This window comes from Eurosta solidaginis, chromosome X (assembly GCF_040869045.1).
Source record: "Eurosta solidaginis isolate ZX-2024a chromosome X, ASM4086904v1, whole genome shotgun sequence".
Taxonomy (NCBI): domain Eukaryota; kingdom Metazoa; phylum Arthropoda; class Insecta; order Diptera; family Tephritidae; genus Eurosta; species Eurosta solidaginis.
Window position 1 is genome coordinate 8619925 of NC_090324.1, and position 72089 is coordinate 8692013.

The 72089-nt window shown below is 37.5% G+C and overlaps 3 protein-coding genes and 1 long non-coding RNA gene across 8 annotated transcripts in view; 1 reads left to right on the forward strand and 3 right to left on the reverse strand.

Moving 5' to 3' along the window:
• Nucleotides 1-7693: 7693 nt before the first annotated feature.
• On the reverse strand, nucleotides 7694-14964 carry LOC137234165 (uncharacterized). Its single transcript, XR_010947713.1, has 3 exons — nucleotides 14898-14964; nucleotides 14717-14827; nucleotides 7694-7797 (listed from the first exon to the last, which is right to left on the reverse strand). It is a non-coding gene; the product is annotated as an uncharacterized lncRNA (long non-coding RNA).
• A 1122-nt stretch (nucleotides 14965-16086) lies between these two features.
• LOC137234166 (palmitoyltransferase ZDHHC3-like) lies at nucleotides 16087-17357 on the reverse strand. Of its 2 annotated transcripts, none has more exons than XM_067757788.1 (2): nucleotides 17143-17357; nucleotides 16087-17040 (listed from the first exon to the last, which is right to left on the reverse strand). In XM_067757788.1, the coding sequence occupies exon 2, from the start codon at nucleotides 16912-16914 to the stop codon at nucleotides 16087-16089; it is 828 nt and encodes a 275-aa protein (XP_067613889.1). In that variant the 5' UTR covers nucleotides 16915-17040; nucleotides 17143-17357. The 2 variants fall into 2 exon arrangements, with proteins under 2 accessions (XP_067613889.1, XP_067613890.1); XM_067757789.1 differs by having other exon boundaries at nucleotides 16087-17090.
• A 25066-nt stretch (nucleotides 17358-42423) lies between these two features.
• On the reverse strand, nucleotides 42424-46357 carry LOC137234236 (uncharacterized). 4 transcript variants are annotated; one of them, XM_067757853.1, is made up of 9 exons: nucleotides 46186-46357; nucleotides 45774-46154; nucleotides 45405-45706; nucleotides 45120-45209; nucleotides 44414-44623; nucleotides 44189-44348; nucleotides 43539-43717; nucleotides 43308-43474; nucleotides 42424-42728 (listed from the first exon to the last, which is right to left on the reverse strand). In XM_067757853.1, coding segments are annotated over exons 3-9 (933 nt in total). In that variant the 5' UTR covers nucleotides 45531-45706; nucleotides 45774-46154; nucleotides 46186-46357; the 3' UTR covers nucleotides 42424-42727. The 4 variants fall into 4 exon arrangements, with proteins under 4 accessions (XP_067613954.1, XP_067613955.1, XP_067613952.1 ...); XM_067757854.1 differs by lacking the exon at nucleotides 42424-42728 and having other exon boundaries at nucleotides 43165-43474; nucleotides 45405-45505; nucleotides 45583-45706; XM_067757851.1 differs by lacking the exon at nucleotides 42424-42728 and having other exon boundaries at nucleotides 43165-43474.
• A 25493-nt stretch (nucleotides 46358-71850) lies between these two features.
• Nucleotides 71851-72089, forward strand: part of LOC137234776 (uncharacterized) — a 2364-nt gene continuing 2125 nt past the window's right edge. Inside the window, exon 1 of the mRNA XM_067758196.1 lies at nucleotides 71851-71902. Coding sequence (XP_067614297.1) covers nucleotides 71897-71902 — 6 coding nt within the window. The 5' untranslated portion in view covers nucleotides 71851-71896. The remainder of the gene's footprint in view (nucleotides 71903-72089) is intronic.

Here is a 72089-nt window from a genome sequence, read left to right on the forward strand (position 1 = left end):
CACCCCCAACGAAATCTTGAGGTTAACGATCTAGTAATTATCAAAGAGGATAATTTGCCCGCTAATGAATGGCGACTTGGTAGAGTGGTGAAGGTTTTCCCAGGCCAAGATAATCGAGTACGGGTGGTAGAAATACGCACAGCACGTGGTGTGATTACACGGCCAATAGTTAAATTAGTCCTACTATTTATCGAAATCCCTAAGTAACCAATTCTCTCTTTTTTAGCTTTCTTTTTTCTTCTTTCTTTTTTCTTCTCTTAGATAAAAGTCGTTCAAACCAAAATGGTCCGAGCCAATACTAAAAACACCCATCGATGCCCCTTATGTCAGCACAACCACCAACTTATGTTCTGTCGCCAACTGCGCCATATGGAACCAGAGGAGAGAATACGCGCCGTCCTCCTCCACCGCCATTGTGCCAATTGCCTGTCACCGCGCCATGGAACGCGCAATTTTCCGTCAACAGGGCGATGTGACCGATGCCATGAGCAGCATCACAGCCTTCTCCACCTAAGGGAAACACCACGGCGAGAGGATGACGTGCCACAGGGCCTTGACGAGGTGGAAAATCGGCCAAGTCAGCGACCGTGACCATACCGGGCTCGAGAGTTGTCGGAGTCAAGTGAAGAAATACTGGAGATTGATGCCAGCGATGAAGGCCTCCAGCAAATAAATGCTCTTGTGCCAGTCACCGCCGAAACGCCGGTACTCAGACCACCCCTGTCGGGTATCCGGTCCATAGTTTCTCGGCCGCCTCCTTCGCCCCACCAGCGTCGAGCACAGCGACACCAACGAAGGCGCGTCGCACAACAAGGTCCACCTCGAGGGCTAAGAGACGCTCGAGAGCGAATTCAATTGGCTGCCAGAAACCCTACAGGTTTTTCTGTCCTTATGCCTACCGTGGTGACCAAAGTAATGACAATGGGACGAACTCATGCAGTACGCGCGATCCTCGACCTTGGACAACCCATATCCACCATATCTCGGGGCCTTGCACAACAACTCCATCTGCTGCCACGGAATGAAAGGGAACACTGCGGCCTTACCTTGAAGGGTCTGAATGAGAGCCTCGTAAGGAGCGCCCCTGAGCGTACTATTGATGCGCGTGTCGCCGATGATTTCGACAACCTGCGCCTGGCAGACCCCTCATTCTACCGCTCAAGCGCAGCGTCTCTGATTCTGGGAGTAGACGCGTGTGGAGCCATACTCCGTCCTGGACTTAGGCCTGCAACCCCGACGCGACCGGCTGCCCAAAACACCGTTTTTGGATGGGTCATATTCGGAGTAACCCCCTACTGAGCTGGCAAGCAAAAACCTTTAGCGTTAAGAAAAAATTAATTTATAATGAAGTTTATACCTAATTGAATTTATAATGAAGTTTATACGTACTTATACTTTACATCTTTGGATATTTAATTTATCTGTTTGTTGTTGGACAGCTAGGCACAGCTGGTAAGTTTTCCGTTTCATTATCGCGAGTTTTAAGAACCGGCTCCCCATAGGTTCCACGTTTCCGGAATTCACGAGAAATTCCGGCTTCATTTATCCCCGCTCAAACAAGGGGTGCTATTTGTCTGGCGGACAATAACTTATATCAATCGCGCACAAAACATGCATGTATAAGACACGTTCCTACGTGAACATGTAAAATCTAAGAATGTTAATTTATTTAATAATTTGGGAAACATTTAAACAACGCGCAGTGGCGCCGTTTGAGTTTTTTCTTTGCAAAAATCATAACTTTTGAACCAATGAAGATATTTTGAAAATTTAAAATGTAAATGAAAGCTAATTGTTTGAAGTTTTATTGTGTGAAAGCTCAGAATGTCACAGATACAGGGTGCTTCAAAAAAATTCGTCAAACTCGAAAATTTTTAGAAAAATGCAAAAACAAAATGTTTTTAACAATTTTTGTTGTTATATCGGCCTACTGATTTGTAAGATCGCGGGGTCGAATCGAGCTCAAGGCCTTGTCAAAATTTTTTCTTTCTTCTATTCTAATTTAAAAATTTTTTCAATTAAGAAAAAATGTATCATAACAATAATAATGATAAAAAAAAAAATTATTGTTAGGCCTTGAGCTCGATTCGACCCCGCGATCTTACAAATCAGTAGGCCGATATAACAACAAAAATTGTTAATACATCCCAGAGCACGGGGAAAAAGTGTCAATAAAATATGACACTATGGCAGCATTGCCATCAAACAAGTCCAATTTTCACATCCATTCTGCAACAGATGTCGCAGTGTTGTGAATATCAATTGGCATGAACCAGAATGGAAGTAGGATTAATGAAGACAAACAAAAAACCGCTGTGGTGGCTGAATGGTTATAGCAGCGGCGCCTAAACGTTGCCGATGAAGGAATTTAGCAGTTCCCGAAATGGATCTATACAACGAGCTTTGGCAGTTGTCTAAAATTTTTTCTTTCTTCTATTCTAATTTAAAAAATTTTTTCAATTAAGAAAAAATTTATCATAACAATAATAATGATAAAAAATTATTGTTAGGCCTTGAGCTCGATTCGAACCCGCGATCTTAATATCCAAAAGTTTCATAATGGTTGCACCATCATTTGAAATTGTGGCCTTACCACTGGAATCAACAATATGCTTGTCCATACTGCGTGGACCCAATGTAGTGCGTACAGCGTCCACAATTGATTGCGAGGCATTGATGTTGTATATGAGTTGTGGTTTACTTTGAGAGCTATCGGTACCCAAACATTTTTTACACAAAAACTAATATGTACCCAATACAAGTTCAGGACGTTCATACTTATCGACACGCTATCCGGTGTGGCCCAAATGTTGAAAATATTCAGTTGGCACTGTTGAGAAAAAATTTGGATCAATGAACACAAGTAAAAGAAAGAAAGATTTGTTTACCATCTGTTGTTACTTTACACATTAGACATTAGAAACGACGACCAAACAAATTACATTTTAGCCTTGCAAACGATTACATCTAATTGGACCCAACTCAGCAAAATTTACAATGGGTGGCTCATATTCACTCTCAACCGTGCGTGCCAGTGGTGAGATGGTAAGTGCAAAGGACAAAGCTGTTGTTTTTCATAAATCAGCTGTTGCAGGTATGCAATACAGAAAGGCCTGCAAACGATAAAGATCAATGTAATTGCCAAATAAATAAAAAAAAAATAAATGTAAGGCGCGATAACCTCCGAAGAGATCTAAGGCCGAGCTTCTCTTCCAATTTGCGTCGTGCTCCTCTTGATTTTTCCCTACAAATTGGCCGGACGGGACCTACATGTTTTATGCCGACTCCGAACGGCATCTGCAAGGCAGATGAGTTTTCACTGAGAGCTTTTCATGGCAGAAATACAATCGGAGCGCTTGCCAGACACTGCCGAGGGGCGACCCCGCTTAGAAAAATTTTCTTCTAATTGAAAAATCTTATTTCTAAAATTTTGATGTTGCTTTGCCCGGGAGTTGAACCCAGGGCATACGGTGTGATAGGCGGAGCACGCTACCATCACACCACGGTGGCCGCCCAAACAAAACATTAATTTTGAATATCAATACCTAACGTAACGTGGCGAGGAGTTACCCTGATCTTGTACCACATATTTTGTGGTCACCACATTTTTAATGGTGGTAATAAACCCTGTTGATTTGTAATAAAAGCACCACAAGCGCTATTTTGGTTTTCAATGATAACGCTTATCGGATTTGGCATCTGATCGGGATCTAAACGGCGTTGGTTTTCATCATACTATTGCGGCTGTTGATATATACCAGTACCAGGTGCAGGTGGTTGCTAAAGAAAATAATCAGCGCTATTCTGCATTTCGACTTGGATTGGAATTTTTTCGATTTGTCAATTTTGGTATTCTGTGTTCCAATCCCTTTCGATCCACCTTCGAGTCGTTCGATTTTGTGTATTCTGCATTTCGATCGTAGTTCCGTTTTTCTAAGTTGCAAATTTGTTGGTGGAAAAATATTTTCTTTTATTTTTTTATTGATTATGACAGAATTTTAACAAAAATGTAAGTAAAACTTTTTAAGAAATGTAAAAGGCTTGATGATGACTGTTTTTTATATGTTTCCAGGCCAAAAACAACGTCGATGTCGAAGTCCTTGGACGTATTTGCCCCGCAAAAGTATCTAACACATACTTGAAAGCATCCTTATTAAGTCGAAAGTTTTTTTGAGCCTAAATAAGAAAATAAGTCATTAAACTTTAACACTTTTAAGTTCAATTTCTTACAATTCGCCACTCATCTCAAATGGATTACACAAATCTCGCAATATTTGCCTTTCCATTCTCGTATGCGTTGCTTTCCAACCCCACAAATAATGCTGCGGCTATTGATTCCAGTATAGGAGACAGCTATAATTTGTGTCTGTTCGTTGGGTCCAGTTGTATGCCAAAGCAAGCTGGCAGAGTAGAGGAAGGTGAAGCGAAAACGTAAACAATCCTTGCGGAAAGAATAAATAAATCTTCATAAAGTATTTTAGGCCAGTGCAATGAAATTAGCATCCATAAAATTCAGAAAATGTCAACTATATTCGTGCAGGAATCCGTTTAACAAAACTTGCTGGCCACGGCAGGGAATTGGCCAAAATAACGACAAAAACACACATACAATTATGAAAGCACTTCACTCAAAAAAATATAACACTGCGGAAATATATTCTATTGGTTTTTTTTGTACAAAATGGCGTGGATAATAAAATATAAACGTTTTTCAGTGTTTTTTACAAATTTTCTTTAATTTATTTTGTTCCAATGTTCACACATTCCGTACAAAGCGCTGATTTCGAAAAATCATTTGCTCTTCCTCTTCTCGTTACGATTCCGTCGTAGTGCAGAATACCCAACTTCGATTAAAGCGGAGCGTAGAACGGGAACGTAATCGAAATGCAGAATAGGGGTGAATATACGAAATAATAAATAATAAACAAAAATAATCATCAGCAATATTTGAAATATATTAGTTGTATTAGCATACATATAACCAGGACGTGCGGGTATTGGGGGTTGACCCGGCATGGGTGGCTGACTGGGCATTGGCGCCTGTCCAGGTTGTGTTGGTGGCATCATTTGAGCCATGTAACCACCTGGTGCACTGGTTGTTGTAGAGGATAACCTGGTTGTTCAGGTTATGGAGGACAACCCGGTGGACCAGGTTATGGTGGATAGCCCGACTGTTTTGGCATTGGCAGATAGGTTGTTGCTGCTGCTGTCGTGGTATTGCACAAACCGGTTGCTTTTGTGGTATATACCTTGGCATAACTGAATGTGGTGTCATTGCCCACTTGGTCCAGTAGATGCGGTCGGCACACCTGGAGGACCATCGCAGCAAAAATCTAGTGACCGAAAATGGCGACCAACAACAACAGCTTGGATAAGCTATATATTTTGCGCTGGCAACCCCTTGAATCAATGTGGTATTTTAATCACCTCTTTCGACAGGCATACCTGCCGCGGGTATATTCCTAGCCCCTAACCCACTGGGGGTGTACTTCGCGTATTTCGGTCGGTGGTTGGAGTAAGTTCTTCTTAATAAGCACAAAACGAAGGAGCTACTTGTATTGTAAATTAATAAGTTACTTTAGCCATTATAAGCTATTGAAAAATGTATGGGGTTACAACAACAACAACATTGAAAAATGTAAATGTTACGTTTTGGTGCGACGAGTTTGTAAACGTGTTGTTTTGATATGAATCTCCATAGAATGAGGAAGATTGTTGCAAGTACTAGTCAGAAATAATCTTATATGATGGTTTTAAGTCAACGTAATGAAGAATTGGTTGCGTTCTTAAATTCGCTTTTCGAAATTTCCAAAGAAATAAACAAGTGGAAGGGAGCTGCATTAAAAGATAAATTTTTTGCTTTTTGGTGTGGACCTCCACAATTGCGCAGGAGCAAGCTTACGCTACACAACCCATTGAATCATTTAGGTATTTTAGTCGCCTCAGACGGGCATACATGCCGCGGGTATATTTTAAGCCCTCTAAGTGTGCGGATACTAGTGGCTTTACCCTACCCAGTTCTGCTCACACTTCACTCTAATATGCAATTCCACTGTGTACCAACAAAAATACCTTGCATTAACATAATGATCGTATAGTAACTTTAGAACGCTTCGCGCATTTAAAACAGTATCCAACGTTATTGACTTGTAGGTTTCTGCAAATCTTTTTAGAAAATCTAAAATTATTGCAATACGTTGAAAGTCTGCATAGAATGAATTTCAAGCAATTGCTGAGGACTTTCATCCACACTATATTCCGTTAACCATTTATGTATATTGCTAATGTTTGTATGGTATTAGAAAATTCATTTGCAAATTTTAAAACAAGTAAGGACGGGACTGTCTTCGGCTGTGCCGAAGACTTCATAACTTTCATGAATGGGGCTGAACAATAATCTTATGCCGTTCGTAATCTCCGAATAATCGGATGTATAATATAAGAAATATATAATGAACAAATCTACATACCTAAACGATTTTTAACACATGATTAGGCCCAATGCCTAACCTTTATCTGATTGACGGCGCCCCTCCCTAACGTTTTAATAATATTTCCAGCCACCCACACTCACGCCGCATTTGTGTGCATGCATGCACATGCATGCGTTTCATACGCATGCACGTGTGTGTGCGGGTTGTCAGCACCCATGCACGTATATGTGGGGGCTGTTGTGTGTGTGGCTTTTTTCCCCCTCCTTAATACCAGAGGACTTTTTCGCGGCTTAGCGGTTGTCCTCAATGGGATAACCGGTCTCTTTCTCGATTGACCGCCAACCAGCACACATCGCAAGGATCACCATCGTCACTTAAAACACCAAGGTAATATTGTAACCACATTGTATTTTCCTTCACTCTAAATTAAATATTATATTACAACGAGGAAATTCCTCTCTGTGTTCTTATTTATTTCTTTTGAGCGCACCATCCACTCCAAGATCGACCCGTGTGCGGCTACCCACTGCCGGTTTACGACGCACTCAGGCCGAACATTGGTCCTCCTCACCAGGAACTAAAAGCGCCTCTTTGTTATACAGTCCACAACACAGCACAATTTATCAACCTCAAAAACTTTTGCCGAAGGATTTTGCCTACTACAAAACTTGCGAATTGCCACAAAAACTCATCAAAGGATTTATTTGCCAAACACAACAGCGAGAAAAATGGGATTATATTATATTATACAAATACCGGAGCCACAGCACAAAGAGAAGTAAGTGTTATATTTCTTGCCATTTTTTTTAAGTGTTATTGAAGAAAAATAAAGAAAACACCTGTGTTGTGCGCGAAATATTGAAATCGAGAAGAAGTGTAAAAAGTGAAATTACTTAGTGGGCACCATTTTTCCATTTTAAAAGTTAAACCACTTGATTTGTTAATTTATTCCGTCCTTGTGATTATCTGGTCTATCCCCCACCAGTGGTAAGGTTTGCCAGACACAACACAAGGAAGAGGGTAACCTAACCTCACTTTCCGCACCATACTAAATAGGTTTTTGTTGTTGTTTATTTGCACATCACAAACACGAAATCAAGTTCAATTTAATTTAATTAATCCGGTGCTCACTTCACTTTTTAAACACTTTTTACACTTTTTTCTTGCGCTTAGTTTCGTATATTGCACGCATTTTTTCACTTTCTCAAAAATACACCCATTATTTGTGGAGGTGGCGAGTGGTCCCTTTTTGTTGTTGCCGCTGAGACAAAAAGTTTGTACATAATATCGTTTGCTATTTTTCACTGCTGTGACAAAAAGTCCAAAAATTAACCCTTTTCCGTTGTCCCTACGCTGACAAAGTCTGAAATAAAAGTAATAAATATAAAACGTCGAAATTCAAAGTTTTTTAATTTACTGCTAGGCCAGGTATCTTAATTCAGGAGAATCTCATTATTTCTAATCGGCAATTTTCTCTTTAATAAACGTAACCAAGACAATGGAAACCTACATCCGTTTAGCAGAATCAATCGCAGAGTTTGATAAAGATTACAGCCTTATTCCGGAGAGCGACCATAGCAAACACACCCTGGCAATACAGCAGGAAGAGTTGCGGCTCTTGTGGAAGAAGGTAAAGTCTGCGTTTGATTCGCTATTGGGATCTGATGAGGTGTCAGCGGATGACGTTATGGCGATCAGAAAGAAGCAAAAGGCAGCATACGCAATCTACGTGCGATGTTCAGCGTCTATATCTGCTGAGGCAGAAAAATACAAGAAGGATGAAAAGAACGTCAACCCTGAGCAAGAACCTCATGCGCATAAAATTCGCCTCCCTGCTTGCGACACTGAAGTTTTTAAAGGGGATTATCTGTCTTGGCCAACTTTTCGCGACCTTTTCACGGCAATTTATGTAAACAATTCCAGCTTGAAAGGGGTGGAAAAGTTATTCCATCTCAACAACAAAACGCAGGGCGAAGCAAAAGATATCGTTAAAAAATGCCCCCTCACAAATGAAGGTTTCGAGATGGCCTGGAAAAACTTGTGTGAAAGATACGAAAACAAACGTATCTTAGTTAACACACAACTACAAATTTTATTTAACTTAAAAAAGGTAGAGAGTGAGTGTGGCAGTTCAATAAAAAAGCTGCAAAATGATATAAATAATTGTATTTCGTCCCTCAAATGCCACAAAATTGACACTTCCAATTGGGATGCAATCCTGACCTATCTATGCTCAACCAAGTTACCAGAGAGCACGCTGGCTCTTTGGGAGCAAAGTATAGACCATAAAATGGACATATCCAAGTGGGAGGATATGGATAAATTCCTGTCTAATCGGTTTCAGACACTTGAAACAGTGTCTGGTTTTACAGGGCATGCCACTTCGAAAGTGCAAAAACCAAACGCGTCGCGACAATCAACGGAAACCCCTACGAAAAGACTTGGTGCTTTTCAAACGAAAGTATCCAAGCAAACAATAAAATCAATTTGTAAAATGTGTAAATCCCCTGAACACAGATTACGCAACTGTTCACGCTTTTGCGAGTTAACCCCTCCAGACAGGATTAAATTCATAAAATCTACAAGTGGTTGTCTGAATTGTCTATCCCCAGGACACACAGTGACCAGATGCACCAGTTCCTACAACTGCAATACGTGCCACTCTCGTCACCATACGCTTCTGCATGCGGATACCCTACAGAAAAACACCACCTACAACCCGCCCCAACACTCCTACGATAATAGGCCCTCTACTTCTAGACAGGCATTAGCGAGACAGGAATCAGAAAAACCAGGGTCAAACGGGAACAAAAATGTGACATCCTGTCATACGAATTCCAGCACAGGTGTGCTATTAGGAACTGCTCGCGTACACATTCACCATAATGGTACCGACTTCTCCGCGCGGGCATTAATTGATTCAGGGTCTGAATGTTCCTTTATAACTGAAAGACTGAAACGCAGAATCAATTTGCCAGCGAGGAAAATGCATGCCCAAGTTTCAGGCATCACAAATGCGGTGTCAGCTCAGGTGAAAGAGGCATCCAAAATTGAATTACGTTCACCAGTGGATGCCTGCTTCAGCCTGACTACACCCGTTCTAGTCCTAGCCAAACTCACTGGGAATCTTCCATCCTGCCATATCAATGCCATGACTATGCAGGCATTCCCAGACTTGGTGTTGGCAGACAAGAGGTTCTACATCAACGAAGACGTAGACCTCATACTTGGAGGAGACATATATCCCCAAATTATACTGAGCGGTCTGAAAAAGAATGTACTAAATACACTTTTGGCCCAAGAGACAGTGTTCGGTTGGATACTAACCGGTCGCATCGAAGCACCGAGTCCAACGAAGAGCATCATGTCATTTTATAACGAGGTTGCATTGGACAACCAATTAAAAGCTTTCTGGGAGATAGAAAATGTTCCCAAAAACAAAATGCTTAATGAAGAAGAAAGGTATTGTGAACAACTATTTAAGGAAACGACAAAATGTGATGAAAATGGGAAGTATATAGTTTCGCTACCATTCAGGCAGGATTACCCTGAGAATATTAAATTAGGACCGTCCCTAAAGCGCGAATGTTCACAATTCTTCAGAAATGAGGGGCGATTACTAAAAAACCAAGAGTTAGGGAAAGAATATGTTCGGGTGTTATCCGAATACGAAACGCTTGGACATATGAGAAAAATTAAAAATAATGTACCATCCGACGATTCGGATAATTATTTCCTGCCCCACCACGCCGTTGTAAAGGCGGAAAGTACCACCACCAAGGTGCGCGTCGTTTTCAACGCGTCAAGTCCTACAGCAAATGGCATTAGTCTAAACGACATACTCCACCCAGGGCCAGTACTCCAAGCAGACTTGCCTATTTTAATTCTACGTTGGAGACTGTACCGCTTTGTCTTTAATAGCGACATAGAAAAGATGTATAGGCAGATTTGGTTGACCGATAATCACGCCAAATTTCAACGAATTGTCCATCGAACATCCCCCAACGAACCCATCAGTCTTTACGAACTAAAGACTGTCACCTTTGGTGTAAACTGCGCCCCCTACCTCGCGATACGGTCACTTCTACAATTGGCTGATGATGTAGAAAATACCCACCCAATAGCATCGAGCATACTACGCGAAAGTATGTATGTCGACGACGTTTTATCTGGAGGACATACAATAGCGTCAACTATCAAAGCAAGGAACGAGATTCGCGAAGCATTACGCTCAGCTGGCTTTCCATTACGCAAGTGGACATCCAATTGTGAGGAAATCCTTCAGGACATCCCCAAAACGGATTTGCTCAGCGAGGACTTCCTAGCGTTTGAAGAGGCTAGCTCGTTGAAGGCACTCGGAATACGATGGAACGCGCATTCAGACATGTTTTACTTCACCGCAGGAGTTTTAGAGAATGGCGAGAACATCACCAAACGCGCAATCCTATCCGCTATAGCCAAACTTTTCGACCCTTTAGGCTGGCTTGCACCAATGGTCATAGTAGCAAAAATACTAATGCAGAACATCTGGTTAGAGGGCACCGGGTGGGATGAACCTGTCTCCCCAACTACCTTAGAACGGTGGGAAAATTTCACCCAACACTATAGCGAAATAGATAACATACGGATACCGCGGTGGGTAAATTTTTCCCCGGAAGGCGAAATAGAAATCCACGGCTTCTGTGACGCTTCCGAGAAAGCATATGCTGCAGCGATATATATGCGCGTAAAAAGAGACGATCAGTTTTTCATTCACTTACTCTTAGCAAAAACCAGAGTAGCTCCAGTGAAAACCATCTCGCTACCACGTTTAGAACTCTGCGGCGCCGTGCTTCTCGCAGAAATGATGGAATCAATATTCCGAAATATTCATTTGGGACCCGTAAAAGTTCACCTCTGGACGGATTCAACCATCGTACTCGCATGGATAAGAAAGCCGCCCTGTTCCTGGTCAACCTTCGTCGCACACCGAATCACTAAGATCGGTCGGTAGCAAGGACTGGCTTCACGTGGACTCGGAATCTAATCCAGCGGATCTAGGAAGCAGAGGACTACTTGCATCAGAGTTGACCAACAATTCGTTGTGGTGGCAGGGACCTTCTTGGCTGCAAGAAGACAATTCCCACTGGCCAGCACAAGAGACCGAATACAAAACGTCCGTTGAGGAGAAGAGGGCACAAACATATGCCACGACAAGGGTAGATCATGTAGATATTCTCAACCGTTTTTCAAATTTACCCAGGGCTTTAAAGGTTCTTTCCTATGTTAGGAGATTTTATAAACGAACTCACCCAAAAACTAAAGCAACGTTCCACGAAAGGTCGTGCATAATCTCAGCCGATGAGATTAAGGCAACGACTCAAGCATTAATACGAGTCTGCCAGAAACAATTTTACGGGACAGAATATTTAAAATTGAAAAATAGGGAACCTATAGATCGAAAGAGTGAAATACTGTCACTCAACCCATATATCGACAAAGATGATATTATTAGAACAGGGGGGCGTCTAGGGGCTTCAAAGGACATGTCATACAATGAGCGTCATCCGATCATCTTGCCGTACAATTGTAGGCTGTCTCGCCTTACAGTTATGATGGCTCATCATGACTCCCTTCATGGCGAGAACCAGCTCATGCTCCGTCTTATCCGAACCCAATACTGGATACCGAATGTCAAGACCATGATCAGAGTCATCATCCACAAGTGCAAAACCTGCATTATTCACCGAAAGCAGGTACAGTCCCAACTTATGGGGACCCTTCCCTGCGAACGGACTACTTTTACCCGCGCGTTCACCAATACCGGGGTAGACTTTGCAGGGCCTTTCGACATCAAAAGCTACCGCGGTAGGGGATGTCGACTGTCAAAAGGCTACGTATGCCTTTTTGTCTGTTTCTCCACTAAGGCCATTCACTTAGAGGCCACTAGTGACCTCAGCATCCCATGCTTTCTCGCAGCCTTCTCGCGTTTTATCGCGAGAAGAGGATGTCCGAAGAACATCTACTACGACAATGGTACAAACTTTGTCGGAGCATCAAGATCTTTACGATCCGAATTTAAAGCCTTTCTGGCCGAAAGCCGAGACAAAACAGTCTCAAAGTATAGCCATCAAGCATTGAGCTGGCATTTTATTCCCGCCGCCGCTCCACATATGGGCGGCCTGTGGGAAGCGGGAGTGAAGAGCTTCAAAAGCCACTTCAGAAAGATTGCTTCTCCCCACAAATATACTATGGAGGAGTTCCAAACACTTTTGTGCAGGATTGAGGCGTGCCTCAACTCGCGCCCTCTCAGTCCAGGATTGAATGACCCAACGGACCTGGAACCACTAACCCCCGGACATTTCCTAACCGGCAGCCACCTGCTGGCTCCACCAGAGCCAGATGCCAGTGAGAGCTCTGCCTCGATGATCAATCGATGGCAGAAACTCAAAGCCCTCCATCACACTTTCTGCAAACGATGGAAGGTGGAATATCTATCCGAACTTCAAAAACGAGTGAAGTGGAAGCATCCCAAAGAAAACATAAAAGTGGGAGATCTCGCTGTCCTCAAAGAGGACAACTTATCTCCCAACGAGTGGAGGCTAGGTAGAGTCGTCAACGTACACCCCGGAGAAGATAACCGAGTACGTGTAGTCGACCTCTTTACCGAGAAGGGTCAAGTCAGACGACCTTTAGTCAAACTGATCCTTCTCCCCAACGGAGGAGACGGATTGCGAGAAGGCCAATAGCTCCTCGTAACAAACCCTCCGTCCCCCTCCCTCACTCCCCTCCGAACGCCACTTCCATATCGATAATCCATCGAGAAAAAGGGACGTCCAAAGCCCCAGCGCTCGTTCACCGAAATAAGGCCAATCAACCACCCTAATGCAGATCTCCATCTGCCACCTTATTTTCAATTTTCAAAATCAAACCCCCATTCACTCGCTCACCCCGAGCGAGGACACCAGAACCCTAACGCAGATCCGTTGTCTGCCACAGAATTAGAATGCACGAGGCCAAGAATAGAATCAAACTTGCAAAATGCATCGTCATTCGAATAATGTTGCATATAGGCTTTATGAAAAGTGCCGACACCAAAGAATCGTGCACTCTCGTAAACCATAAACAACTAGCGCAACAGAACATCGTGATCTAGTGACGACATGATACACAAGAGCCAAATGAAACAGTTTATATTTCCATCATATCAGCAAAAATTATCATCCTGACTTGACTTTAGATTTCATGTTCCGCGATGTGTTCTAACATGCCGCGATGTGTTTGCATCTGATGGCAGCACGTCCCTCTGCTCTAATATGATGTGATTACTTATCACACTATTATATCTCATCTATGCTGGGTAGATTTACTGGTCACAGTTCTACAATTTTTACACTTAAAAGCTTTTCATAAGTACCCTTTTGAAATTTCTTACTTGTCTAGACAATTTATAATCAGGAGTTCAAACATCACTTCCGTGAATGATTCATTAATGGTGCTAAAAAAAGCGCCCTTTACCCAGCTGGTTTTTTATGACGTCACCCGATACAGAGATCAGAGAGGAACTGACCTAGGCTCTAATTCTTGATCATATATATCGCGATCACCTTAAATAAGTGATTATTGTCGGTTCCTCATATATACGGCATTAATTTAATGTTATCGAGACTGAGATACGGATCTTGGCAACTACATTTATAAGAACGGGCAATACCTAAATAGTACGCCTGAATAACCGTTGGTAAATTACAATTTGTACTTTAGTCGGTTTTCAAAAGGCATGGAGCAAAATTCCATACTGGTGCTTAGATAAAAGAGGCTTTTAACACGTTTGAGAAGTTCATTACTCCCAACTCTCATATCTCCCCCTAATATCAGTATTTATGTATACTTGGCTAAAATTATTCAACTTTCAGTAGCTCAACATCAAAAGTTGCATGTGGAGCAATCACACCGGGATGTCAGCGAACAAGCATAGTCAGCTGAGCATAAGTTTGACGCGTTGACCTACAGACAACTGGGCAACACCCTCATCCCAACCTGGAATCATCCCTCCTTGTCCAAGTATAATTTAATATGATTGTATCATATGATACTTTAGATGCAACTTTTTTAAGGGTGCTGCCATTTCTACAATTTCAAACCCAAATTTATTCTCACAATTCAAATTTTATTGTTACGGCAAAAGTTTGAACCGCATATAATTATAAGGTAAATCCGCCTTAGAGGTCAAACCGTCTTTCAAAACAAATCTAAAGGAACTTATTATAAACTAACTTGGTCATTTCAACTAAAAAACTTACGTTCGTGGTCGCAATGGCGGGCCGATCGTTGATGGATTTCGGTAGGTTAAGGAACAGGATACTTGATGTGCAATTGTGGGTAGTTACCTCGCGTGTACTTCCTCGAGACACCTGCAAATTTCAAAACGAGTCTGAGACACCACTTCGTCAGTAAATTCAGTGCTATGGAATATATAATTACCGGATCAACGAGTTCCCGCCTTGCATTCTAACGTTTGTCAATAACATATTCGTTCAGCATAACTACGATCGTTGTAGTTAACACTAAACAGGATACATCGCAGAGACGTTTTGGCACCAAACCAGCAAAGACTCCTAAAATACCTTCAGTTTTGGAGACCTCTCACTGAATCAAGGATGAATCCATCAAGCGTTTCGCGTGCTATAAGTGTGCCATCAGGCGCGGTGATATTACATGAAATGGATGAGGTGCAATAATATCGGAAACACTCCGCACAACTTCACCCTTAACATTGATTGTGAACGGCACAGAAAGCTCTTCATTAGTAGGGTCAACGTTGTCTTTATCATCATCAACCCATGGTAGGTCAGCCTTATCTGCAATTTTTTCGCTACAAATCATGCTCAAAATTGATTCCACTAACTTCGGCGTCAAACCACGATAGCAACCATAAAATTCATCTATCTTCGCGACGTAGCCAGCGTTCACTATTTTCGTGGGAACGCCTGTCTGGATGTTATGGAGCCTGTGGTCGCTGGTGATAATCGTTTCCAGTGGCGTTTTATTCGTATTGTATGTGCAAATGTCACGTAACTAAGTAAACCTCACAAGCTCAGATGATTTATATAACAGCATTCTTATTAAAAAAAAAAAAAAAGGGAAAAATTTAAAGCAGCATAAAAAACAAGTAAATGCCGGAAGTCCAATTTACATAACATATATATTCATATAAGAGTACAAATTAATCCCAAACTATAACAATTTTTATGATGCGTTCCCACATCAACACAATGTGACTGAAAATTATTAACTTCCACTCCTCCTTTATCATACACAACATAGCGTTTTTATGCAGAAGTTTGCTTACGTTTGAAACTATAATATCCGTATATAATGTACATACTATTATATTTTAATTCTCCAGTCACTAATTTAGAAATCAAGTCAAGCCACGTACGTCTTGATGTCTTACAACTTAACAAAATTTACCATGACGAACATACTAAACTATATATGAAATGCGCAGAAGTCGGAAATCCACTACTCAAATTATAAATACAATTGGTAGTCATAATATGAAATTCATAGAAAATTTAAAAAAATCGTAAAACTTCAATGTAAATGTTATGTGTAAGAAAATTGCACACTCTTTCAAACACTCAATAATTTATGACCATTGTTAAAGTTTTTATACATCATAACTTGATAAAAGCGGTGTATCATAATAACGTTGTGATGAAGCAAAACTGGTGCACGGCAAAAGCCAACACATGGGATGACCGCGTCCAAACACCTCGGCAAATAGATGACACCTTCTACGCCTAGGACGTTGCACGTCTTTACCTTTCATTTGTACAGCTTCTACTGCCGTTTCATCATGAAATATAGCATGTAGCTGGTCAACCATTATAGCCAGAACGAAAAGTCCAAATAATGCAAATTCTAATAGAAGAATTACACTATGCAGCATTCTCGTTTGTGTTTCCAATGTTGAAACATTACAGGTTGTACATGGATAGATGAAGCTGTAAGCCACTAATGAAATGGAATATAGCGAAAGCAAGCCCACATAAAAAAGGAATTGTAGAAAGAATTTCTGGTTTCTTCCGCCTACACAGTTATTTATCCACGGACAATGATGATCCATACGCCTGATGCAACGCTTGCAAATGCGACAATGATGTGCCCGTGGCGGACGGTATGTCTCACATCTTGTGCATACAGTCCATTCACTGCCGCCACTATTGTTATTTTTGCCGGTTGTATGCAGGTCTGAGAAATCAAGACGGTTTGCCGGTAGTGGCACACGTCCTGGATCTGAAAGCACGGCTTTGAGATGCGACATGCACAACAGAAACACGGTTGTGTTGAACAATATTACGTGCAATGGTGCCGAGATACTTGCCTCCATAGTTTGCAGCATAATCCAACGTAGCACAACGTAATCTGCATAAGCAACTGCACCATAGGTGATGACTAGGCAAACAATGCCACAAGGATCTCGTATGAAAGTCATTATTGCCTTCGTCACCACCCCGCTATTATTCAGAAACTATTCTAATTAGATTTGTGACAAATTTTTGTTTTGCTAAGACACCTTTGTACTTAATATTTTAAGTACTTTATTCGCCGAACCATCCACCTATAAGCTAGTTAGTATGACAGCATTAGTTGGAGCTTGCTCCTCACATTCTAAATATAAATTTTTTAATACAACAATTGAGTTTAAAAAGTCTTTACGTACGAAAAATCCTTATACGATTATACCATTGTGTACTTAGATGTTGCCTCCGTAGTTTAGAAAAAAATGGTTGTACGCCAAGCCACGCCGTAATCCAGAATGAAAAAATGGAAAAAAAATCATTCCATGTATTTTCCGTTGTTTCAATTCATCGGAATTTCCCGTTGAATACAAGCATATAAGTATGAATACGTTTTTTTTGTTTTATCATTGCCGTTGGTATGCTTGTACCAGTGCGCGGACCTTCAACGTTAACAGGAATGTTGGTAGATTTTATTTGGAAAACAGTAGCGAGACTGAATATTTGTACAAAACAATTCATACTTTATTGCAAAGTAAATAAAGCACATTTCACGGAAATAACACTTTTAAAAACATTTAAGCAAGATAAAAGTACATGTAAATTGGTATATAAATAGCTTACGCCAATATAATACTCACTTTTTCGGCATTATATGTACTTAAAACGTGGACTTTCGTTCAAATTTAATCACCAGAACTAATGAGAGTAGCGTAGGGAGATGTTTGCGAACTCATTTGCAACATTTATCTCATATCCTGTACACAAATTTTTTCAAAATTGGTTAGTGTCATCCCTAAATGTTAGTTAGGTATACTCGGCAATTAAGCACATGTACCAAAGGATCGCAGTATATGTTTTCAGTGCGAAAATACTGAAATATTGGTAGAATCTAAGTTTTGGTAGCAGAAGTAGTAGAAAATGAAAAATGGGTCAAAAAGGTTGGTCAAACTAACAATGCGGTAAAGTCCGTGCACTGACTGCCCATATACTTATACCAACGTATGTACATATATATGCCGAGTTTAAATGTACATTATATTAGGGATGTATAAAAAGATGCAAACGGGTACCCAAAAACCCGAGTCTGAGGAATCGGTATCGGAGCCAAATACCCTTCGGGAACCGTGCCTTTTGATAAAAGCCATCAATAAAACAGGACTACAAGAGTACTTGGGAAAAGTTGAACAAATAAGCGGAGGGCAATACCAACAAATAAAAAATTCTACGTTTTATAAATCTCTCCCCTCTTCCAAAACGAACATATTTTTTCTTTACATCGCATACAATTTTGCTGTCCAAACATTTTTTTTTTGTGGCGGGCAGGGAAGTTGTTGGGTTTTAGCACCAACAACACAAATAACAGCGACTCAAAAGAACCCACGCTATACACTTTCTACCCGGTTCGGCACCAGAATGTGTGAACCGAAAATCGTAAATGCTCATTTTCTGCAGCACTAGTGTGCCCGTGGCCAACTAAAACGCTGCCGGGTGACACAAAATAAACAAAATAAGGCACTAAAGACCCAGGCACATAACGTGCGGGGAAAGAGGCCATGCACATAATGCACGCCACATATGAATATTATTTTTTTTGCAGCGACAGATGTTTCCCCTTATGCGCGCGTTAATAAAATTTCCCAAATCCCCAATAATACAACTAGGGACCACTCGCCCATGCACTTTGACAATGACCCGACCCATTGAAACCTATTTCACTCCTTTCAGGAAAATGGGTCGTTTTGCCGCTTTAAAACGAAACGCTGCCAAGAACGTCATGCGTTATACGTCGGAATGCCGCGCTTGTTTTAAGCAACATCCCATACGCCGGTGCCCCATCTTTCGGGCCAAAAAACCCGAGGAGCGTCTTTACTTAGCGATCCGCGGGAGCTGCTGTGGAAATTGCTTGGCTCTAGACCACCGCTCTAACGCATGCCCAAGCCAAGGCCGATGTAAAAAATGCGGCGAAAAACATCACACGATGCTTCACATCTCCTCGATTGATGAAGAGGAACAGCTACTCCACGAAGCCCGCTCCAAGCCATGGAGTGTACAAGTTGAGGAGGAGCTGGAATCACCCCGTGAGCGGATTGACGACTCCATATCGTTATATGCGTCAGATGCTGGAACGGAGACTGGGCCTCTTCGTCCAGCTCGAATCCACCGAACCGGAGCGGAGACTCGGTCTCTTCGCCCAAACACAACACCAGCAGCCAAATCGTATCGACCGCTTTTGCAGCACGAAAGGAAGCGGCTCCAGCACAACCCATCTACCGTCCAGCGCCATGTTCGTGACGGCCGAGCGGAGACTCGGTCTCTTCGCCGGCAAACTAAGGCCCCTCAACGAAGACAACCACCGCGCGAGCGCAGAGCGGAGACAAGGCCTCTTCGCCTGCAACAACGACATCACACCCATCATCAACCACGAGATCGCAGTCACGGATCCAACTCGCTGCAGCTCACCACCGTGTCCGCCTTCCGGGCAGGGCTCCTAGCCCCGCATTCAGCTGCCACCGCCACCATGATACCGACGGTAGCGATCACCCCCACCGCGGTCGTGAAAATAGAAGCAGGGGGGCGGCTACACCTCGTTCGCGCCTTAATCGACGGATGCTCCCCCACCACAGTGATTGCGGATGAGCTCGCCCAGGAGCTCCAACTTCCTACCAGCAACATTGGCGGGCAAGCAGGATGTCTGCTGCGTATCCGAGGAAGACACGGACAGAACAGAAGGATTGCGACCCATGCTGCGGTCGTAGCCAATTTTCGGCGCACGACACCCACAACCAGCATCGACAGTGCCATCGCAGCCCCGTACGCCATCTTCGTCTGGCGGATCCGCAGTTCTACTCATCCGCCCCGATCCGCCTCGTCCTAGGCACAGATGTATATGCCGAGATAATACTCCCAGGGATTCTGCCCACCACGTTTGGCCCTTTGTTAGCTCAGAGTACCATCTTCGGTTGGGTACTCTCGGGCACAGCGAAGGCCTAACAGCAAAATGTTCGGTAACGACCGAAATACATGAATTTTTACACTTTTTATCCTTTTTTATTTTATTGAATTTCTGTTGTACACAGTCGCAAGAGGTGTGCATTGTGAGTTCGTACAAGTGAAAAATCTTTCTATCCCTCCATTGCCATGCCTACGTGTCAAATCATGGCTGACAGGGAGAACGGCTGTCGCGAAGGGCCAGAGAATGGAAGAAAGGTTTCCTTTTCTTGTGTTCGCCGTTATTAAATTGAAGTTCCATGAATTGCACATTTGTTTCAAATCAGCTTTAAATTTGTATACAGAAAACATATTAATACTCACTCGCTGTTCACTATTGTGAACGTTTTATCGAAAATTCGCCACTTGTATGAAGTCACAATGGAGGTGTGCGTTTTAAAAGCTTGTATCATTACAATCAGTTATTTTTTATTGAATTTTCTTCATGCAAAATTCACAAGCATAGAATTTCCAATGAATTTGTAATAAACGGCAAGAAATATGAACACGTATATCTTCTTACTTCTTTTCGCAATCCCTAGCTCTAGGCAAACCTGGCTCACGCCTTACACCATAACGGGAAAATTGGTGAATGACCGAGGCAGCAGCAACCAAGCTCCCACCATTTTGCGTGCCGCCAAGCCGGCGGACTGTCCGGCATTATGTTAAGTTAGATATAATTAATTATAAGTTTTTTATTTTTTTTCTCTTCTTCACGGTCGGTGATCCTTGGCGGACTGTGATGTTGCGTACCGCAAGGGGGGCGGCATGTTTAGGCCCAATGCCTAACCTTTATCTGATTGACGGCGCCCCTCCCTAACGTTTTAATAATATTTCCAGCCACCCACACTCACGCCGCATTTGTGTGCATGCATGCACATGCATGCGTTTCATACGCATGCACGTGTGTGTGCGGGTTGTCAGCACCCATGCACGTATATGTGGGGGCTGTTGTGTGTGTGGCTTTTTTTCCCCTCCTTAATACCAGAGGACTTTTTCGCGGCTTAGCGGTTGTCCTCAACGGGATAACCGGTCTCTTTCTCGATTGACCGCCAACCAGCACACATCGCAAGGATCACCATCGTAACTTAAAACACCAAGGTAATATTGTAACCACATTGTATTTTCCTTCACTCTAAATTAAATATTATATTACAACGAGGAAATTCCTCTCTGTGTTCTTATTTATTTCTTTTGAGCGCACCATCCACTCCAAGATCGACCCGTGTGCGGCTACCCACTCAGGCCGAACAAATATAAAATAAACAAGTAAGGACGGGACTGTCTTCGGCTGTGCCGAAGACTTCATACCTTTCATGAATGGGGCTGAACAATAATCTTATGCCGTTCGTAATCTCCGAATAATCGGATGTATAATATAAGAAATATATAACGAACAAATCTACATACCTAAACGATTTTTAACATAAATATAAAATAAACAAGTAAGGAAGGCTAAGTTCGGGTGTAACCGAACATTACATACTCAGTTGAGAACTGTGGAGACAAAGTAAGGGAAAATCACCATGTTGTAAAAAGAACCTAGGGTAACCCTGGAATGTGTTTGTATGACATGTGTATCAAATGGGAGGTATTAAAGAGTATTTTAAGAGGAAGTGGGCCATAGTTCTATAGATGGACGCCATTTACGGATATCGCCATAAAGGTGGACCAGGCCTGACTCTAGAATTTGTTTGTACGATATGGGTATCAAATGAAATGTGAATGATAATTTTAAAAGGGAGTGGGCCTAAGTTCTATAGGTGGACGCCTTTTCGAGATATCGCCATAAAGGTGGACCAAGGGTGACTCTAGAATTTATTTTGTACGATATGTGTATCAAATGAAAGGTGGTAATGACTATTTTAAAAGGGAATGGGCCGTAGTTCTATAGATGGACGCCGTTTCGAGATATCGCCATAAAGATGGACCAGGGGTGACTCTAGAATTTGTTTGTACGATATGGGTATCAAACGAAAGGTGTTAATAAGTGTTTTAAAAGGGAGTGGGCCTTAGTTCTATAGGTGGACGCCTTTTCGAAATATCGCCATAAAGGTGGACCAGGGGTGACTCTAGAATTTGTTTGTACGATATGGGTATCAAATGAAAGGTGTTAATGAGTATTTTAAAAGGGCGTGGACCTTAGTTCTATAGGTGGACGCCTTTTCGAAATATCGCCATAAAGGTGGGCCAGGGGTGACTCTAGAATTTTTTCGTACGATATGGGTATCAAATGAAAGGTGTTAATGAGTATTTTAAAAAGGAGTGGGCCTTAGTTCTATATGTGGACGCCTTTTCGAGATATCGCCACAAACGTGGACCAGGGGTGACTCTAGAATGCGTTTGTACGATATGGGTATCAAATTAAAGGTATTAATGAGGGTTTTAAAAGGGAGTGGCCCTTAGTTGTATATGTGAAGGCGTTTTCGAGATATCTACCAAAATGTGGACCAGTGTGTACCAGAACATCATCTGTCGGGTACCGCTAATTTATTTATATATGAAATACCACGTACAGTATTCCTTCCAAGATTCCAAGGGCTTTTGATTTCGCCCTGCAAAACTTTTTCATTTTATTCTACTTAATATGGTAGGTGTCACACCCATTTTACCAAGTTTTTTCTAAAGTTATATTTTGCGTCAATAGACCAATACAATTACCATGTTTCGTTCCTTTTTTCGTATTTGGTATATAATTATGGCATTTTTTTCATTTTTTGTAATTTTCGATATCGAAAAAGTGGGCGTGGTCATAGTCGGATTTCGGCCATTTTTTACACCAATACAAAGGGAGTTCAGATAAGTACGTGAACTGAGTTTAGTAAAGATATATCGATTTTTGCTCAAGTTATCGTGTTAAAGGCCGAGCGGAAGGACAGACGGTCGACTGTGTATAAAAACTGGGCGTGGCTTCAACCGATTTCGCCCTTTTTCGTCCTAGGAGCTAAGCCTCTACCAAATTTCACAATGATTGGTTAATTTTTGTTCGACTTATGGCATTAAAAGCATCCTAGACAAATTAAATGAAAAAGGGCGGAGCCACGCCCATTTTGAAATTTTCTTTTATTTTTGTATTTTGTTGCACCATATCATTACTGGAGTTGAATTTTGGCATAATTTACTTATATGCTGTAAAGATATTAACTTTTCTTTTAAAATTTGAATTTAAAAAAATTTTTTTTTAAAAAGTGGGCGTGTTCGTTCTCCGATTTTGCTAATTTTTATTAAGCAGACATAAAGTAATAAGAATAACATTCCTGCCAAACTTCATCATGATATCTTCAACGACTGCCAAATTACAGCTTGCAAAACTTCTAAATTCGTGTAAAAAATATATATATACTATATATATATACTATATATACCATCATATATATATTATATATATCATCGATCTCTATGATTTTTTGACACAACAATACATACTATATATGATGAATCATGCAATGCATTGTACCCAATTAGGCGCTATGATTGATTATCTGCTGATAAGGCAGTACATTTGTGCCGGTAAAGTAGTGCCCATTAGTTGCCTTCAGCAACTAATGGATTTTGACGTTTTGTTATATTTTGGTTGAATTCGCTAGCAAGTGAAAAAATTGAACGTGCCATTTACTCTGCCCGCCTTTAAATCAATTAAAAAGTTGTAAAACATCGAAATAGATATTTAAAATAAAGTTGGTAACGCTAATCTAGCAATATCAGTTTGTATTGAATTCATTTGGAGTGCCTTCGCACGAACTAAAGGCAAGTCATTTTTCGAAAGGACGATTCAAGGTGTTCACCGCTGTACAGCACGCCAGCCTTTTATCAGTAAGCAGAATATTTTTGCGTAAGTAAAAACCCACATATACAGTCCACACCCGCAGATAGTCTACCACCCGCTACATTGCCACCAAGCGATCTACCACCCGCATCTGCCAAGGTAATCTAGCGCAAGGCTCCTTTGCCGCAACATTTTTTGGTCCTTCGAGCCGGATCGCCCGCATCGCTCGCAATTTTAATCTTTTTAATTTATATATACATCGCATATTTGATTCCGTTGGAAAATTTACAAATCAATTTAATTTTTATTCGCCCGCTACGCATACATATTTGGAAAAATACCAACAATTCAAGCCATTTCTATTTGACTGCCATTTGCCCTCTAAGCGAGCATTCAATACTAAATAGCAGACTCCGCTTATACGTTTATACCCCCATTTTTTACACCAATACAAAGGGAGTTCAGATAAGTACGTGAACTGAGTTTAGTAAAGATATATCGATTTTTGCTCAAGTTATCGTGTTAAAGGCCGAGCGGAAGGACAGACGGTCGACTGTGTATAAAAACTGGGCGTGGCTTCAACCGATTTCGCCCTTTTTCGTCCTAGGAGCTAAGCCTCTACCAAATTTCACAATGATTGGTTAATTTTTGTTCGACTTATGGCATTAAAAGCATCCTAGACAAATTAAATGAAAAAGGGCGGAGCCACGCCCATTTTGAAATTTTCTTTTATTTTTGTATTTTGTTGCACCATATCATTACTGGAGTTGAATTTTGGCATAATTTACTTATATGCTGTAGATATTAACTTTTCTTTTAAAATTTGAATTAAAAAAAATTTTTTTTTAAAAAGTGGGCGTGTTCGTTCTCCGATTTTGCTAATTTTTATTAAGCAGACATAAAGTAATAAGAATAACGTTCCTGCCAAACTTCATCATGATATCTTCAACGACTGCCAAATTACAGCTTGCAAAACTTCTAAATTCATTTAAAAGTGGGCGGTGCCACGCCCATTGTCCAAAATTTTACTACTTTTCTATTCTGCGTCATAAGCTCAACTCACCTACCAAGTTTCATCGCTTAATGCGTATTTGGTAATGAATTATCGCACTTTTTCGATTTTTCGAAATTTTCGATATCGAAAAAGTGGGCGTGGTTATTGTGCGATATCGTTCATTTTAAATAGTGATCTGAGATGAGTGCCCAGGAACCTACATACCAAATTTCATCAAGATACCTCAAAATTTACTCAAGTTATCGTGTTAACGGACAGACGGACGGATGGACGGACGGACATGGCTCCATCGAATTTTTTTTCGATACTGATGATTTTGATATATGGAAGTCTATATCTATCTCGATTCCTTTATACCTGTACAACCAACCGTTATGCAATCAAAGTTAATATACTCTGTGAGCTCTGCTCAACTGAGTATAAAAATAGGTAGGTACTTTGTGTGAGGATGCAAAGTTTCAGGTTTTTTGTGGTCTGCGTGTAAAACCTGTGACTACGAATCACGTACTTCAACAATATATGACTTAAACGTAACTATTTGATGAAATTTGATGAATTTTGAAGCTTCTAGCCGTAAAAAAGGGGCAAAAATGACAGTTTATATGAAGTATATAATATATATATCACCGATCTCTATGATTTTTTCAGACAACAATATATGCTATATACGTAAGCATTTTGTGAAATTTGAAGCTTCTAGCTGTTAAATCGGGGCAGAAATTGTGCAAAGTTTCTTATCTGAACAATCGGTTGTATGAGATATATACTATGTATACCACCGATCTCAATGATTTTTTCAGACATCAATATATGCTGTACACGTAAGCATTTGGTGAAATTTGAAGCTTCTAGCTGTTAAAATGGGGCCGAAATCGCAAAAAAAATATATATATACTATATATATATACTATATATACCATCATATATATATTATATATATCATCGATCTCTATGATTTTTTGACACAACAATACATACTATATATGATGAATCATGCAATGCATTGTACCCAATTAGGCGCTATGATTGATTATCTGCTGATAAGGCAGTACATTTGTGCCGGTAAAGTAGTGCCCATTAGTTGCCTTCAGCAACTAATGGATTTTGACGTTTTGTTATATTTTGGTTGAATTCGCTAGCAAGTGAAAAAATTGAACGTGCCATTTACTCCGCCCGCCTTTAAATCAATTAAAAAGTTGTAAAACATCGAAATAGATATTTAAAATAAAGTTGGTAACGCTAATCTAGCAATATCAGTTTGTATTGAATTCATTTGGAGTGCCTTCGCACGAACTAAAGGCAAGTCATTTTTCGAAAGGACGATTCAAGGTGTTCACCGCTGTACAGCACGCCAGCCTTTTATCAGTAAGCAGAATATTTTTGCGTAAGTAAAAACCCACATATACAGTCCACACCCGCAGATAGTCTACCACCCGCTACATTGCCACCAAGCGATCTACCACCCGCATCTGCCAAGGTAATCTAGCGCAAGGCTCCTTTGCCGCAACATTTTTTGGTCCTTCGAGCCGGATCGCCCGCATCGCTCGCAATTTTAATCTTTTTAATTTATATATACATCGCATATTTGATTCCGTTGGAAAATTTACAAATCAATTTAATTTTTATTCGCCCGCTACGCATACATATTTGGAAAAATACCAACAATTCAAGCCATTTCTATTTGACTGCCATTTGCCCTCTAAGCGAGCATTCAATACTAAATAGCAGACTCCGCTTATACGTTTATACCCCCATGCAATTTTGATACAAAAGTTACATTTTCGCATTTTTTTGTAACAAATCGGCATTCTACGAATAGCGTTACATACGTACATTTATAGAATTTGTTTTTTTCCTCGCTCTGCAAGTACTGTAAACTAAAACAACAACTACAAAAATGTCAGCCTCTGTGAAAACACGGGACTCTGCGTTGAACGCAATAAAAAGGTACATTCCAAAAGGCATGGATGGTACATTTTTGTTAGATACCAACCAAGTTTAGAGTTATTTGAAACTCTTGGACGAACAATGGGTTCGATTCAACGCTGCACAGGATGAGGTGGACGTCGCTTGTGGTGCCGATAACGTTGCAGTGGAAGAGAGTACACGAACTCAAGCCTAGACTTGGTACGCTATGGCCTTAGCAAATTTTAGCCGTGCCAAAAAGTGTCACACCGGAGCCTCATCCCCGAATGTAACCCGACCAACAAATGTTTCTACAACCGTGTCTGGCTCCATTCGTTTACCCAAAATGGAGCTACCCACATTTTCAGGCGACTCAACTGAATGGGTAGGCTTTTACGACTCGTTCTGTTCACTGGTTGACAGTAATACCGCGCTGTCGGACAGACAGAAAATGCACTACTTACGGAGTTGCTTAAAGGGCGAAGCTTTGAAAGTCGTCAGCGGTTTCCAAATTTGTGATGCAAATTACAAGGAGGCATGGGACTTGCTTATGTCGCGTTTCAAGATCATGCGCGTCATCGTCGAATCGCATTTCAAAGCTATGGCCGATATCCGCAAAGCAACAAGCGACACCGCCAGCTTAGTAAAATGTGTTCTCAACCCATATCAGCAGCAAATACGTGAACTGAAAGCGTTAGGCCGACCCGTCGATTTCTGGGACGACTGGCTCGTTCATGAAGTAGTAGGTAAACTCGCATTCGAAACCAGGAAGCAATGGGAGTTGTCACTTGTTAGCGACGAACCCCCAACTTTCGAGCAGCTAGTAACATTTTTAGAAATTAGGTGCAGATCACTATCGATGCTATCGTCAGCTACTCCGGTACAGCCAAGCAAAGCTGTTACTGCTACCAAGCCCACCAAATCTCTTCATGCCACATCCACCAAGAATACGACTAGTTGCCCTTTTTGCAAGGGGGATCTTAAGATTTATAGCTGCGAAAAATTCAGTCGTCTGGACGCCACTGCTAAAACAAAATTTGTGAAGGACTCGAGTCTCTGTTTGAACTGTCTGAGTTCGGGACATTTTAAGCCTCGATGCAATAGTTCGTCGTCGTGCCGCCTTTGTCGACAACGCCATCACACCTTACTCCATGGGACTCCAGCCGCATCCAACATCAGCAAATCCGCCGAAACCAAGCAAACCAGCTCGAACTACGCCGACGCAGGTACTAATTCAGGGAACGATACAACCGCTCTTTCTGCGACCACTTCTTCGGCAGTCAACTCCGCCCCTGAATCTGTATCTTCGTGCCTAAAAACCGATTCTGACCCATTATCTACGAGTAAGACAATTTTGCTGGCTACTGCTCTGGTAAGGATTCGAGACTGTGCTGGTCGCTTTCAGCAAGCTCGTCTGTTGTTTGACTCTGGGTCGCACGCTTCCTTCGTGACTGAGTCGTGTGTTCGTCGTCTGGGCTTACCGAGGAAATCGTCTGCTGCTATCATCACCGGTATTGGTTCGTCTCATGGAGGGCGCGCTAATGGGCAGGGTTCGCTTTCGATTCTGTCCAACTTTACGAATGATTGCTACTCAGTAAATGCATTAATTTTGCCGAAAATTACGGGGGATTTGCCAACGCAAACTGTCGCCACAACTGCATGGCCACATATTAAAGGGTTGTCTCTAGCAGACCCACAGTTTATGAGGCCTGGTCGTATTGATTTGCTGATAGGAATGGATGTTATGGATCAGTTTATGTGCCCGGAAATTCGGAAGGGTCCTTGTGGAGCGCCGGCGACTCAGCGTACAGTCTTCGGTTGGACGATTTTCGGCAGTGTTGACAATCCATCTACCCCTTGTTTGCAAACGTATTTTTGTGATGTACAGCTTGAAAGAGCGTTGACTAGGCTGTGGGAATTGGAAGATGCACCGGAAAAAACGCATTTAACTAGGGAGGAACAATTTTGAGAGCAGCATTTTCAGGGAACGCATAAAAGATCTCCAGATGGCCGTTTCGTCGTCGAATTGCCGTTAAAATCTGAGGTACCGTTGGGAGACTCTAGGAACCAGGCAGTTCGTAATCTTTTACGTATAGAGAGGAAGCTTGCCGCCGATACTGATTTACGTTTGCAATACAACGACTTTATGCAGGAGCTCATCAGCATGAATCACATGGAAGCCGCATCCGCAACGACAAGTCCGACCTTCTACATGCCACACCATCCTGTTATAAAGGCATCGAGTGTTACGACCAAATTGCGAGTCGTATTCAACGCGTCCGCTAAGACATCGACTGGGTACTCGCTCAACGATGCACTGTTTGTTGGTCCGCAACTGCAACAAACCTTGGTATCCATTCTTCTGCGCTTCCGTACCCACCCGTATGCCGTTACCGCTGACATTACTAAGATGTACCGGCAGGTATGTGTTTCACCGAAGCACATCGACCTGCAACGGATTGTTTGGCGAAGTGATCCGTCACATCCAATCCAAGATTACAGAATGCTACGGGTGACGTACGGCGTCGCTGCCGCATCTCATTTGGCCGTCAAGTCGCTGCAAGGAAGTATACGGTACTCATCAAGTAGTTGCGAAAAGGCTGCGGCTGTCATTCAACGCGATTTTTATATTGACGATTTGTTGACCGGTGCTTCAAGTAAGCATGAGCTGCAGTTGCTGCAAAAAAATGTCTCCGAAATACTTCTCGAAAGTGGGTTTGAACTTCGCAAGTGGGCTTCAAATTACGTGCCGCTAACGAACGGGATATCCAGCGCTTCGGAAAATATTTCTCACTACCTTGCTGAAGGGAAAGATGTACACGCTTTAGGTCTCGTTTGGAATACGGATGAGGATTATTTCACTTTCGCAATCAACCTCAATAAACCGCCCAAAATTTTGTCGAAGAGAGCATTTCTGTCGGACGCTAGCACGCTTTTCGATCCATTGGGCTTGCTTGCCTCCACTACGATTAATTCTAAAATATGGTTTCAGGACATCTGGCGCGCCGAGGTTGGTTGGGATGAGCTCATACCGGAAACAATCGCAACACGTTGGTCTGAACATCGCTCTGAGCTACAAAGTTTAACCGAGCTGAAAGTGCCTCGTTGGGTTGGTTGTAACGCCTCTGAGTCATCAAGCGAACTGCATGTTTTTTCGGATGCGTCCGAACGAGCTTACGCCGCGGTTATCTACGCACGGACAGTCCATAGTAACGGTCAAATTACAGTAGCCCTGATTTCGGCCAAGACGAAGGTAGCGCCAATCAAGTCTACAACACTACCTCGTTTGGAGCTATACGCTGCGCACCTCGCTTCTAAGTTAGTACGAAGTATTTCACAGAGCTGGAGCGAACTCCGCTATCCGTTATACGCTTGGACTGATTCCACTATTACTTTGGCGTGGTTGCAAGCTCATCCCAGCAGATGGGAAACGTTCGTCGCAAATCGCGTGGCCGATATTCAAGGAGTTTTACCGTCTGAGTGCTGGCTACATGTACGCTCCGAACAGAACCCTGCAGACTGTGCATCGAGAGGCATAACACCTCGAGAACTCGTTCAACATCAGTTGTGGTGGTCTGGTCCAGATTTTTTGCATGGCGAAGATCAATTTTGGAAGCAAGCTTCGCAACAACCGCATTTAACTGACCTGGGCCTATGTAAAATGGTCGCCGTTCATATTACAGTACCCGAGGACACTGGGTCAGTCATAAATAAATATTCTACGTTTTCAAAATTACGAAGGGTTATGGCTTATGTGCTAAGGTTTACACACAGTACTCGCGCCAAAAGGAATCACACGCTTAAACGAACGAGTGAAACCCCTAACTGTCAGGAATTGGCCGAGGCCGAACTAAGATTGATTAAGTATACTCAACGTACTTATTTTGCTAACGAAATTTCTCATTGCAGGGAGAAAAAACCCATTCCCCTGCGAAGTAGCTTGTTGCGCCTGCAACCGTATCTTGATCCGTCTGGTGTTTAGAGGGTTGGAGGTCGTCTAAAATCAGCAGACGTCTCGCTTGATGCAAGGCATCCTATCATTTTACCTAAAAACGCTCCGCTGTCGAAATTGATAATTTCTGACATACATCAGTATACCCTACACGCAGGGCCTCGCATAATGACATTAGTTCTACAGCATCGCTATTGGGTGATTGACGCCCGCAATCTAATTAGAAGCGTATATCATAAGTGTGTTAAATTTACTTGCTTGAACCGCAACACTTCCGTTCAGTCGATGGGCGACCTGCCGTCGTCTCGTACTACGTATGTTCGCTGCTTCACACGAACTGCTGTAGATTTCGCTGGTCCATACACGTATAAATTTGCACATGGTAGAGGGTCAAAGTCCACGAAAGGTTACATTTTCTCGTTGATCTGCCTGTGTACTGGCGCAATGCACTTGGAATTTGCAGGCGATTTATCGACGACCGCCTTTCTCAATGCTTTCAAACGTTTTATCAGTCGTCGAGGGTATTGTAAGGTCATGTACTCCGATAATGGCACGAACTTCGTTGGCGCTGACAGAGAACTTCGGGAGAGATATCAGAAGTGTATGGCAGATGATAAACTACGAGCATTTTTCGCCGACTCCAACATCGAGTGGCATTTCAACGCACCAACTGCGTCACATATGGGTGGATTTTGGGAAGTCGGTGTAAAGCGCATAAAATGCCACATTAAACGCGTTCTTGAGGGGAGCTTATTATCCTTCGAAGAGTTCAGTACATTGCTAGCTGAAGTTGAGGCATGTGTTAATTCGCGCCCTCTATGCGCCAATCCAACTACCGCGACCGGCCTTGAAGCCTTAACGCCTGGTCACTTTCTCATCGGTGAGCCATTGAAGTCGATCCCAGAACCTGAGGGTCAAGGGTTCTGTGGAAATCTACTTCAACGATGGCACCTAATCTCCGAAATACGAAAACATTTTTGGCACCGATGGAGAGATGAATATCTTTTAAACTTGCAACGCCGAACGAAATGGCTCAAATCTTCACGCAATTACGAAGAAGGAGATGTTGTCGCGCTGTTTGATGAACGAACTCCACCTACAAAGTGGACGCTTGCTAGGGTAATTCATTGTCACCCTGGGAAGAATGGAAATGTGCGAGTCGTAACAGTGAGAACAAGCAATGGGGAATACGTGCGACCTATAAACAGATTGTGCCTTCTGCCTACCAAAGGAGATCTATTCTGCGAGTCGTAATGGGTTGAACAATTACATCCACACTTGGTATGCATCTAACTAAGAATTCTGCTGCATATGTATATATATGTATATCGCAAATACAAATTTTAAAATTTATAATTATCAATCTGTTTGATTATATTTAAGTAACTATAATTAAACTTAAATATTTTTTAAGTCCACATTCTTTGAAGTTCGAAATTTGAAAAAAAAAATTTTTATATTTGTGACATCCAGCTTTATAATTACATTTGTATAATTATAAGTAAACTTAAATATGTGAAGTCTGTTCGAAGTTTTCGTCATTGTAAAATTAAAGTAAATTTTGCATATTTAACGAAATTTGAAATCTATTTAAAGATCGAACTGTTGTTAAATTAACGTAACGTTTGAATATTTAAAGAAATTAAAATTTGTGAATTTTTCAATATTAAGTTTCAAACGCCTTGTAAATATTCATAAGTTTTAGTTGAACCTATCTTGTATACATGCACAGATAGTTCAAGGGTGGCGGTATGATGAATCATGCAATGCATTGTACCCAATTAGGCGCTATGATTGATTATCTGCAGATAAGGCAGTACATTTGTGCCGGTAAAGTAGTGCCCATTAGTTGCCTTCAGCAACTAATGGATTTTGACGTTTTGTTATATTTTGGTTGAATTCGCTAGCAAGTAAAAAAATTGAACGTGCCATTTACTCCGCCCGCCTTTAAATCAATTAAAAAGTTGTAAAACATCGAAATAGATATTTAAAATAAAGTTGTTAACGCTAATCTAGCAATATCAGTTTGTATTGAATTCATTTGGAGTGCCTTCGCACGAACTAAAGGCAAGTCATTTTTCGAAAGGAAGATTCAAGGTGTTCACCGCTGTACAGCACGCCAGCCTTTTATCAGTAAGCAGAATATTTTTGCGTAAGTAAAAACCCGCATATACAGTCCACACACGCAGATAGTCTACCACCCGCTACATTGCCACCAAGCGATCTACCACCCGCATCTGCCAAGGTAATCTAGCGCAAGGCTCCTTTGCCGCAACAATATACGTAAGCAATCGGTGAAATTTTAAGCTTATAGCTGTTAAAATGGGGTAGAAATTGCGAAAAGTTTCTTATCTGAACAATCGGTTGTATGAGATATATACTATATATACAACCGATCTCTATGATTTTTTTCAGACAACAATATATGCTATATACGTAAGCAATCGGTGAAATTTGAAGTTTATAGCTGTTAAGATGGGGTAGAAATTGCGAAAAGTTTCTTATCTGAACAAACGGTTGTATGAGATATATTCTATATATACAATCGATCTCTATGATTTTTTCAGACAACAATATATGCTATATGCGTAAGCAATTGGTGAAATTTGAAGCTTATAGCTGTTAAAATGGGGTAGAAATTGCGAAAAGTTTCTTATCTGAACAATCGGTTGTATGAGATATATACTATATATACAACCGATCTCTATGATTTTTTCAGACAACAATATATGCTATATACGTAAGCAATTGGTGAAATTTGAAGCTTATAGCTGTTAAAATGGGGTAGAAATTGCGAAAAGTTTCTTATCTGAACAATCGGTTGTATGAGATATATACTATATATACAACCGATCTCTATGATTTTTTCAGACAACAATATATGCTATATACGTAAGTATTCGGTGAAATTTGAAGCTTCTAGCTGTTAAAATGGGGCTAAAATTTGCGAAAATATATATATATTTGGCGGATCAAATAGACGAAACGACGTTCTGCACAATAAACGGAGACGCCCCCACACGTATGGTAGGAAGCTGTCATAGCTCGCCAGATATCTCAATCGTGAGCGCAGAACTCGTAAACTGCGTCAACTGGCAGCCGATGGTAACATTGGCATCCGACCACCTGCCCATACTTATTTCGTTCGAGCGTACCGCCGACTTCATCGTCACCGAAAAACGCACTTTCATAAACTTCAAAAAAGGAAAGTGCGAAGAATATAAATCTGCAACAGACAGCAGCTTTGCTGCCCTCTCTATGCCGACTGATGCCCGCCAAGGGGAGCTGCCTTCCGTAAGGTCATTGAATCCGCCTCGGCACATTTCATTCCCGCCGGGAGAATTCCCGAAATCCGGCCCCACTTCCCGGCGGAGGCCGCGAGCTTAGCGAGGGAACGCGACCTTAGAAGACAGCTTGATCCAGGCGACCCCCAAATAAGGGATATAAACCAACGCATCAGATTGCTTGTGGACGAACACAAGCGGGCGAAATGGGAAGAGCACCTAAGAGGTTGTAACCTCTCTACCGGTGTAGGTAAACTGTGGTCCACCGTAAAGTCCCTATCGAATCCGCCTAAGCACAAAGACAAAGTTTCCATCGCCTTTGGCGATAAGGTGCTGTCGGATGCGAAAAAATGCGCGAGCGCTTTCTGCCGACAATATATAATGCATCCTACGGTCGACAAAGATAGACGGAGAGCCAATAGATACGCACATAAACACAAACTCAGCGCGTCACCAATTACCATCACCGCTAGAGAGGTTGAGGACGCCATTGGTCACGCTAAACCATCCAAAGCAGTGAGCCCAGACGGCATAGCCATGCCGATGCTTAAAAACCTAGGGAAAAAGAGGGTTTCAAATATTTAGCGCATGTCTTCAACCTGTCTCTTTCCACCTTTGTCATACCCGAGAAATGGAAAATGGCCAAGGTGGTCCCGCTACTAAAGCCTGGGAAACCAGCTAACGTAGGTGAGTCATATCGTCCGATATCTCTCCTATCGCCAGTGGCAAAGACGCTTGAAGCCATTTTGCTCCCTTATTTCCAAGCACATTACCAGCTAGCCCCTCACCAGCATGGCTTCAGAAAACTCCATAGCGCTACCTCCGCGCTAAATGTCATTAGCACCCAGATAAATTGCGGTTTGAATCAATATCCCCACCATAGAACAGTACTCGTAGCGTTAGACATATCAAAAGCTTTTGATACGGTCAACCATGGCTCGTTACTGCAAGACCTGGAAGGGTCTACCCTTCCCCCATGTCTTAAAAGGTTGACCGCAAATTATCTGGGTGGTCGGCAGGCATCGGTGCAATTCAGAAACGAAACATCAAAACAAAGGAGAATTAAACAAGGGGTGCCACAGGGTGGTGTCCTATCCCCGCTTTTGTTTAATTTCTACACATCTAAGCTACCTTCACCACCGGAAGGAGTCACAATCGTTTCCTACGCCGATGACTGCACAATAATGGCCACAGGCCCAGGCCCAGAGATCGATGAGCTATGCAATAAAATAAACGGCTATCTCCCTGATCTCTCCAGTTTTTTCGCCTCGCGAAACCTGGCATTGTCACCGACTAAATCTTTCGCGACCTTATTTACAACATGGACGCCCCAAATGTCGACCATATTGAACATCCACGTCGATGGCACTACGCTACCGACTGTCCTACACCCCAAAATCTTGGGTGTGACGTTTGATCAGGATCTACATTTTGGTGCGCACGCAACCGCAATTGTTGCAAGAATTCAGAGCCGTAATAAAATCCTCAAATCCCTTGCTGGCAGTAACTGGGGAAAAGATAAAGAAACGCTCTTGACCACATACAAAGCAATTAGCCAGCCGATTACGTGCTACACGTCACCCATATGGTCGCCAAGCCTAAAAACCACCCGCTGGAAGAAACTACAGGCCTGCCAAAATACTGCTCTCAGAATCGCCACGGGCTGTCTTCTTATGTCCCCAGAACACCATCTGCATAATGAGGCGAGAATACTCCCCATCAGGGAGAGAAATGAGATGCTGACCAAACAGTTTCTGTTGAATACCCAGAAACCTGGGCATCCCAACAGACATCTGATTGACGAACCAGCACCGCCTAGGGGCCTAAGGAGTCATCTCCGTAAGCATTTTGAGGAAATACGGCACCTGAGAACCCACCCGTATGAAGCGAAAAAACACAAGCAGGTCCTTGGTGAACTCCATAGACAGGCGTCGGACCTTTATGTCGGGAATTGCCCGGTGAATCCAGTACTTGAAGAAAAATATCCAGAACTCGCAGAAGAGGAACGCATACTCCCCAGGGAAACGCGTGTCACTCTTGCTCAACTTCGTTCTGGATACTGTAACAGGTTAAACTCTTACCTATCCAGAATCAACCCCGACATACAAAATGTATGCCCCGCTTGCAATGTGTCCCCACATGACACCAACCATCTCTTTAATTGTAATGTGGAACCAACGCCTCTAACACCCCTTTCCTTATGGTCCACCCCTGTTGAAACGGCAAGTTTCCTTGGACTCCCGTTAGAGGATATTGATGACAATTTGTGATCGGTCGCGGCCATTAGATGGGGCGAGCATTGCTACAACAACATCAATAACAACTATATATACCTCTATATATATACTATATATACCACCGATCTTTATGATTTTTTCAGACAACAATATATGCTATATACGTAAGCATTCGTTGAAATTTGAAGCCTCTAGCTCTTAAAATAGGGCAGTAATTACGAAAAGTTCCTTATCTTAACAATCGGTTGTGGGGGATATATACTATATATACGACCGATCTCATCAATTTATTCAGGCAACAATATGTGCAATATACGAAAGTATATGGTGAAGTTTGAAGCTTCAATCTGTTAAATTGGGTAAGATATTACAAAAATCCTCTTTTTCTGAAAAATCGGTTGTACGGAGGATATATGCTATAGTGGTCCGATCCGGTAGGTTCCGACAAATGTCTAATGGGACACCCAAATACACCCGCTCACCAAATTTTATCAAGATATCTCACAAATTGAGGGACTAGTTTGCATACAAACGGTAAGACGGACAGACGGACATGGCTAAATCAACTCAGCTCTTCAACCTGATTATTTCGGTATACTTAATGGTGGGTCTATCTATTTTCCTTTAAGGACTTACAATTTTCGGTTTCGTGACGAAATTAATATACCATTTCATATTCATGAAAGGTATAAAAATAGGTAGGTACTTTGTGTGAGGATGCAAAGTTTCAGGTTTTTTGTGGTCCGCGTGTAAAAACTATGACTACGAATCACGTACTTCAACAATATATGACGTAGACGTAACTATTTGATGAAAGTTGATGAATTTTGAAGCTTCTAGCCGTAAAAAATGGGCAAAAATGACAGTTTATATGAAGTATATAATATATATACCACCGATCTCTATGATTTTTTCAGACAACAATATATGCTATATACGTAAGCATTTTGGAAAATTTGAAGCTTCTAGCTGTTAAAACGGGGCAGAAATTGCGCAAAGTTTCTTATCTGAACAATCGGTTGTATGAGATATATACTATGTATACCACCGATCTCAATGATTTTTTCAGACATCAATATATGCTATACACGTAAGCATTTGGTGAAGTTTGAAGCTTCTAGCTGTTAAAATGGGGCCGAAATCGCAAAAAATATATATATATACTATATATATATACTATATATACCATCATATATATATTATATATATCACCGATCTCTATGATTTTTTGACACAACAATACATACTATATACGTAAGCAATCGGTGAAATTTGAAGCTTATAGCTGTTAAAATGGGGTAGAAATTGCGAAAAGTTTCTTATCTGAACAATCGGTTTTATGAGATATATACTATATATACAACCGATCTCTATGAGTTTTTCAGACAACAATATATGCTATATACGTAAGCAATCGGTGAGATTTGAAGCTTATAGCTGTTAAAATGGGGTAGAAATTGCGAAAAGTTTCTTATCTGAACAATCGGGTGTATGAGATATATACTATATATACAACCGATCTCTATGATTTTTTCAGACAACAATATATGCTATATATGTAAGCAATCGGTGAAATTTGAAGCTTATAGCTGTTAAAATGGGGTAGAAATTGCGAAAAGTTTCTTATCTGAACAATCGGTTGTATGAGATATATACTATATATACAACCGATCTCCATGATTTTTTCAGACAACAATATATGCTATATACGTAAGCAATCGGTGAAATTTGAAGCTTATAGCTGTTAAAATGGGGTAGAAATTGCGAAAAGTTTCTTATCTGAACAATCGGTTGTATGAGATATATATTATATATACAACCGATCTCTATGATTTTTTCAGACAACAATATACGCTATATACGTAAGTATTCGGTGAAATTTGAAGCTTCTAGCTGTTAAAATGGGGCTAAAATTTGCGAAAATATATATATATATACTATATATACCACCATATATATACTATATATACCACCGATCTTTACTTAATGGTGGGTCTATCTATTTTCCTTTAAGGACTTACAATTTTCGGTTTCGTGACGAAATTAATATACCATTTCATTTTCATGAAAGGTATAAAAATAGGTAGGTACTTTGTGTGAGGATGCAAAGTTTCAGGTTTTTTGTGGTCTGCGTGTAAAAACTATGACTACGAATCACGTACTGCAACAATATATGACGTAAACGTAACTATTTGATGAAATTTGATGAATTTTGAAGCTTCTAGCCGTAAAAAAAGGGCAAAAATGACAGTTTATATGAAGTATATAATATATATACCACCGATCTCTATGATTTTTCAGACAACAATATATGCTATATACGTAAGCATTTTGTGAAATTTGAAGCTTCTAGCTGTTAAAACGGGGCAGATATTGCGCAAAGTTTCTTATCTGAACAATCGGTTTTATGAGATATATACTATGTATACCACCGGTCTCAATGATTTTTTCAGACATCAATATATGCTATACACGTAAGCATTTGGTGAAATTTGAAGCTTCTACATTCAAAAAAAAATTTCCTAAATCTGAGGAAAATAGCTATCAAACTGAGAAAAAACAGGTATGATTTTGCGCCATTGAAAAGTTCTCCTCAATCAAGGTAAGTAATTTTCTTAAAAATGAAGATATTTTTTTCCACGGTTTTAGGAAAATTATCTAAGAAAAGAAAAAATGTGTTAATAAAATAAGGAAATAACTGTATAGAATTTATGAAAGTATTTTCCTTAAAATTAATACTAAATTGGTTGAAAATATGAAAGAAGTATTTGTTTTATTGAAAAGCATTTCTTCAAAAGGAATAGGGATTATCGTAAGAAAGAGAAGAGGCTTTCTTATAATATGAAAATATTTGTATTGAATTTTTAGAAAATTTTTCTTTAAAATGACTAATATTTTACTCAAGAATACTAAAAATTTCTTACTTTCGAGAAAAAAAATCCTAAAAATTGATTAAATTTATCCAGCCTTTGGAGATAATATATCTTTAAATCTGGGGTACATTAAAAAACAAAATATTTCCTCGGGTTTTCTTTAATTAGTTTTATTATTTTTATTTCAGGAATTAAACAAGACAGTAAAAAATTACATAGCTATGACCATATGGTTTATTTCAATTTTATTCATGTACTAATCATATGTGTGTATATAAGCATGTCCGTTATATAAATACCAAGTTAATTTTTTCTTTAACGCCTTTTAACATTTAAACCGGAACTGTTTAATATCTTTTGCAGTTAATGCTTTTTTAATATAATACTAGGGTGCAATTTACAAAAAACGGGTTTCCAGGTGAAATCATTATTTAAATTGCCTTGGATATAACGGACAGCCCAAACAATCCATTTACAACCATAATTAATATTATACATAATAATATACATAGTAATAATAACAGAAGTAAAAATTAATTTGTCAATATATGTATATCGATATTAAAAGAACTGCTTTGGCCTAAAAAACATTCGATTTTGAACTGTATAAAGATGAATTGGTGGATTTTTAAGTTATCTGCGTTAAAAAGCTTAAATTTTGACGATTTCCCACCAACCTCGTACGATAAAAAATGTGCATTATATGTTAGAAAACTAATATTTTCACCAAACATGAAAGTTTTATTATCCTTTGTGAAAATCTCAAGTATTTGATAAGCGGGAAAATGGGATCATAAAAAAATATAATAAAATTCCGTTTATACAATGTATTATACCTTTTGAAACTTAAATAACATACACACCCTTCCAGTGTTTCAATATTAAACATACTCTGTAAATGCGTCCAATACAAAGAACATTGTAGCAAACCTATTTTTTTACCAAGTAAAATTTCAATATTTTCGAAATTAGTTACATTTTCCAAAAATACTATTGCAAACTTAATGGCTAAAGAGAATGTTAAATTTTTTCTTGATGTAATATTCTTAGCATATTCTTTCAACTGTATGCTTTGATTCAAAAGGTAGTGTCCAGAGCAATTTCAAGGGACCCGAATGTTCAAGCACTCTACAGTAGTGGATGAGAAGTTGATGCTTTGGTTTCAAAGTATCATAAAAAATTATTGGGTAATCCCTGTTATGAGTTTGTATATGAGATTTTAAATTTATCATATCTGAGCTCGTGTACTCAGACAATAACAACAAGTCCAATAGCTCTATAAGATTCAAAACAAATTTCCATACGATATCATCTCTTTCTACTACGACTCCAATAATGAAAGTAAAAAAATGAGCAAATGTTAGCATTTCTCGACCAGAAAGCTTCAAGTTAAATGATTTTATATGATGCAACTGCAGAGAAGGTGATATGTTCCCATTTTCAGTTTCGCCATAGTAAACATTTTGTTTCCGAAGATTAAGAAATTCCAAATCAAAAGTTTCTGATTGATATAATGAAGGATAATATTACAAAAACCATATTTCAATACGCCCTCTAGGATATCATGTAATATATCAACATAATAGTTTTCAGTAACATGAAAGTTATGTATTTTATTAAAAATAGAATTTTCAGTAATCCCTGTGTTTCCAAAATCATTTTGTACAATATCCTGCTCATAATTAAGTTTATTTCGCAACTTGTCAAATTATTCTATAAATGCTGACTTAGTTTCTATTTTATTAGCTTTACAAAATCTGCAAAAATAGTTTGAGGAAAATGATCTAGAAAAACCGAGAATAATATTTAATGCTAAGTTGTCTCCTGCTACTAAACCCAAGCAAGGAAAAATTGTCTTAGTCCCATTTGAAGTTTTTATATCTATACCTTTTTCTTCCAAGTCATTAAGGACTTCTATTAATTTAAAAAATGTTTTGGCATTACCAAAGCTTTTAACATCTTGCGATTTGAATAGAGCTGCACTAAATATAGAGGCAAGTTTATGCCTAATAATTATTGGGGCTTTGGGGAATGAGTAATAAGTTGCCAAAAGTGATGAGCTATGAGAGCCCAACGGGTTGTTAACTTCAAAATCGTAGAAATAGAGCAAATAGGGAATAAGAAATTTTTCTGGATACCTATTTATCTTATTTCGCCATGTTTTTCCGTTAATAAAGTTGTTTAAAGAAGTGTTATCTATTGCTAGGCTCTTCATATTTTCCTCAAAACTTTCATATACACCTGGTATTTCAAAGAATTTCTTAATTTGGAATTTTATTGGGAACAATACGCCTTTTGCTACAGTAGCATCAAGCTTGGCGACATGCTTAATTTGCAAAGATCTTACTGAATTATCAATCTGAGTAATTTTGGGAGCAGCATAAAGATCCAGCTCTTTTAGAGTTTTAATAAGTTTATACTCAGAATTTATGTCTTTGAAAGGATCGTTACAACAGGAAGCCAAATCCTGTAGACTAGCTTTTAAACCTGGTAGATTTTTTGAGTCAAAATGATTTAAAATATTTATTATTTTAGCTCTTATTGGATTTATAATTAAGCTTGTGACTTCTCTTTGCAATTGTATTGTTTCTCTTCTTGGAATTTTCTTTTTGCAAAAATGATGTAATGAAAACTTTAAATAACCTTCCTCAATACTGATAAAAGGTATTATTGTAATCACTTCTAAAGATTTCACAATTTTGTTGAGGAGGAACAATAGCTGCACAAGTATTCGACGATGTTTCATTTGAGTTGCTTATACTAACTGTTTGTTCTTTTACTCTCATTTCGCATGTGTTTTTTAAAAGCTTTGAAAGTTGGAAAATTTTGATTACAATTTGAAAATCCGCATTGAAATAAGTCATTTGTTGCTAAAATATGCACATTTTTTACGTGATAAAACAAGATTTTACATTGTGTAAATATTCTTGAACAAACATAACATTTTAAATTCATTTTGTTTTTTTTTACAAACAGTACTTATTTTTATAAAAAAAAGTATACAGACTTGTATATCTTCTTGTATTCTTCATATATGTAACACTTCTACATTGCTTCTTACCTATATTTTCAATGTAAAAAATTCCGAAAACATATCCAAGCAATTTCGATACTAGAGTATGCATGTATTGTATACGTGTAAAATTGATTCAAATTGTTCATGTAAAAAAATATATATGTATATGTGATTACTGTGTGTACTGTTTTCGTACGGTACTAGGCTTTACTGCCTATATAGAAGTATTACATATATGGTTTTCTTATTTAAACAGGAGTTTCCACTGAAATATTTTCTAAGTCGTTTAAAATTCCGCAAAGTGAAGCACACTTATCATTACATTTTAAGTTAATACTATAAAAATATTTCTGTAGAAGCAGCCACACTAAATTACACTCAAATGGATACTTTAAATTTAAGACATGAAATATTTTGAAACAACCATCAACACATTTTACAAAGTTCTGGAACTTGTAATATATATCTGCGAAATAAATATAATATTTTCTAAGTTCAAAAACGTCGAGTCCCACAGCACATATAATCGGCTGTACAGTATTTTTGTCTTTGAATTTCTCATCCACCATTAATTTTACTTTTGCTTGCAACTCACTTTGTGTACACGCAAAAAGTAAGAAGCTGTTCGGGAATCGCTGATTGTTGGTTTTATTATAACCTTTTTCCGGCTTTGCGGGCAAATTTTATACTGTCTGCCAGTTGGCACCAAAACGGAATGAAGGAGATATAATACCACGCAATCTTTTACATCTGGGTATTGCAACTTTGTTAACATTTTAAATTATATTGCAAATAAAAGTAAGTCCGCTTTTACATTATAAAATCCATGAATTCAAGACTGCTGCGTCAGATGCAAAGGAAGTGAATGTACTGGGGAAGAGTAAGACTGCGTGCGTACAGTCAAGATGTTTTAATTTTGTCTTGCTATCTCTCCCTCTCTCAATCTCTTTCCTTACAAGAATGTATGACGGTTTTTATTTTCTTTTGGTTTTGTTAATTTTCCGACAGGGTGGATAATCGATGTATGTTGGAACGATTTTCCGTCATCCCTTGTCAAATTTCGTTTGGAGACAAACCGGTTTTGACGTTGTGCCATCATCAGTGTCGAACGAAAATCGATACCGATGATGGCACAACGCCGAAACCGGTTTGTCTCCAAACCAAATTTGACAAAGGATGACGGAAAATTGTTCCAATATACATCAGTTTTTATTTTACATTTGTTGTAACAAACATTTACAAAAGTAAACACTTACAGAAAAGCCAAAAGGCAACATACGCAGAATTTAACTCAAGAATTATATAATGTAAAAGTGGACTAAATCACACCAAGCGCTTGTGAAAATTCCTTCTTTGAGTCGCTTCCATATATGTAAACTATTTGCATCCTTGATATGAGTGTCAAACAAAAATGGTATTGATTGATGAAACCGGCTCCATTTATCAAACAACAAATTAGTCCGTTCTGGATAGAGCTTTTGAAAATCAAGTTCAATCTTCACATAAAAACGTTGTGAGTGTTAATACGTGGTGATATAAATAGATACAGTAATAATATACCAGTGAATATCCAAAGCTTTGTTTATAGAGTGGGCACTCTTCTAGAATTGAATTAAAGTTTTCAGCGTTCTTCATAAAGCTGTGTCTGACTGCGAATGTTGTCTTCCATTTTTGTACCACTTCGTCGTAAGGTTCAATATTATACTTCAGCCAAACTTGATCGTTACTTTCCTTACCATCTAAAGAATTGAATACATTGTCATTAGAAAAAACAAAGTCGGGGTAGTGAATTAATGCGCAGCTTGTAATAATAGTTGAGTGGTGAGTAAAAAAATAGCAGCTTCATTCAGTAATAGCTGTAGTGAAGTTAAACAATTTGTCACCCAAATTTAAAAATCTCTTTCCTTTCTCTATCATTCTCCATTTTCTTTCTTTTCCCAATTTCTTCTCTACGCAATCCTTCCCATTCTCTCTATTTCTTTATTTTCCTTTCTCTATATCTCTCTCATTTTCCCTCCTTATTGACCCTGACCACCCCCCCCCCCCCCCCTTCATTTACCCTTCCTTTTCTCGGTACCATTTCCTTTCTATGCATATTTCACTACAGTTTTTCCTTGCCTTTCCCCATTTATTTACACTCCTCTTTCTCTTTGTATCCTCTTTCTTTGTCTTTTACCTTCCCCTTTATTTTTAATTTTTCCATAACTTACCCGGCAAAGCATAATTTGGTTCATTCGTTTCAAGAGATTCCTCTAATGCTCTCTTCTTTAAGATGATCCCGTCTGCTCTCAATTTTGATAAGCTACTGTGATATTTTGCATACAAACATCCACCTGGTTTCTTTCCTTTAACAGCAAGATAATAAGTTTCCTGTACCAAATCGTAATCCATTATAAGAGTAAAGACATTTAGAGGAGGTAGTAGCATTATTATACCTGAGTTTCCTTTGTAAAATATTTAACGATTTTACATGATAATAGATCAAAAGTATATGGACGAGCACAGATTTTAGCATCAATCAGATAACTGGTCACAGTTGCAGATAATAATTTACGGTATTTCGGTGTAAGATTTTGTTTGTTTTCGTAAAACTTTAGGATTTGTTTTCCACTAGCTGTTTCATTGAGAATATCTTCTATAGATTTCTGTAACAAATTTTGAAAATGCTATACAAAACAGTTGTAAATACTGTATAAAAATTAAGTGCGCTGTTTTGGTGATCACCACTGGTGCAGTGAAATAACGCCCGGAGGTTTTATTTTTTTTATACAATAAAATTAATAGAAAGCAAATGCATTTTGTGATTTCATTTAATTAAAATAATAAATTAATACTGATACTCCCAGCCCTACCACCCACTTCCATTCCTAGTCCTACTCATAATCCTAGTCCTACTCCAGTTCCATTCCAATTCATACTAACACTCCCATCTTGTTCTTACTCTCACTTCCACTTCCATTCCTGCGCCTTCACCTGCTCCCATCCCTTTCTTACTACTACTACTCCAATCCCATTCCTACTCCCACTTCCACTCCCATTCCTCCCCACACTTCCACTCCCATTCCGCCTCACACTCCCCCTCCCGCAAAGTAAAGACGAACTTGGCACCGATTTTTATTTCTTAGCAGCCAGTACACTTACATCGTAGAAACTTCTGACACCACTGTTGAAACTTGAGGCTGGTGGCGTGAGTTCCGATAAGCAATATGTCTCTGTAGTACCTCCTTCATCCTGTGAACAAAAATTATTTTAAATATGTTATGATTAAAAATGTTATGTTTTATTACTACGTCCGCTTTGTTGTCAATCAGGGTATCCAAATAATTTGCTTTCAAATGACGTAAGCTTTCAATTGTAAAGCCATTATCTTTATTTTTAAAGTATTAAATAAGCATAACAACTATAAAATATGAAGCAATAACTTACCTTCAGTAGTTCAAAAAATACTCCTCCTTGCAGTTTCTCCATTAAATTTTTTAATTCTTCTGCCATTGCGCACACAATCGGATAAATGTTTTGTAAACACCCTAATGAAGAAATTAAACGATGCATCAATATGTAAAAATTTAGCAAAGGACTAATTTATTATGCTTTATTTACTTACAAATGCTTTATTTGCGACGATTTGTACGTGGATTGCAATTTTCACGCTATTTTATCGGCAAAGAAACAGAACATACATTCATACATACGTATGTATGCACATACAAAGAAGTTCGAAAGTCCGACTAAAAAAATTTAGATGAACGAATATGTAAAAATGTAGCAATAATTAATATATGCATTTATACTTACAAACGATTTATTTTTGACAAATTTTACGAGAATTGCAATCTTGAAGGCTTATATATTTTGCCAAAAAAGTGAGGAATATTACAATTTCATTTAATTTCGACACGCCAGGAAATAATGATGGAGAACTAGTGATGGAAATATCGATAGTACGGGCAGTTTTTTATTACTGTAACAATCGGGTTTCATTCGAAAGCTATCGATGCTATGATTACAATGAAAATATTTTTTTGACACAATAATAATAATAGTTTGTAGAAGTAATTAAAAGAAGCGTACCAAAACTTGGAGCAGATGCTCTCTGTCAATCTCCGCGGAAGTAAATCGTTTCAAATGATTTTTATTTTTAATACATTCAAGCTATTTGCATACAAAAATCGATGACTATTAATATCTGGGCTCGATATGTACATACCTATGTATCGAATCGAAAATAAGGTATGCACATATCGATACTTTGCCGACACTAAAAATCAAAGCCTATTTAGTTGAGGTTGTTGAGAACAAGTCGATGTTTGTATATCTGCTTGGCGTTGCGTTATTGCGCTCATAATGAGAGTGATACATAAATTCAGCACATGTCGCAATGGCGCCAGTGATGTCAGTAACACTTTTTACTTGTATTTTTTACACATGGTATTATAACTTTGATTGGATAACCAATGGTTTTTACAGGTATAAAGAAATCGAGATAGATATAGACTTCCATATATAAAAATCAATGTGTCAAATTTCAGTGTAGTCTCATAAAACGTCAGTACAAAAAATTGAATCAGGAAGTATTCTATGCAAAGACACTATTAAAAAATCCTTTCATGCGATTGCATTAAGATATTGCGCTGATACCAACATAATGTTGGCCTCACGATATCAGCGCATGAAGATTGACGCCAATACTTACCCCTACAAGTTTGCAGCAGATGACACATTCTTATCAATTTAAATTAAGATATATTTTTTTATTATTTTTGGTTATTTACCTACGACCGGAAAATGGCTCATTCGTACTGCATGCGTTGCTCCAGCTCTACTACGTCGCAGTATGCACGTGACAACAAGCAATAACATTGCGTTCCTGGTACTTGCACCTGCTATCATACAAGTTTTCATGACTTTTGCTCAACACAGCTAAAGTTGTTCATTTGCAACAAAATAATTTGTTGGTTTTGTTACCTATAATGACCTATCTGAATCAAACATTTTGGAAAAAATAGCCAAACTGGAAAACGCTTCAAAAATGCATTTGGCTCTTATTGCTTGTTGCATCAGATGTACTGCTAAAGGGCTTGTTAATGTTGACTTAACCTTAATCATATAAAACAGCTGATCGAACCAACTTTATGAAACACAAATCACATACCCAGTTTGAGCATTCACGAGTTCAAAATTGCTTCGTTCTGCGCATCTACGTCACAGCTGACTGTTTGAGCGAATAAAAGAAAGAGAGAAAAAAACAAGAGCTAAGGGAAAACAACGTAAGAATTGCCCATAAAAATTAGCTGATCCAATGTTTACGTGCGCAATGCGCAATCTTCTTGTGTGAATTGTGTTTATGAAAATCAATGAAATCGATTAATGGTGACATACCATAACGCTAACGCCTAAACTGGAATTGGTTTTTGGTTTTCTGCCATATCCATAAACACCTGATTGCCATTTTTGTGTTATTGAAAATTTTTGTGTTTGCTTGTATTTAGTTTTTCGAAATTAAAATTATATTTTTCGTGAAAAAGCGGAAAATAAAATATTTATGTCTCTCAAGAGATATTTTCAAAAAACGCGAAATGAGGCGTCGTTTAAGGCGATGTCTAATAAAACTTTTGTGGCGCGTTGCGTGACATTTAATTTTGGCAGCTAAGATAAATGCTGGTAATTAAACGCAACATAAGTGGGCGAAATGCGGTCGTGCTTTTATTACGCGCATATGCGTTTGCGCCTAAATTTTGTATGAAGAGATAAGCGCTCAAATCTCTCCATGCGAAATTTAAGCGCAAACGCATATGCGTAAAAAACACGACCAAAGCAGGGATGCACCTTAACGTTAAGCTAATCGTTTATCAAAAAATTTCCACCGTTTCCGTTGAAACACTTCGAAATATTATCGATAAAGAAATTATCAAGATAAATTCTATCTCGTTTTTAACCGAAACGAAAAGCTTTCGTTAACGTTAAAAACCATAACAAAAACGTGATACTTTATGTTTGAATTGTGCTGGCAATGCTATAGCCATGGTGAAGCCGTAAGGTGGTAACAGCGAGCGGACATACAAACAAACTCCATGTAATTTGTTTGTGCAATTCGTTGGTGGTAATGTCAAAAATACTCTGAGAAATATTCGTACTGTCAAAATTCATGAGAAAAGTTGCAATCAGCTTGGCTAATGCTTTCACCTTTAATGACTCCGCCATCAATCAGCTTTCCAGCATAGTTTGAAATTAATAATCAACATAAACGATTTGATTTCGTTTTGATATGGCAGAAAACGAAACAAAATCATTTCGTTAATTTGACGTTATTAACGTTAATAAACGAAACGAAATGACTTTGTTTCGTTTAAAAAAAAAATAAATGTAAGGCGCGATAACCTCCGAAGAGATCTAAGGCCGAGCTTCTCTTCCAATTTGCGTCGTGCTCCTCTTGATTTTTCCCTACAAATTGGCCGGACGGGACCTACATGTTTTATGCCGACTCCGAACGGCATCTGCAAGGCAGATGAGTTTTCACTGAGAGCTTTTCATGGCAGAAATACAATCGGAGCGCTTGCCAGACACTGCCGAGGGGCGACCCCGCTTAGAAAAGTTTTCTTCTAGTTGAAAAATCTTATTTCTAAAATTCTGATGTTGCTTTGCCCGGGAGTTGAACCCAGGGCATACGGTGTGATAGGCGGAGCACGCTACCATCACACCATGGTGGCCGCCTTTGTTTCGTTTACTAACGTTAATTATCGTAACGAAATGATATCGGTTCGTTGATTAAGCATGCCTGGACCAAAGTTCATTAACATACTTAGAAAGGGTGGCAGCATTATATTCCGGTTTTCAGAAACAAAGATAAATCTCTCCTCAAATTAATGACAGTTTTTATACAGAAATAGAAAAATTTTACTCAATTCATAGAATATTTCTTCAATCTATGGAAATTTTTTTTAGGAAGTGATTTCATCATTTTAGGTAAGTGCTTTTTTCTGAGTGTAGCTGTTAAAATGGGGCCGAAATCGCAAAAAAAATATATATATACTATATATACATACTATATATACCATCATATATATATTATATATATCACCGATCTCTATGATTTTTTGACACAACAATACATACTATATACGTAAGCAATCGGTGAAATTTGAGACTTATAGCTGTTAAAATGGGGTAGAAATTGCGAAAAGTTTCTTATCTGAACAATCGGTTGTATGAGATATGTAGAAGTTTTTTTCGCGCAGAGGAAATAAAAACGTGTCCGTTCGCTTGACAATATTTATTCAGAGTGCCGTTTGAAAAGTGGTATGATCTTATGTCTAATAGTTACATGTATAAATACATAAGGGTTATATACAACTAATATGTCGGTATGAGTTTAGGTTTGCAGAGTTGCATTTAGGATGTAACAAACGCTCCCTCAAACCAAACTCCATATTATCAAAAATTACATTTCAGACACATTACATTTGAATTTTTATTAATTTAGAAACATCAGAATGCTTTTGCTTTCCCAAAGCTTTAGTGAGAATATCTGCAGCATTTTCATTAGTCGAAACATACTTCACCACGATTTGTTGTTCTTCTAACTTTTCACGTATATAATGAAACCGTATGTCGATGTGCTTGCTCCTCTTCTGGACCATGGAATTTTTCACCATAAATAGTGCACTTTGATTGTCACATAAAATAGTTGTAGACCTTTCTATGTACTCATTGAATCCAATTTCGCTAAGAAGACTTCGGTGGAAAACCAGTTCTTTCGCCCCCTGACACAACGCTACATACTCGGCCTCCATCGTGCTTAGTGCAACGAAAGGTTGCTTTCGGGATTCCCAGGCTACAGGCCCACCAGCGATCAGAATAACATAGCCCGTATATGATTTCCGGTCACAACTATCACTGCCCCAATCGGAATCTGTGAAACATAAGAATTCTTCAAAATTAGCAGAAAATGTTAATTTACCATCAGGATTCTTCGCCAAGTATCTTAATACGTGTTGAGCGGCATTCATATGTTCATTATGTGGATGCGCATTAAACTGTGACAATTTGGATACAACATAAGCGATGTCTGGCCTTGATATCACAGCTAAGTACATAAGAGCGCCGATCAAACTTTGATAACGATTTGTTTGCAGATCGTTACACTGCTTATCGCATTTCTTTAGCGCCGTACCAGGAGCCCATGGAGTCGCCGCTGGCCTGCAGTTTACCATGCCCCATTGTCGAAGAATCTGATTTGTGTACCGCCTTTGATGAATAGTGATTTCACCTCTATCACCAACACGTTCAATTTCCATGCCCAAATAAAATGATATCGGGCCACGATCGACAGTCTCAATAAATTTGTTTAAATTTGATATAATATTCAACATCTCATTTTTGCTCGAACATGCCAATAACATATCATCAACATATAGACCAATAAGGTTGATGTTATCACCATCACGACGAATATAAACGCTTGTGTCGGACTTGCACCTCACAAAGTTCATTTTCAATAAAATATCTGTTGCCTTGCGATTGCATTCGCGACCAGCTTGCTTTAGCCCGTACAAAGCTTTTTTCAATTTACACACCTTATGCGAATTAATCGGGTCCTCAAACATAGGTGGTTGCAGCATGTATACATCATCATTTAGTTCACCATTTAAATAAGCTGATACTATGTCAACATGATTGACCAACAATCTATGTTTTTCAGCTAACGCCAAAATCAAACGTATTGTTGAGTGGCGAACTACCGGTGAAAAAGTTTCATGATAATCCACATTATATTTTTGCGAGCACCCTAATGCAACTAGCCTGGCTTTATATTTTTCAATGGAACCATCGGACTTTCGTTTCAATGCAAACACCCATTTGCACCCAATCACATTTTTGTTGTTTGGCTTTTCCACCAACTCCCAGGTGCCATTACGCAACAACGCTTCATATTCTGCTCGCATTGCTGCTTTCCAATGCTTTGCATCGCTTGAGCTCAAAGCTTCAGCTACCGAATCCGGATTTTCAATTACCGAGTTCAACATCTCAGGACCAGCCTCAGAGCAATACACCTTACGCGATCTTCCTACGCTACCCGTGCGTACTATTCTTGGACGCCCTCGCTTTCGTCCGTAAACAATTTCTACCTCTTCTTCACTCGAATTTTCACTTGCGTCTTCGACGTCGTTTGCATTATTTTGCACACTCACCACGTTCAATTTATTATTAGGAATTGCTCCAAAATCAATATAAAATGGTTCCTCGTAGTTTTCGTCACTACATTTAGTTTTTTCAAATGAGTCCTCGAAAAATATTACATCGCGGCCGATTGTAATTTGCTTGGAAGTCATATCAAATAATCTATACCCGTTAGTTACATCATGGTATCCGACGAATTTCAGTTTTTTGCCTTTTGGTAAAAATTTACTACCTCTTGGTTTTGGGCCTTTTTGTAGAACCACCACATCACAACCAAACGTTCGAAGGTGCGATACCGTCGGCTTCCGCCCATGCCATTTTTGATATGGTGTCACATCACCCAACACTTTCGTAGGTGACCGATTTCGTACATATGTCGCCGTACTAATGGCTTCTGCCCATAATGCTTGTGACATACTCGATGCATTTAGCATACACCGCCCCATTTCCACCAGGGCCCTTTCCTATTGGCCCTTTCAGCAACACCATTTTGCTGTGGGTATACACTACTGTAGTTTGATGCCGAATACCTCTCTCGGCGAAGTATTTCTTAAACTCAGCGTTAATAAATTCTTTTCCGTTGTCACTCCTTACCGTTTTAATCTGGCAGCCTGTCTGCTTCTCCGCTGTCGCAGCAAAAAGTTTAAATTTCTCAAATGCTTCCGATTTCTTGGTTAAGAAATACACCGTCATGTACCGCGTGAAATCATCGACAAATGTAATAAAATAAGATGCTCCACCGATCGAACTAGTCCCAATCGGCCCACATAAATCCGTATTTACAAGTTCTTAAATGTCTTTTGTAAAAACACTACCATACTGCGGATATGGTTTGCTATGAATTTTACATACAGCACATGTGAAACAGTCCAAAGACTTTGGTATTTTCACATTAAAACCATTTACCATATTTAAGTTTGATAATTTATGTAAATCTCGTACATTGAAGTGACCGAACCGTCTATGCCAAGCGTTGGCATCATCACTGATTACACCATTTATGCTTTCGACTGCTGTACTTGCAATTAAATCTGCGAAATAAATACCGTTCGTAAACGAAGCAGTCAAAACCGTCTCTTTATTACTATTTGTCATTATAGCATTTGATCCAGAAAAAGTAAATACATTTCCACTCTCAATAGCTTTGCCTATGGAAAAGAAATTAGAGTGAAGGCCTGGAACGTACCATACGTCACGCAATTTAATATTGGAGTACTTAGTTCTCAATATTACTGTTCCCTTCCCATGTGCATAAATGCTTTCACCTGATGCTAATACAATCTTATGCTTTTGGCGACTAAGAGAGCTGAAGTAATTAGCATTTTTACACATGTGTGAAGTCGCGCCACTATCAATAATCCATCTACTGCTTAGCTTAGTTTCTCCGTAAACTAATGACCATGCTTTGTCGCTTGATGCATTATTATAGCTAGCATTCGTGCACTGAGAGCGAATATGACCTCTCCGCCCACATCGATAGCACTTAATGTTTTTTGACTTGTTATTTTGGATGCTCTTATTTCGCATACCAACCTCTTTTCGTTCAATGTTGCTGTTGTCGCCATCACTTACACCTCCTCTCAAGTTGCTGCTGGCGCTGCCGCTGGCGCTCCCGCCACTGCTGCTGTTGACTCTGAATTTTCGGTGCTTGTCATTTACTGAAAAAACGCTTTCACCGCTGTCTTGCCGGATTCCTTGCCTACGTTCTTCTTCTAAAATTTTGGAAATAAGTTGATCGTAAGTTGGCAATGTATCGCGGCTCTCAATCGCCACAACAAAATTTTCCATTTCGTCCGGTAATGAACAAAGTAATAAAACAGACAAAAAATCACCGTTTATTGTCATACCAATTTCCTTCAACTCATCTACCGTAGAACTAAACTCATTTAGTCGAACCGAGAATTTTTCGCCGCTTGTAAATTTAAAGCGCACCAATTTTTTGAATAAATTTACTTTTCTACACGCTGTATCAGACTTATACAGAGCAAATAAAGTATACCATGCACTTTTCGCTGTTCCAGAGTGCTTGATATGTATAAGTTCACTGGGTTTAACAGTCAATGTAATAGTAGCTAGGGCCTTTTTGTCGATGCTAAGCCAAACCGCCTTTCCAGCTTCTTCTTCTGGACAAGCATCCACGACTGCACTCCATAAATCCAATGTGATGAGTAGGCTCTTAACCTGGATAGACCACGTGCCATAGTTATCGCCATTCAGCTTTTCTACATTCGCGATCGAATTAGACATTTTAATTTAATAACTTTATTTATTTAAACCGATATATTAATTTAACTCTTTAATTTACACTTTTCTTTATTTTTTATAGTATACCGACTAGACAAAGAACCAGAACGATTTCTGGGCCCATAACCTTTGTAGAAGTTTTTTTCGCGCAGAGGAAATAAAAACGTGTCCGTTCGCTTGACAATATTTATTCAGAGTGCCGTTTGAAAAGTGGTATGATCTTATGTCTAATAGTTACATGTATAAATACATAAGGGTTATATACAACTAATATGTCGGTATGAGTTTAGGTTTGCAGAGTTGCATTTAGGATGTAACAAGATATATACTATATATACAACCGATCTCTATGAATTTTTCAGACAACAATATATGCTATATACGTAAGCAATCGGTGAAATTTGAAGCTTATAGCTGTTAAAATGGGGTAGAAATTGCGAAAAGTTTCTTATCTGAACAATCGGTTGTATGAGATATATACTATATATACAACCGATCTCTATGATTTTTTCAGACAACATAATATGCTATATACGTAAGCAATCGGTGAAATTTGAAGCTTATAGCTGTTAAAATGGGGTAGAAATTGCGAAAAGTTTCTTATCTGAACAATCGGTTGTATGAGATATATACTATATATACAACCGATCTCTATGATTTTTTCAGACAACAATATATGCTATATACGTAAGCAATCGGTGAAACTTGAAGCTTATAGCTGTTAAAATAGGGTAGACATTGCGAAAAGTTTCTTATCTGAACAATCGGTTGTATGAGATATATACTATATATACAACCGATCTCTATGATTTTTTCAGACAACAATATATGCTATATACGTAAGCAATAGGTGAAATTTGAAGCTTATAGCTGTTAAAATGGGGTAGAAATTGCGAAAAGTTTCTTATCTGAACAATCGGTTGTATGAGATATATACTATATATACAACCGATCTCTATGATTTTTTCAGACAACAATATATGCTATATACGTAAGCAATCGGTGAAATTTGAAGCTTATAGCTGTTAAAATGGGGTAGAAATTGCGAAAAGTTTCTTATCTGAACAATCGGTTGTATGAGATATATACTATATATACAACCGATCCATATAATTTTTTCAGACAACAATATATGCTATATACGTAAGCAATAGGTGAAATTTGAAGCTTATAGCTGTTAAAATGGGGTAGAAATTGCGAAAAGTTTCTTATCTGAACAATCGGTTGTATGAGATATATACTATATATACAACCGATCCATATAATTTTTTCAGACAACAATATATGCTATATACGTAAGCAATAGGTGAAATTTGAAGCTTATAGCTGTTAAAATGGGGTAGAAATTGCGAAAAGTTTCTTATCTGAACAATCGGTTGTATGAGATATATACTATATATACAACCGATCTCTCTTTTTTCAGACAACAATATATGCTATATACGTAAGTATTCGGTGAAATTTGAAGCTTCTAGCTGTTAAAATGGGGCTAAAATTTGCGAAAATATATATATATATACTATATATATATACTATATATACCACCATATATATACTATATATACCACCGATCTTTATGATTTTTTCAGACAACAATATATGCTATATACGTAAGCATTCGTTCAAATTTAGCTCTTAAAATAGGGCAGTAATTACGAAAAGTTCCTTATCTGAACAATCGGTTGTGGGGGATATATACTATATATACGACCGATCTCATCAATTTATTCAGGCAACAATATGTGCAATATACGAAAGTATATGGTGAAGTTTGAAGCTTCAATCTGTTATATTGGGTAAGATATTACAAAAATCCTCTTTTTCTGAAAAATCGGTTGTATGGAGGATATATGCTATAGTGGTCCGATCCGGTCGGTTCCGACAAATGTCTAATCGGACACCCAAATACACCCGCTCACCAAATTTTATCAAGATATCTCAAAAATTAAGGGACTAGTTTGCATACAAACAGACAGACGGACAGACGGACATGGCTAAATCAACTCAGCTCTTCAACCTGATTATTTCGGTATACTTAATGGTGGGTCTATCTATTTTCCTTTAAGGACTTACAATTTTCGGTTTCGTGACGAAATTAATATACCATTTCATTTTCATGAAAGGTATAAAAATAGGTAGGTACTTTGTGTGAGGATGCAAAGTTTCAGCTTTTTTGTGGTCTGCGTGTAAAAACTATGACTACGAATCACGCACTTCAACAATATATGACGTAAACGTAACTATTTGATGAAATTTGATGAATTTTGAAGCTTCTAGCCATAAAAAAGGGGCAAAAATGACAGTTTATATGAAGTATATAATATATATACCACCGATCTCTATGATTTTTTCAGACAACAATATATGCTATATACGTAAGTATTTTGTGAAAATTGAAGCTTCTAGCTGTTAAAACGGGGCAGAAATTGCGCAAAGTTTCTTATCTGAACAATCGGTTGTATGAGATATATACTATGTATACCATCGATCTCAATGATTTTTCAGACATCAATATATGCTATACACGTAAGCATTTGGTGAAATTTGAAGCTTCTAGCTGTTAAAATGGGGCCGAAATCGCAAAAAAAATTATATATACTAGATACCATCATATATATATTATATATATCACCGACCTCTATGATTTTTTGACACAACAATACATACTATATACGTAAGCAATCAGTGAAACTTGAAGCTTATAGCTATTAAAATGGGGTAGAAATTGCGAAAAGTTTCTTACCTGAACAATCAGTTGTATGAGATATATACTATATATACAAGCGATCCCTATGATTTTTTCAGACAACAATATATGCTATATACGTAAGCAATCGGTGAAATTTGAAGCTTATAGCTGTTAAAATGGGGTAGAAATTGCGAAAAGTTTCTTATCTGAACAATCGGTTGTATGAGATATATACTATATATACAACCGATCTCTATGATTTTTTCAGACAACAATATATGCTATGTACGTAAGCAATCGGTGAAATTTGAACCTTATAGCTGTTAAAATGGGGTAGAAATTGCGAAAAGTTTCTTATCTGAACAATCGGTTGTATGAGATATATACTATATATACAACCGATCTCTCTGATTTTTTCAGACAACAATATATGCTATATACGTAAGTATTCGGTGAAATTTGAAGCTTCTAGCTGTTAAAATGGGGCTAAAAATTTGCGAAAATATATATATATATATACTATATATATATACTATATATACCACCATATATATACTATATATACCACCGATCTTTATGATTTTTTCAGACAACAATATATGCTATATACGTAAGCATTCGTTGAAATTTGAAGCCTCTAGCTCTTAAAATAGGGCAGTAATTACGAAAAGTTCCTTATCTGAACAATCGGTTGTGGGGGATATATACTATATATACGACCGATCTCATCAATTTATTCAGGCAACAATATGTGCAATATACGAAAGTATATGGTGAAGTTTGAAGCTTCAATCTGCTATATTGGGTAAGATATTACAAAAATCCTCTTTTTCTGAAAAATCGGTTGTATGGAGGATATATGCTATAGTGGTCCGATCCGGTCGGTTCCGACAAATGTCTAATCGGACACCCAAATACACCCGCTCACCAAATTTTATCAAGATATCTCAAAAATTGAGGGACTAGTTTGCATACAAACAGACAGACGGACAGACGGACAGACGGGCATGGCTAAATCAACTCAGCTCTTCAACCTGATTATTTCGGTATACTTAATGGTGGGTCTATCTATTTTCCTTTAAGGACTTACAATTTTTGGTTTCGTGACGAAATTAATATACCATTTCATTTTCATGAAAGATATAAAAATAGGTAGGTACTTTGTGTGAGGATGCAAAGTTTCAGGTTTTTTGTGGTCTGCGTGTAAAAACTATGACTACGAATCACGTACTTCAACAATATATGACGTAAACGTAACTATTTGATGAAATTTGATGAATTTTGAAGCTTCTAGCCGTAAAAAAGGGGCAAAAATGACAGTTTATATGAAGTATATAATATATATACCACCGATCTCTATGATATTTTCAGACAACAATATATGCTATATACGTAAGCATTTTGTGAAATTTGAAGCTTCTAGCTGTTAAAAGTTTGTTATCTGAACAATCGGTTGTATGAGATATATACTATGTATACCACCGATCTCAATGATTTTTTCAGACATCAATATATGCTATACACGTAAGCATTTGGTGAAATTTGAAGCTTCTAGCTGTTAAAATGGGGCCGAAATCGCAAAAAATATATATATATATACTATATATATATACTATATATACCATCATATATATATTATATATATCACCGATCTCTATGATTTTTTGACACAACAATACATACTATATACGTAAGCAATCGGTGAAATTTGAAGCTTATAGCTGTTAAAATGGGGTAGAAATTGCGAAAAGTTTCTTATCTGAACAATCGGTTGTATGAGATATATACTATATATACAACCGATCTCTACGATTTTTTCAGACAACAATATATGCTATATACGTAAGCAATCGGTGAAATTGGAAGCTTATAGCTGTTAAAATGGGGTAGAAATTGCGAAAAGTTTCTTATCTGAACAATCGGTTGTATGAGATATATACTATATATACAACCGATCTCTATGATTTTTTTAGACAACAATATATGCTATATACGTAAGCAATCGGTGAAATTTGAAGCTTATAGCTGTTAAAATGGGGTAGAAATTGCGAAAAGTTTCTTATCTGAAAAATCGGTTGTATGAGATATATACTATATATACAACCGATCTCTATGATTTTTTCAGACAACGATATATGCTATATACGTAAGCAATCGGTGAAATTTGAAGCTTATATCTGTTAAAATGGGGTAGAAATTGCGAAAAGTTTCTTATCTGAACAATCGGTTGTATGAGATATATACTATATATACAACCGATCTCTATGATTTTTTCAGACAACAATATATGCTATATACGTAAGCAATCGGTGAAATTTGAAGATTATAGCTGTTAAAATGGGGTAGAAATTGCGAAAAGTTTCTTATCTGAACAATCGGTTGTATGAGATATATACTGTATATACAACCGATCTCTATGATTTTTTCAGACAACAATATATGCTATGTACGTAAGCAATCGGTGAAATTTGAAGCTTATAGCTGTTAAAATGGTGTAGAAATTGCGAAAAGTTTCTTATCTGAACAATCGGTTGTATGAGATATATACTATATATACAACCGATCTCTATGATTTTTTCAGACAACAATGTATGCCATATAAGTAAGCAAGCGGTGAAATTTGAAGCTTATAGCTGTTAAAATGGGGTAGAAATTGCGAAAAGTTTCTTATCTGAACAATCGGTTGTATGAGATATATACTATATATACAACCGATCTCTATGATTTTTTCAGACAACAATGTATGCTATATAAGTAAGCAATCGGTGAAATTTGAAGCTTATAGCTGTTAAAATGGGGTAGAAATTTCGAAAAGTTTCTTATCTGAACAATCGGTTGTATGAGATATATACTATATATACAACCGATCTCTCTGATTTTTTCAGACAACAATATATGCTATATACGTAAGTATTCGGTGAAATTTGAAGCTTCTAGCTGTTAAAATGGGACTAAAAATTTGCGAAAATATATATATATATATACTATATATATATACTATATATACCACCATATATATACTATATATACCACCGATCTTTATGATTTTTTCAGACAACAATATATGCTATATACGTAAGCATTCGTTGAAATTTGAAGCCTCTAGCTCTTAAAATAGGGCAGTAATTACGAAAAGTTCCTTATCTGAACAATCGGTTGTGGGGGATATATACTATATATACGACCGATCTCATCAATTTATTCAGGCAACAATATGTGCAATATACGAAAGTATATGGTGAAGTTTGAAGCTTCAATCTGTTATATTGGGTAAGATATTACAAAAATCCTCTTTTTCTGAAAAATCGGTTGTATGGAGGATATATGCTATAGTGGTCCGATCCGGTCGGTTCCGACAAATGTCTAATCGGACACCCAAATACATCCGCTCACCAAATTTTATCAAGATATCTCAAAAATTGAGGGACTAGTTTGCATACAAACAGACAGACGGACAGACGGGCATGGCTAAATCAACTCAGCTCTTCAACCTGATTATTTCGGTATACTTAATGGTGGGTCTATCTATTTTCCTTTAAGGACTTACAATTTTTGGTTTCGTGACGAAATTAATATACCATTTCATTTTCATGAAAGGTATAAAAATAGGTAGGTACTTTGTGTGAGGATGCAAAGTTTCAGGTTTTTTGTGGTCTGCGTGTAAAAACTATGACTACGAATCACGTACTTCAACAATATATGACGTAAACGTAACTATTTGATGAAATTTGATGAATTTTGAAGCTTCTAGCCGTAAAAAAGGGGCAAAAATTACAGTTTATATGAAGTATATAATATATATACCACCGATCTCTATGATATTTTCAGACAACAATATATGCTATATACGTAAGCATTTTGTGAAATTTGAAGCTTCTAGCTGTTAAAAGTTTGTTATCTGAACAATCGGTTGTATGAGATATATACTATGTATACCACCGATCTCAATGATTTTTTCAGACATCAATATATGCTATACACGTAAGCATTTGGTGAAATTTGAAGCTTCTAGCTGTTAAAATGGGGCCGAAATCGCAAAAAATATATATATATATACTATATATATATACTATATATACCATCATATATATATTATATATATCACCGATCTCTATGATTTTTTGACACAACAATACATACTATATACGTAAGCAATCGGTGAAATTTGAAGCTTATAGCTGTTAAGATGGGGTAGAAATTGCGAAAAGTTTCTTATCTGAACAATCGGTTGTATGAGATATATACTATATATACAACCGATCTCTACGATTTTTTCAGACAACAATATATGCTATATACGTAAGCAATCGGTGAAATTGGAAGCTTATAGCTGTTAAAATGGGGTAGAAATTGCGAAAAGTTTCTTATCTGAACAATCGGTTGTATGAGATATATACTATATATACAACCGATCTCTATGATTTTTTTTGACAACAATATATGCTATATACGTAAGCAATCGGTGAAATTTGAAGCTTATAGCTGTTAAAATGGGGTAGAAATTGCGAAAAGTTTCTTATCTGAAAAATCGGTTGTATGAGATATATACTATATATACAACCGATCTCTATGATTTTTTCAGACAACGATATATGCTATATACGTAAGCAATCGGTGAAATTTGAAGCTTATATCTGTTAAAATGGGGTAGAAATTGCGAAAAGTTTCTTATCTGAACAATCGGTTGTATGAGATATATACTATATATACAACCGATCTCTATGATTTTTTCAGACAACAATATATGCTATATACGTAAGCATTCGGTGAAATTTGAAGATTATAGCTGTTAAAATGGGGTAGAAATTGCGAAAAGTTTCTTATCTGAACAATCTGTTGTATGAGATATATACTATATATACAACCGACCTCTATGATTTTTTCAGACAACAATATATGCTATGTACGTAAGCAATCGGTGAAATTTGAAGCTTATAGCTGTTAAAATGGTGTAGAAATTGCGAAAAGTTTCTTATCTGAACAATCGGTTGTATGAGATATATACTATATATACAACCGATCTCTATGATTTTTTCAGACAACAATGTATGCTATATAAGTAAGCAAGCGGTGAAATTTGAAGCTTATAGCTGTTAAAATGGGGTAGAAATTGCGAAAAGTTTCTTATCTGAACAATCGGTTGTATGAGATATATATTATATATACAACCGATCTCTATGATTTTTTCAGACAACAATGTATGCTATATAAGTAAGCAATCGGTGAAATTTGAAGCTTATAGCTGTTAAAATGGGGTAGAAATTTCGAAAAGTTTCTTATCTGAACAATCGGTTGTATGAGATATATACTATATATACAACCGATCTCTCTGATTTTTTCAGACAACAATATATGCTATATACGTAAGTATTCGGTGAAATTTGAAGCTTCTAGCTGTTAAAATGGGACTAAAAATTTGCGAAAATATATATATATATATACTATATATATATACTATATATACCACCATATATATACTATATATACCACCGATCTTTATGATTTTTTCAGACAACAATATATGCTATATACGTAAGCATTCGTTGAAATTTGAAGCCTCTAGCTCTTAAAATAGGGCAGTAATTACGAAAAGTTCCTTATCTGAACAATCGGTTGTGGGGGATATATACTATATATACGACCGATCTCATCAATTTATTCAGGCAACAATATGTGCAATATACGAAAGTATATGGTGAAGTTTGAAGCTTCAATCTGTTATATTGGGTAAGATATTACAAAAATCCTCTTTTTCTGAAAAATCGGTTGTATGGAGGATATATGCTATAGTGGTCCGATCCGGTCGGTTCCGACAAATGTCTAATCGGACACCCAAATACATCCGCTCACCAAATTTTATCAAGATATCTCAAAAATTGAGGGACTAGTTTGCATACAAACAGACAGACGGACAGACGGACAGACGGGCATGGCTAAATCAACTCAGCTCTTCAACCTGATTATTTCGGTATACTTAATGGTGGGTCTATCTATTTTCCTTTAAGGACTTACAATTTTTGGTTTCGTGACGAAATTAATATACCATTTCATTTTCATGAAAGGTATAAAAATAGGTAGGTACTTTGTGTGAGGATGCAAAGTTTCAGGTTTTTTGTGGTCTGCGTGTAAAAACTATGACTACGAATCACGTACTTCAACAATATATGACGTAAACGTAACTATTTGATGAAATTTGATGAATTTTGAAGCTTCTAGCCGTAAAAAAGGGGCAAAAATTACAGTTTATATGAAGTATATAATATATATACCACCGATCTCTATGATATTATCAGACAACAATATATGCTATATACGTAAGCATTTTGTGAAATTTGAAGCTTCTAGCTGTTAAAAGTCTGTTATCTGAACAATCGGTTGTATGAGATATATACTATGTATACCACCGATCTCAATGATTTTTTCAGACATCAATATATGCTATACACGTAAGCATTTGGTGAAATTTGAAGCTTCTAGCTGTTAAAATGGGGCCGAAATCGCAAAAAATATATATATATATACTATATATACCATCATATATATATTATATATATCACCGATCTCTATGATTTTTTGACACAACAATACATACTATATACGTAAGCAATCGGTGAAATTTGAAGCTTATAGCTGTTAAAATGGGGTAGAAATTGCGAAAAGTTTCTTATCTGAACAATCGGTTGTATGAGATATATACTATATATACAACCGATCTCTATGATTTTTTCAGACAACAATATATGCTATATACGTAAGCAATCGGTGAAATTTGAAGCTTATATCTGTTAAAATGGGGTAGAAATTGCGAAAAGTTTCTTATCTGAACAATCGGTTGTATGAGATATATACTATATATACAACCGATCTCTATGATTTTTTCAGACAACAATATATGCTATATACGTAAGCAATCGGTGAAATTTGAAGCTTATAGCTGTTAAAATGGGGTAGAAATTGCGAAAAGTTTCTTATCTGAACAATCGGTTGTATGAGATATATATTATATATACCACCGATCTCTATGATTTTTTCAGACAACAATATATGCTATATACGTAAGTATTCGGTGAAATTTGAAGCTTCTAGCTGTTAAAATGGGGCTAAAATTTGCGAAAATATATATATATATATATACTCTATTGCGAAAAGTTTCTTATCTGAACAATCGGTTTTATGAGATATATACTATATATACAACCGATCTTTATGATTTTTTCAGACAACAATATATGCTATATACGTAAGCAATCGGTGAAATTTGAAGCTTATAGCTGTTAAAATGGGGTAGAAATTGCGAAAAGTTTCTTATCTGAATAATCGGTTGTATGAGATATATACTATATATACAACCGATCTCTATGATTTTTTCAGACAACAATATATGCTATATACGAAAGCAATCGGTGAAATTTGAAGCTTATAGCTGTTAAAATGGGGTAGAAATTGCAAAAAGTTTCTTATCTGAACAATCGGTTGTATGAGATATATACTATATATACAACCGATCTCTATGATTTTTTCAGACAACAATATATGCTATATACGTAAGCAATCTGTGAAATTTGAAGCTTATAGCTGTTAAAATGGGGTAGAAATTGCGAAAAGTTTCTTATCTTATCGATCTTACCCATCTTTATGATTTTTTCAGACAACAATAAATGCTATATACGTAAGCATTCGTTGAAATTTGAAGCCTCTAGCTCTTAAAATAGGGCAGTAATTACGAAAAGTTCCTTATCTGAACAATCGGTTGTGGGGGATATATACTATATATACGACCGATCTCATCAATTTATTCAGGCAACAATATGTGCAATATACGAAAGTATATGGTGAAGTTTGAAGCTTCAATCTGTTAAATTGGGTAAGATATTACAAAAATCCTCTTTTTCTGAAAAATCGGTTGTATGGAGGATTTATGCTATAGTGGTCCGATCCGGTCGGTTCCGACAAATGTCTAATCGGACACCCAAATACACCCGCTCACCAAATTTTATCAAGATATCTCAAAAATTGAGGGACTAGTTTGCATACAAACAGACAGACGGACAGACGGACATGGCTAAATCAACTCAGCTCTTCAACCTGATTATTTCGGTATACTTAATGGTGGGTCTATCTATTTTCCTTTAAGGACTTACAATTTTCGGTTTCGTGACGAAATTAATATACCATTTCATTTTCATGAAAGGTATACAAATAGGTAGGTACTTTGTGTGAGGATGCAAAGTTTCAGCTTTTTTGTGGTCTGCGTGTAAAAACTATGACTACGAATCACGTATTTCAAAAATATATGACGAAAACGTAACTATTTGATGAAATTTGATGAATTTTGAAGATTCTAGCCGTAAAAAAGGGGTCAAAATGACAGTTTATATGAAGTATAGAATATATATACCACCGATCTCTATGATTTTTTCAGACAACAATATATGCTATATACGTAAGCATTTTGTGAAATTTGAAGCTTCTAGCTGTTAAAACGGGGCAGAAATTGCGCAAAGTTTCTTATCTGAACAATCGGTTGTATGAGATATATACTATGTATACCACCGATCTCAATGATTTTTTCAGACATCAATATATGCTATACACGTAAGCATTTGGTGAAATTTGAAGCTTCTAGCTGTTAAAATGGGGCCGAAATCGCAAAAAAAATATATATATACTATATATATATACTATATATATCATCATATATATATTATATATATCACCGATCTCTATGATTTTTTGACACAACAATACATAGTATATACGTAAGCAATCGGTGAAATTTGAAGCTTATAGCTGTTAAAATGGGGTAGAAATTGCGAAAAGTTTCTTATCTGAACAATCGGTTGTATGAGATATATACTATATATACAACCGATCTCTATGATTTTTTCAGACAACAATATATGCTATATACGTAAGCAATCGGTGAAATTTGAAGCTTATAGCTGTTAAAATGGGGTAGAAATTGCGAAAAGTTTCTTATCTGAACAATCGGTTGTATGAGATATATACTATATATACAACCGATCTCTATGATTTTTTCAGACAACAATATATGCTATATACGTAAGCAATCGGTGCAATTTGAAGCTTATAGCTGTTAAAATGGGGTAGAAATTGCGAAAAGTTTCTTATCTGAACAATCGGTTGTATGAGATATATACTATATATACAACCGATCTCTATGATTTTTTCAGACAACAATATATGCTATATACGTAAGTATTCGGTGAAATGAAGCTTCTAGCTGTTAAAATGGGGCTAAAATTTGCGAAAATATATATATATATATACTATATATATATACTATATATACCACCATATATATACTATATATAACACCGATCTTTATGATTTTTTCAGACAACAATATATGCTATATACGTAAGCATTCGTTGAAATTTGAAGCCTCTAGCTCTTAAAATAGGGCAGTAATTACGAAAATTTCCTTATCTGAACAATCGGTTGTGGGGGATATATACTATATATACGACCGATCTCATAAATTTTTCCAGGCAACAATATGTGCAATATACAAAAGTATATGGTGAAGTTTGAAGCTTCAATCTGTTAAATTGGGTAAGATATTACAAAAATCCTCTTTTTCTGAAAAATCGGTTGTATGGAGGATATATGCTATAGTGGCCCGATCCGGTCGGTTCCGACAAATGTCTAATCGGACACCCAAATACATCCGCTCACCAAATTTTATCAAGGTATCTCAAAAATTGAGGGACTAGTTTGCATACAAACAGACAGACGGACAGACGGACAGACGGACATGGCTAAATCAACTCAGCTCTTCAACCTGATTATTTCGGTATACTTAATTGTGGGTCTATCTATTTTCCTTTAAGGACTTACAATTTTCGGTTTCGTGACGAAATTAATATACCATTTCATTTTCATGAAAGGTATAAAAATAAGTAGGTACTTTTTGTGAGGATGAAAAGTTTCAGGTTTTTTGTGGTCTGCGTGTAAAAACTATGACTACGAATCACGTACTTCAACAATTTATAACGTAAACGTAACTATTTGATGAATTTTGAAGCTTCTAGCCGTAAAAAAGGGGCAAAAATGACAGTTTATTTGAAGTATATAATATATATACCACCGATCTCTATGATTTTTTCAGACAACAATATATGCTATATACGTAAGCATTTTGTGAAATTTGGAGCTTCTAGCTGTTAAAACGGGGCAGAAATTGCGCAAAGTTTCTTATCTGAACAATCGGTTGTATGAGATATATACTATGTATACCACCGATCTCAATGATTTTTTCAGACATCAATATATGCTATACACGTAAGCATTTGGTGAAATTTGAAGCTTCTAGCTGTTAAAATGGGGCCGAAATCGCAAAAAAAATATATATATACTATATATATATACTATATATATATACTATATATACCATCATATATATATTATATATATCACCGATCTCTATGATTTTTTGACACAACAATACATACTATATACCTAAGCAATCGGTGAAATTTGAAGCTTATAGCTGTTAAAATGGGGTAGAAATTGCGAAAAGTTTCTTATCTGAACAATCGGTTGTTGAGATATATACTATATATACAACCGATCTCTATGATTTTTTCAGACAACAATATATGCTATATACATAAGCAATCGGTGAAATTTGAAGCTTATAGCTGTTAAAATGGGGTAGAAATTGCGAAAAGTTTCTTATCTGAACAATCGGTTGTATGAGATATATACTATATATACAACCGATCTCTATGATTTTTTTAGACAACAATATATGCTATATACGTAAGCAATCGGTGAAATTTGAAGCTTATAGCTGTTAAAATGGGGTAGAAATTGCGAAAAGTTTCTTATCTGAACAATCGGTTGTATGAGATATATACTATATATACAACCGATCCATATAATTTTTTCAGACAACAATATATGCTATATACGTAAGTATTCGGTGAAAGCTGAAGCTTCTAGCTGTTAAAATGGGGCTAAAATTTGCGAAAATATATATATATATATACTATATATATATACTATATATACCACCATATATATACTATATATACCACCGATCTTTATGATTTTTTCAGACAACAATATATGCTATATACGTAAGCATTCTTAAAATAGGGCAGTAATTAAGAAAAGTTCCTTATCTGAACAATCGGTTGTGGAGGATATATACTATATATACGACCGATCTCATCAATTTTTCCAGGCAACAATATGTGCAATATACGAAAGTATATGGTGAAGCTTGAAGCTTCAATCTGTTAAATTGGGTAAGATATTACAAAAATCCTCTTTTTCTGAAAAATCGGTTGTATGGAGGATACATGCTATAGTGGCCCGATCCGGTCGGTTCCGACAAATGTCTAATCGGACACCCAAATACACCCGCTCACCAAATTTTATCAAGGTATCTCAAAAATTGAGGGACTAGTTTGCATACAAACAGACAGACGGACAGACGGACAGACGGACATGGCTAAATCAACTCAGCTCTTCAACCTGATTATTTCGGTATACTTAATTGTGGGTCTATCTATTTTCCTTTAAGGACTTACAATTTTCGGTTTCGTGACGAAATTAATATACCATTTCATTTTCATGAAAGGTATAAAAATAAGTAGGTACTTTTTGTGAGGATGAAAAGTTTCAGGTTTTTTGTGGTCTGCGTGTAAAAACTATGACTACGAATCACGTACTTCAACAATTTATAACGTAAACGTAACTATTTGATGAATTTTGAAGCTTCTAGCCGTAAAAAAGGGGCAAAAATGACAGTTTATATGAAGTATATAATATATATACAACCGATCTCTATGATTTCTTCAGACAACAATATATGCTATATACGTAAGCATTTTGTGAAATTTGAAGCTTCTAGCTGTTAAAACGGGGCAGAAATTGCGCAAAGTTTCTTATCTGAACAATCGGTTGTATGAGATATATACTATGTATACCACCGATCTCAATGATTTTTCAGACATCAATATATGCTATACACGTAAGCATTTGGTGAAATTTGAAGCTTCTAGCTGTTAAAATGGGGCCGAAATCGCAAAAAAAATATATATATACTATATATATATACTATATATACCATCATATATATATTATATATATCACCGATCTCTATGATTTTTTGACACAACAATACATACTATATACGTAAGCAATCGGTGAAACTTGAAGCTTATAGCTATTAAAATGGGGTAGAAATTGCGAAAAGTTTCTTATCTGAACAATCAGTTGTATGAGATATATACTATATATACAACCGATCTCTATGATTTTTTCAGACAACAATATATGCTATATACGTAAGCAATCGGTGACATTTGAAGCTTATAGCTGTTAAAATGGGGTAGAAATTGCGAAAAGTTTCTTATCTGAACAATCGGTTGTATGAGAAATATACTATATATACAACCGATCTCTATGATTTTTTCAGACAACAATATATGCTATATTCGTAAGCAATCGGTGAAATTTGAAGCTTATAGCTGTTAAAATGGGGTAGAAATTGCGAAAAGTTTCTTATCTGAACAATCGGTTGTATGAGATATATACTATATATGCAACCGATCTCTATGATTTTTTCAGACAACAATATATGCTATATACGTAAGCAATCGGTGAAATTTGAAGCTTATAGCTGTTAAAATGGGGTAGAAATTGCGAAAAGTTTCTTATCTGAACAATCGGTTGTGGGGGATATATACTATATATACGACCGATCTCATCAATTTATTCAGGCAACAATATGTGCAATATACGAAAGTATATGGTGAAGTTTGAAGCTTCAATCTGTTAAATTGGGTAAGATATTACAAAAATCCTCTTTTTCTAAAAAATCGGTTGTATGGAGGATATATGCTATAGTGGTCCAATCCGGTCGGTTCCGACAAATGTCTAATCGGACACCCAAATACACCCGCTCACCAAATTTTATCAAGATATCTCAAAAATTGAGGGACTAGTTTGCATACAAACAGACAGACGGCAGACGGACATGGCTAAACCAACTCAGCTCTTCAACCTGATTATTTCGGTATACTTAATGGTGGGTCTATCTATTTTCCTTTAAGGACTTACAATTTTCGGTTTCGTGAAGAAATTAATATACCATTTCATTTTCATGAAAGGTATAAAAATAGGTAGGTACTTTGTGTGAGGATGCAAAGTTTCAGGTTTTTTGTGGTCTGCGTGTAAAAAATATGACTACGAATCACGTACTTCAACAATATATTACGTAGACGTAACTATTTGATGAATTTTGAAGCTTCTAGCCGTAAAAAAGGGGCAAAAATGACAGTTTATTTGAAGTATATAATATATATACCACCGATCTCTATGATTTTTTCAGACAACAATATATGCTATATACGTAAGCATTTTGTGAAATTTGGAGCTTCTAGCTGTTAAAACGGGGCAGAAATTGCGCAAAGTTTCTTATCTGAACAATCGGTTGTATGAGATATATACTATGTATACCACCGATCTCAATGATTTTTTCAGACATCAATATATGCTATACACGTAAGCATTTGGTGAAATTTGAAGCTTCTAGCTGTTAAAATGGGGCCGAAATCGCAAAAAAAAATATATATATACTGTATATATATACTATATATACCATCATATATATATTATATATATCACCGATCTCTATGATTTTTTGACACAACAATACATACTATATACGTAAGCAATCGGTGAAATTTGAAGCTTATAGCTGTTAAAATGGGGTAGAAATTGCGAAAAGTTTCTTATCTGAACAATCGGTTGTATGAGATATATACTATATATACAACCGATCTCTATGATTTTTTCAGACAACAATATATGCTATATACGTAAGCAATCGGTGAAATTTGAAGCTTATAGCTGTTAAAATGGGGTAGAAATTGCGAAAAGTTTCTTATCTGAACAATCGGTTGTATGAGATATATACTATATATACAACCGATCTCTATGATTTTTTCAGACAACAATATATGCTATATACGTAAGCAATCGGTGAAATTTGAAGCTTATAGCTGTTAAAATGGGGTAGAAATTGCGAAAAGTTTCTTATCTGAACAATCGGTTGTATGAGATATATACTATATATGCAACCGATCTCTATGATTTTTTCAGACAACAATATATGCTATATACGTAAGCAATCGGTGAAATTTGAAGCTTATAGCTGTTAAAATGGGGTAGAAATTGCGAAAAGTTTCTTATCTGAACAATCGGTTGTATGAGATATATACTATATATACAACCGATCTCTATGATTTTTTTAGACAACAATATATGCTATATACGTAAGCAATCGGTGAAATTTGAAGCTTATAGCTGTTAAAATGGGGTAGAAATTGCGAAAAGTTTCTTATCTGAACAATCGGTTGTATGAGATATATACTATATATACAACCGATCTCTATGATTTTTTCAGACAACAATATATGCTATATACGTAAGTATTCGGTGAAATTTGAAGCTTCTAGCTGTTAAAATGGGGCTAAAATTTGCGAATATATATATATATATATATATATATACTATATATGTATACTATATATACCACCATATATATACTATATATACCACCGATCTTTATGATTTTTTCAGACAACAATATATGCTATATACGTAAGCATTCTTAAAATAGGGCAGTAATTAAGAAAAGTTCCTTATCTGAACAATCGGTTGTGGAGGATATATACTATATATACGACCGATCTCATCAATTTTTCCAGGCAACAATATGTGCAATATACGAAAGTATATAGTGAAGCTTGAAGCTTCAATCTGTTAAATTGGGTAAGATATTACAAAAATCCTCTTTTTCTGAAAAATCGGTTGTATGGAGGATATATGCTATAGTGGTCCGATCCGGTCGGTTCCGACAAATGTCTAATCGCACACCCCAATACACCCGCTCACCAAATTTTATCAAGATATCTCAAAAATTGAGGGACTAGTTTGCATACAAACAGACAGACGGACATGGCTAAATCAACTCAGCTCTTCAACCTGATTATTTCGGTATACTTAATGGTGGGTCTATCTATTTTCCTTTAAGGACTTACAATTTTCGGTTTCGTGACGAAATTAATATACCATTTTATTTTCATGAAAGGTATAAAAATAGGTAGGTACTTTTTGTGAGGATGCAAAGTTTCAGGTTTTTTGTGGTCTGCGTGTAAAAACTATGACTACGAATCACGTACTTCAACAATTTATGACGTAAACGTAACTATTTGATGAAATTTGATGAATTTTGAAGCTTCTAGCCGTAAAAAAGGGGCAAAAATGACAGTTTATATGAAGTATATAATATATATACCACCGATTTCTATGATTTTTTCAGACAACATTATATGCTATATACGAAAGCATTTTGTGAAATTTGAAGCTTCTAGCTGTTAAAACGGGGCAGAAATTGCGCAAAGTTTCTTATCTGAACAATCGGTTGTATGAGATGTATACTATGTATACCACCGATCTCAATGATTTTTTCCGACATCAATATATGCTATACACGTAAGCATTTGGTGAAATTTGAAGCTTCTAGCTGTTAAAATGGGGCCGAAATCGCAAAAAAAATATATATATAGAGTAAAGGGGGGGTAATATGGGCCACGCGGGTAATATGGTCCACCCAGTTATCTTGAAATTCAGACGTCACATCCTCCGTTATTTTCGTTTAATTTCTTTGTCTATTCGCGATAGTTTCCTCAGTTTGAATTTGTCGTTCAGCAAATGCGGGTATTCGAGTAAAAGTATTTTTTGTGAAATAGTGTTTGCTGATAATTATATGTCAGTAAGTGGAATTTGCGTTTTTATTTAAAATTTATTGTGCAACGAACAAATGGACAAATAACATGCGTTTAATATATATGTTTTGCTAACTTTAAATGGCTATAGTTTATTAAACATCGTTAGCGTTCGAATTAAACCCAGTTATTTCGACAGCACGTGTTGTGGGTAATATGGACTGCCACTATAGG

Coding starts and splice junctions, on each gene's coding strand:
- LOC137234166 (XM_067757788.1), bottom strand. CDS start 16,914: ATGACTTTCATACGAGATCCTTGTGGCATTGTTTGCCTAGTCATCACC.
- LOC137234236 (XM_067757851.1), bottom strand. CDS start 45,530: ATGCATCGTTTAATTTCTTCATTAGGGTGTTTACAAAACATTTATCCG. Junction 45,210..45,404: donor TATTTTTTGAACTACTGAAG/GTAAGTTATTGC, acceptor TTTTGTTCACAG/GATGAAGGAGGTACTACAGA. Junction 44,349..44,413: donor ATTTTACAAAGGAAACTCAG/GTATAATAATGC, acceptor GATTTGGTACAG/GAAACTTATTATCTTGCTGT.